The following is a 72,089-nucleotide window of genomic DNA, read 5'->3' as shown; positions in this document are numbered from 1 at the left end:
GCCATCAGTAATTCTTCTTTTCCACCTGCACCCCTCAGCTGGTTGCAGTACCTTTTCAAGTGGGCGATAGGATAACCGTGTCCATTATATTTCTCAAATTTGGGGGTCTTGAACCCTGGTGGCAAATGAATATGAGAGAACATGCATAGATCACTGAATGAAACACTTTTGTGACCACCTAGTCCCTGTATGTTCTTTATGTTATATTCAAGACTTTTCATTTTCCTGACCATCTCATCTGGCTCAAACGTCTTGGCAGCCTTTTCATTTTCCGCTGGTGACTTGTACTGAGGAGTCTGATTGTATGGAGCTGAGACCCTGAAATCCACATTTGGAGAGTAGTATTGGCCATCATAAGCATGAGATGGTGGCTCGTTATTCTCCCTCATCACAGGATATGGTGGCGAGATTGTATATACCGGTGCGCCAGACACTACGAGAGGAGTGTTCTTGACCGGTGTGACTGGAGGTCGCACATTAGAGGTATCCAGGGGCAGCATGGAGGCTGTAGTTTGTCACATACCCTGGTGGTAGAACTTGGGGGTCATCACTGACCAGCTCGATCTCATCATTGTCAGCCATCGGTACCTTTCCTTTAGATATGGTGAAGTAATGATGTGTTTCTAGTTTCTCCACAAACCAACCACCTTAAGCTTACTGTTGTATAAGAGACAACAAATGTGTTAGGCTTAAGCATTTTATAGATATGAATCACACGTAATATGCCATGCTCCTAACATTATCACCATTTCTAACATGCTTTTGGAAGGCTTCATGTTTCATTCCGGCTTATCAGGTTGCTTTTTATTGGCGCTTTTACCTTTTCTTCATTTCACTCATGCCTCATTCGATCCCTCCTCTTAGATCGTTGAAATATATTTTGATCGAACCTTTTGTGGATTGCCTACGTATCATGTCGCCGCATGAATCAGATCATTACATAGTTCAGAGACATGGCAATTTGTTTTTTTAAAATACAAGACCTAAAAACAAAAATTACATAAAGACGAACCTCTAAACAAGACCAGACTCGACTCGACTCAAAAAAAGACTTTTTTAAGATGAAAAGCGAAATAATAAGACTCAACACACCAAAAGACTCTTACAGACTCAATGACAACAAATGAACAATAAAAATAGACTGCCAAGTAAAAGAGACTCTGATCTTTGCAGGAGAATCCAACGGCATCACTGTAGTCAAGGCACTTATTCCTGTGGCTGACCCCCAACATCACGATATATCCTCTCTAAGTCTGCAGATATGTGACGGGCGACGTTTATTGATACTTCTGCAAACCGCTCAGGCGTCATTCCCTGGCAACTCATGCATGCTCGGGAGGTGTATGTGGCTACCTCGAGGATCTTTCCCTTAATATGTTCCTGAGCCAAATGCAACTCTTGATTTTGCTGACCATGTGTCTCAGCTAGATCCAGCGCATCATGCTCGCACTCTAAGGCCATATCTCTCTGGCACCGAATTTCTAGTGACTCTCCCTCCAACCGATTGATCATACTTTGGTAGTGATGTCTTTTTATTTCAAACTCCGCGATCTGGCACTCCTTACTTGACTCAACTCCCCCTATCTGATCCCTCAGACCTTGGATTAATAGATCAAAACCTCTGCGCTCATGATCCCGGACCACCTTAAACTGGGCTTCTCTTTCTTCATGTTGTTGAGTGGCAGTGATCATTTTTTTCTGTCTAAATGGAGCTTTGAGTGCTCGCCTCTCTTGTATGTCCATGGCTTTTTCCAGAATGCCCTTAACTTCTTGTAATGTCAATACGGGATTGGTACTCTTGTGCCACTTCCCTTCCGGTTTCTCTAACTCTGTCCTTGATCTCTTCCTCCCAATCAAATGCATTCTGTATTGCTCTTTCTGGCCTTTGCTCTAGGATATCCTGGATTTGAAACCACTCAAGGTATGCGAAGCTTAACTCCTCACGTTCACGATTAGCTACCATCTCGTCCAAGTCGGAAAATCGACTACTGAACCAAACCTTTTGTGCATATGTCTCCCTTGGAAGTTCCTCTCCCTTGAATTCCCACACAAACGGACGCATGTCTTCAATCGGGGGCCTCTTTTGCTCTTTCCCTAGCTGGCGCATGACACATAGGGGTGCATAGGGTTGGAAGCCTCTGAAACCCATGAGTATAAAGAACAGGCGATACGTCGACATATGCATGACCCTAGCAGAAGGGAACCAATAATAGTTCCAAGTGATTCTATCAACACTTAATGAATCAAGTAATGTTTGCCAGGCCCTCACCCCCTATGGAGGATTACAATTCGCGCCCATGTCTGGGTCACATCCAATGTAATTTAGCCAATTATCATTGAAATTTACTACTATTAGATGATGATAAAGGTGCTCTATGAACCACATCTACATCAGAATGTTGCATCCCTCGAAGTAATCTTTACCCTCTTGGCAATGGATCAAAGCTCAAAAAATATCTCCCAGAATCATGGGAAGAGTATGATCCTCGCTATTTTGCAAATACGAGACTACATCAGCCAATCGAATTCTGATACGCCCACCACGCTCTGGAAAAACCATGGTCCCCAAAAATGATATCATGAACGCGAAGATTCTCAACTCCCCTCATGCGTCATAACTCAATTGGTTGATGAATTCTGTGCCCGAGAAGTTCTCAAACCCTTTCTCGTCCCCAAATCTGTCATAGAAATATTCCAACGGAACCCAACCTTCGTCCAAGCAACCCATTGGAATTCGACGGAAGCATAACTTTTTCAAAAAGTTGTTCACACCAACTTTTCTCGGAGCAGCGGGCTTTTTCCCACGAAGGTCTCTCCCCAATCCGGTAAATCCACCTAATTCTTCCAATGTAGGCGTTATTTCACAATCTTTGAACTTGAAAACATTGTTTACGGGGTCCCCAAAACCCACTAGGGACTCGATTAAATCTCTGTTAGGCTTAATTCCCATGATGTTTGGGAGGAACCTGAGGTGCTTAAATACTTGATTCCGTTCCCATGTAGCAAAACCAAGCCACCAATTACGGAGACTACTCGGGGTCTTATCTCTGATCAAGAACATAGAAGGTGTCTCGTCCCTTACCCTTTTCTGACTGCTTCTTTGTGGAGAATTCATGGTGAATCTAAGAATAAGACAAAAGGGGGTCATGACTTACCTAAACTATATGAAAAAGATAAAAAAGGATTAAGGCTCAATTTTTTATTTATTTGTTTTTTGAAATTAGCCGACACAAAAGGTGAAATGATAAAAGTAGGAAAAATGGCTATTATTACGAAAATAACCCTCTGATACTTCCACGGAAGGCTCAAAGGATGTATCGGCAAAAATAACCAAATATAAGGACAAAATGATAAAAAATAGACAAAATAAATTAAAAGGTTATTTTTACGAAAAAGCCCTTCCTATACTCCCGAGGGAGATTCAAAGGTTATCTTGGTAAAACAGCAAGAATACGAGAGACAAAATAGTAAAAGGTGACAAAAATAACTTCTTTTTTTTTTTTGGAAAAATGTGGACTGAATCCGATGGAAGTTGCCTACGTATCTCACATCCAGTATTTTTTTCTTTTGATTTTTATGAAAATTAATCTTTACACCTCACGTCAGACTACTACAAAAATCTCATTTAAAAAAGGATTATTTGTACTAAACTAGGAGAATGATTTTTTTTAAATTTTTTTTATTTTTTATTATTCAGCCCAACTAATTTTCTAAAACCGGTCAACAATGCAAGCAAGCCTTCCAAATAATATAACAAGTAGCACATAAGTGAACATGATGGTCTCAAAGAGGATACCTATCTTATACGGACCCGGCTCCTGTGCCGAATTTCGCTAAGTCAAATGTATGTGATGCAAATACAGCGAACCTACTAGGGATATCCGGCATGAGGTTTGTTCTTCTAGGTTTAAATCATATTGGAAACAGTATCTAGACTGGCTTACTCGAGCAGACATCTCGAGCCGAGGAGGGTCAACGTACCGGTAGCATTACTTTCCGGCTTAGTTGGTGGTGCTCCCCGCCTAAAACATGTGTGACTAAAAATCCTTCACCGGGTGACAAGCACCTCGACTATCTCAAAGAAAGCGGGCTATGTCAAGCAAATGCCCAATTTTTATTTTCAAGAAGGCTCAGAGGGGATGCGTGAGAAGACAATTTATATGTACAGTTCAACAATATCAAAGCGGTAAAAAGCGAACAGGTAGCACATTAGGCACAAATAAATCGCAATATATACAAAAATTAATAAACCCATATAAAAAGTCAACATGTCCAAGCTCGAATTCTGGTTGTCCCCGGCAGAGTCGCCAGAGCTGTCACACTCATTTTCTACCCCAAATAGAATATGTATTATGGATTGTGGGTTAAAGAGTTTTTCCAATTAAAGTGATAATTTTAAAATAGGGATTATTTTGTTATTCAGAACCACCACTTGGAATTGATTTTTGGTGTTCCAAGTCACCTTTTATTTGAATCCCTAATTAAAGGAAGATTTGACTCCTTTTATTATTGGCCTGCGAAAATAAAGTTCGGATTAGAAATTCTGTTGACCAGGGAGATGGTGTAAGGCATCCCCCGAGTTCTTTGATTCTAGCACAGTCGCTTTATTGACTTAAACTTGACTTAATTTAATTTTGGATAAACCGTGTTTTACTGGATTTCCATGTTTTACCTATCCGCTTTTAATTATTAAAAATATTAAAGAAAGATTTAAATAATATTAAATTTTTCTAACCGCACCACGCAGGCGAATGTGCGACCGAGACGAATTTTATTAATTTTGTCATAACCGCACTACGCAAGTGAATCCGCAGTCATGACAATGGTACGTTATTACTTTTAGAAAAATTACTACATTCGAAGAAATTAATTAATAATTTTTTTTTTGAAATTTATTTAAAAGAAGTTACTATCACGCTACGCAAGCGAATCCGCGATTATGGGAATTATTTAAATTAAAAATTAACTAAATTATTGTATATGGGATGAGATTATTGAATTAATTTAATGAAAAATAAATATCACGCTACACAAGCGAGTCCGTGAATGAAAAAGTTAAAGCGCGCCTACTAGTTGCCTAACATTTAAGATTTAATTAAATTATTAAATTAATTAAACAAAAACCTGATTTTTTGGATTTTTATTATTAAAAAGATATGGAGAATCAATGATGGGCCAACTCACTTGTATTAGAAAAGCTGGTCCGTTTTTTGTTATCACATGGCTATTGGGCCAGATTATTTGGTACTAGGCTGTTGGACCCTTTTGAAGTTAAATTGCTATTGGGCCAATTACTGGTTATTGTAAAGAATGGGCCAATGACTTTGGCATTATTAAATAAAAAACAAAAATGGGCCAACTATCACCTAGGTCCAACTCAGTTTTCTTTCACAACCCAACTATAGTGTACAACTATCAGTCATGTTCTAGGCCATGAACAATCCACAAATGAAATTAATTAAATATATTAAAATTTATGGGTTCCAAATGCTCAGAACCAAACGAAAGTTTAACGACCAAGTTCAACAAAAACATAAAGAAAACAAATTAAATAACATATGAATTAATGAAACAGCAAGCATGAAGATACGATATTAATTAAAATCTAAAGTTAATGAAATGACGATAAGGATGTAGTGGGCCTTAAACTTCTTATTATCTTCTGAATCTCAATAAAGCTAGCATTGCTTTGAATCACACTAAAGTGTATTAAACTAAACATGACTTATTTATTTATTTATTTTTATTTTTAAGTGAATCAAAACTTGAATAAAGACCTACTAAAACATCACTAATCTAACAGGATTAATGAACCTTAATATCACATGAAGAACCAAACAGGATTTTGACAACAAAACAAAGATTTGAATAAAGCTGAAGCATGATAGAACAGTGAACCCCTTAACCTGCTATTCTAACTTTCTTAATGTTGAATACAATTAACATCTTCTTCTAAAGAAAACTCCAGAGGTGCTTTTCCTTACCTGAAGAAGCTAAACGAACTAACCAAACTTATAAACATTATGACTGCCTTACACTAGCTCTTAATCTGGTCTCATAGTAGTTAAAACAGCTTTACATAATACCCAATATGATGCTCGTGATCATGTTATTGCAAACAGAAACTTTAAACATACATTCAGACACCAACTTATATGCATCTTTCAGGCAAAATCAAGACAAACAGGTTTGAAACAACTTGAGTGAACTCAGAACATTATATCATTAATCATTACGTTCAAATTTACATTACAAAGGTAAATGAGAGTACCTTAAAGCAGAAGCTCAAGCACAATCAACAAACTAATGCCGGGCAGCTATGTGAAATTCTATCAGCAACAGCAGCAAAAAAAAAAGAAAAAGCTCTCAAGTTTCAGCTATTAAAGGATGCTTAACAACTGATTTTTATTTTAGAATGGTGTTCTTCTTCTCAGTGAGATAGATCCCCCTCCTCTGTGTATGATAGAGTGTTTTTATATAAGTAAAAGAGAGTGGGAGTGTGAGTTGTTAAAGGGGAAAAGTGATAGTGTTTTTTTATAGAGGTTTTTTTAGAAGAAAAATGAAGGTGTGGTCCGTTGGAGTTGATCGAGGGAATGAGGGCAGCGGCTATCCTCTCTTTGGGGAGAGGGATCCATTTTTTTAGGGAATTGGGGAGATATGGGGGGTTGTGAGTGGGGACAAGCATGGAGACAATGGAAAGTGGAGTGGGGACAAAGAGTTGGGGGCAAGGAAAAGTAGAGAAGGGACACGCATGGAAAGATGGGAGCGGGAAAGATAGAGTGATAAATGAGGTATTAGTGAGATGAGTGAGAAAAAATTCAAGCATGGTAAAAAATTAGGTTCTCACAACCGGATATCTCTTACGAATAGTTTTAACACTGTCTTTGCCTATTAGACAACTGTTCTGTGAATAAATCCAAAGGTCAGGGCATTCCCCCTTTAGGCCTCTTTCTCATACCATGACTTGTGGTAGGAATTCTTTCAATCTCGTAACTATTGCTACCTTCTATCATGCATATTGTACGACTTTTACCTTGTATGTGTGCCTATGCGATTCTTCTCTCCTCTTTCCTCCAGCTTTTAGCCAATCTTTAAGCCTCACTTTGTGAACGTATACAAAGTTATGACAAGTTGTTCCTCTGAGCATCATTAGCTTTACTACATTTAAGTAGGCCATACTATATCATAACTCTTACTTCGATTTATCGTTACTATGGTATGCTACCAAACTCTAGGTTACTCTAGTTGCTTATCTTATATGCATAAATCTGAGTCCTTTAATGCTTCTTCATAACTGTCCATCTTAAGAATGATGGCCTAATCTCATCTCATACTTTATAAATTTTATCCATCCATTGTTGATTCACCTCAACATTGATCTACAATCTACCATTGATAACTTGAAACTTCTTACGTAATACCTTGCCATTAGGGCTTACGTCTCATCGTGGAACATCTGGAGTAATTTTCCTAATCCACCCAAGGGTGATACTATACTTCAATGACCGTACTTCATATCATCCCAATGTAGTTTATCCTATAGGGGTATTCTAATATCGTTCCATCCATGAAATTTCTTTTCTTTAAATCATTACCCAATCAAAGGCATAAATATCATCCTCTTATCTATCACCATTACACCATTATTCTACTATTAGAGTTGCATTTCATCTCTTCTAATTGCTCATATTCTTAGACTTCTCTGAGTTCGTTCAGACCGTACCGAGGTTTCTATAACCAATGAAAACCATCAGCTCTCTAGTTTTGATGGCTTAGTCTCGAGGCCTTACCTGTTCTCGTCACCTTCTCACTCACCTTTTTATATTCTTACTCTTATCAACCTAAAATATTGTTGCTCTATTATACTTTAACTTGCGACCTACACATATATATTTATACTACTCGCAATCTTCCTTTAAATTGCTAGCACCTTAGATTTCCTTTCGTGCCTTCTCAGTTGTCTTTAAATGTAAGCAATGACTTTTCTGGTCGTTTTGCAACTTGTTGCATGAATACTCGGTTCATCTTAGCGCCCACATATGTTGGAATTCCATGCAACCTATATGATCTTGAATATTACTTTTTGATTTTTTTTTCTTCTTCTCGTTCATTAGCCACGATAGGTGCCACTTTCTTATGGAATGCATACAATGTTATTGTAAGACTGTTGTTACAAGACCATTTCTTCCTTATGTCACTATGCTTAAGTTGAATCCTTCTTCCTTATTCCCTCAGCTAGTCTTCTTTGTAGTACTTAAGAGAGACCCTTTGACTCCTGTAAAGCTGCGAGCTTATTACATCGTATACCCGAAAGTTTTTTTTTTGACGTTCTTACTCACATATAGTTATCCTTAATTACTTACCTCTGTGCCCTTGTGCTCGTAAGGTTGATTCTGAACTGAATTTTTTGACTGTACAACCCCAACTCCTATCTGAATATTTCTCAAGGATTACGATGTCATCATATTTGCGAGACTAAATTCCCTATGTTGGGTTTCACTATGTTTATCTTGCACAACCTGCTGATTTGTCTATATCCTCTTGTTTAGCCATGGCTAGGCTCTTTCTGAATCAACTACTAACTACACGTTAATCCATTCTCATATCTATATTCTGCGTAATCTCTCTTAGGTTATATCCTTTTTCTTAACTTATCCCGCATACTGGCTCCTTATGTATCCAGTGTTCATTTGCACTTTTTTATCAATAACATCTAGTGATGGAACCCTTACTGCCTCTCCCGTCGTCATGCTTAGATAATGTTCTGGAGTCCTATCATATCTGTAGGATCTGAATAAATGCAATCTCATTCCTTCCACCTGTTTACCACATTCTTTCTTTACTATTTCATAGTTACCTCTTCATCTTTGGCGTCTTTTCACATCTTTTCTAACATCTTACCCGCCTTGCGATAACCCTTCTGTACCAAGGATAACTAAAGTTCTTACGCATGAGGGTGACACCTAGTTTAACTAGCACACTTAATCTGTTAAGCTTAACTCTGCTCACAGCGCTTGTTTTAGGGAAGCGTCTTCTTGAATGACCTTTAAAGGTTATTCTTCTGTTGTCCATTCAATTATCGCCAGAACATGATCTATGAAATTCTCACGATGTCAACTATTATCAAATCCTTTGGTCCCGAATTCATGTTCAGTTTATCTTATTCACTAGCCCATACTAATTTTCATTACTCCGGGGGTCTAACTTTTCCTTTTGGTAATCACGTACGAGTCACCAACTCATTTCTCGAAACGGGGATATGACTTTATGGCTTATACTCTTTTATTGTCTCAAGGCATGTAACTTCTTGTCTTTTCCTTCACTTGACTATGGAATCTGTAGTCCTGTCATATTTTGATTTACCGTTATCATCCATTTATCACATCTTAATCATAATGCTTCATTTATTTTCTTCTTTTTCTCCTGCTAATATTTCTGTCTATCACCTTATTATGAAAACTTCTTCAAAATATTCTTTCAATTTTAGCCCCCCTTGATTCAACTCACTGTCTCTTCGGGTCGCCTAACACTCTCTCTTTACTAGGGACGAGAGCCATACAAAGATAAATATTTATCCCTTCTAGGATTCCAATGCCAATCTTCTGAAATTTTTGAATATTCTAGTATTCATATCTGATTGTACTATTCTAGAGTACACCATCTAGGTGTCTCACAAGGAGAACTATTACCACGTTTGCAATATCCCTCGAAAATGTGATCTAATGATAACAATCCATACACAATTTTGGGTTACTCTAACCCCAACTGGATGTTGATATCCCATCCTTCTCTTAAATTATATTTGTTAGCTCCCACAGGCATAACTAAAATGGGTGTTGTCAAGTGAATATATCTTTGTTATTGTTGAAAGTAACCGAGAATGGTTATATTTCTCTGCTTGAATTGTACATACAAATAATCTTCACTAACTACGTACCCCATATCATTCTTCACCTAGCTTCTTTTACTTGTTGAAATTTATATCTACCTTTTGATTCTCTCGTTGCTTTTTACCATAGGGGTAGATAGATATTCATGTCTTAGAGCTCTTTATCAAGAAGCTTATACGTCGTAGTACACACATAATCTACTGAAGGCCTTACATTTACTTATCATAAGCATGATGCAAAATCGAGTTCCTCTGACTCAACTCTTCCATAACCGCATTCAATCTCTTACCAACTGTCTTTCTAGATGTAGATGTCGTTGTATAACGAATAAAATAGAATTTAGGAATTTGAATTTCTTACAACTAAGCTAGGCCTGGCAAGTGGGCCGGTCCAGGCCCAGGACCGCGGGCCAGACGGGCCAAATGGCTAAACGGGCCAGGACCGTTTGGTCCGGTTTTAGTGGGCCTGGTCCGGTCTTGTGGGCCGGTCCTATGATTTGGCCCGCCAGGGCCGGGACCGCTTGGCCCGCCAGGGCCCGGGACCGGACCGGGACCGGCCCGGTCCCCTTAGCGGGCCCAACGGCTAATTTTTTTGTAATTTTTTTTTTTTTTTTAAAAAAAAGTTTGACTGTAAAAAATAGCCGTTGAGCTGTAAAAAATAGCCGTTGGCTATATATACATAGTATACTAGATATACTAGATATATATAGTAGATATACATGTATATATAGTATATACTATATATGCATCTAATAAGATATATAAACTATATTCGATATACTATATATACATCTTAAGATATACTATATATACCTCTTAAGATATACTATATATACTATACTATATATACCTCTTAAGATATACTATATATACTATACTATATACATCTTAAGATATACTATATATACATAGTATACTAGATATACTAGATATATATAATAGATATACATATATATATAGTATATCTTAAGCTATACATATAGTATAATATAGTATAGTATACATACATATATATATATATATATATATATACATATATATATAGATGTATATATAGTATATAAATCGAATATAGCTTATATATAGTAAGATGTATATATATATATATATAAGCTTATATTTATACTATACTATAGTCTATACTATATATACATCTCATAAGATATATAAACTATATTCGATATACTATATATACATCTTAAGATATACTATATATACTATACTATATATACATCTCATAAGATATATAAACTACATTCAATATACTATATATACTATACTATATATACATCTTAAGATATACTATATATACATAGTATACTAGATATATACAGTAGATATACATGTATATATAGTATATCTTAAGCTATACATATAGTATAATATAGTATAGTATACATACATACATACATATATATATATATATATATATATGTATGTATATATAAAAGCTTATATTTATACTATACTATAGTCTATACTATATATACATCTCATAAGATATATAAACTATATTCGATATACTATATATACTATACTATATACATCTTAAGATATACTATATATACTATACTATATATACATAGTATACTAGATATACTAGACTATATACATCTTAAGATATACTATATATACTATACTATATATACATATTAAGATATACTATATATACTATACTACATATACATCTTAAGATATACTATATATACTATACTACATATACATCTTAAGATATACTATATATACATAGTATACTAGATATACTAGATATATATATCGTAGATATATATGTATATATAGTATATCTTAAGATGTATATATAGTATATAAATCGAATATAACTTATATATCTTAAGATGTATACATAGTATAGTATATATATATATATAAGCTTATATATATATGTATATCGAATATAGCTTATATATCTTAAGTTGTATATATAGTATATACTATACTATACTATAATATATATACATCTTACTATATATATTATATATATCTTAAGATGTATATTATCGAATATGACTTATATACTATGTATATATAGTATAGTGTGTGTATATATAAGATGTATATATAGTATAGTGTATATATATATATATATATATCTTAAGATGTATATATAGTATATCGTAAGATGTATACTATAGAATATGACTTATATACTATGTATATATATATATATACTATACTATATATATATCTTAAGATGTATATAAATCGAATATAGCTTATATATCTTAAGATGTATATATAGTATATATATATATAAGCTTATATATATATATATATATATATATATATATATATATATATATATATGTATATATACTATAGTATATCGAATATACTATGTATATATAGTATAGTGTGTATATAACTATATATATATATATATATATATATATATATATATATATATATATATATATATATATATATATATATATATATATATATATATCTTAAAATATATATATACACTATAATATATATACATAGTTTATAAGTCATATTCGATAGTATACATCTTAAGATATAATATATATACATCTTACTATATATATATATATATAGAGCTTATATATCTTAAGATGTATATATATATATATATATATATATATTAAGATCTACTATACTATACTATACTATATATATATATAGTATATTTTAAGATGTATATATAGTATATAAATCGAATATAACTTATATATCTTTATTACTATTTTTTTCTCTAACTTCTATATAAAAAAAAATTAAAAATAAAAAGTTTCTGTTGGGCCCGTTTAGGCCCGTTTGGGCCCGGGACCGGATCGGGACCGGTCTACTAAACCCAGGCCCGTTAGTTAATGGTCCCGATCCCGGGCCGGTTCCAGCAACAAGCCCGCGAGGCCCAGGACCGTTTAGGACCGGATCGTATAGGACCGGCCCACTTAGGACCGGCCCCGCGAAGCCCACTTAGGACCGGGCCCGGCCCACTTGCCACCCCTAAACTAAGCTGTACCACACGATCTAGAGTAAAAAGAAAGAGTGACAATCCTAAATGCCCTGTGGCCTCCTGCTTATAAGCATGGTGCACAACACATCCATAAACAAGACTTTACTAGACACGGCTTGTAGACTCCCTAGGACAGAACTGCTCTGATACCACTTTTGTCACGACCCAAACCGATGGGAGGCGACGGACACCCGGTACCTTACTTAACCGGGTACCAACGTAACGTATCTTTCGTATCATACTATCATAGGTAAATGAGTCGGATAGGCTGTCGTGAGATAAGTAGAATAAAACATAAGGAAATACTCAATATAGGGTGACCCAACTTGATATACCGACTTATATATATGACGTACTGGCCTATAAGCCCATACTAGTATCCGTATACATAATATTTGTCTACAAGATTCTAAGAGTACATAACTATCATAAAGGTAGGGACAAAGCCCCGCCATACCAATCAATATATATTCAAATCATACTACCAAATAGGCAACTCCGGAGCAAGTGGAGTGCACAAACACCTTCTGCTGAGTTGATAACCTACTAGAAGAACTCTCAACCTGTCTATCGAGACCTGTGGGCATGAAACGTAGCGTCCCCAGGCAAAAGGGACGTCATTACAAATAAAGTACCGAATATGTAAGGAATGAACATCAGTAAATAAAAGTCATGAGAGAAACATGGAGTAAAGGACTCGATATGTAAGCCTGAATAGCTCTGTGAATTATTTAATATTTACAATGCCACGCATATGCGTATAAATGGCATACCATGTATAGGTATATGCGTTCATAACATCATCAAGCCTCTGAGGGCATCCCATCATATCATCTCGGCCACTGTGGGCAAATCATCAACGTATACCAGCTGGTCAGGTGGTGGTGCGTAGATAACGCCAAAACCTTTTTCCATATATATATATATATAACGCCATCTAGTCATGGGTCAATGTACATGTATACATGAATGAAATGCATAATAAGTACGTTAATAAGATTTCTCAAAATATCATAAGATCACTATGCCTTTGATTAATATCATAAAATAAACTTTATCAACTTGCGTATTTTTCTGAGACCTATGAACATATGATAGAATAATAATACACATAGGGAATCAAGAATATAGATATCCCTAATATTTTTATGAATAGAATCATTTATAAAAGTTGAGTATTTGCTCGTTTTGTTTGTATCGTACGGATCATGCCAAAAGAAAATGAGGGACAGCCTTAACATACCTTAACTCTGTTGAGTCTGCAATACCTTTCAAGCAATTCTTTAAACAACTCAACTTAATCTACCATAGCATAAGGAGATTCAAAATTAGTGTTGAGTAAAGGCTAAGTCCGCAACTTAAACTGATAGCTCGTTCATGTAAATTTGGGCAGCATCTTCTCCGTAACAAGAGCCTCCTCCTATACCATATACCAACAATAATAACCAGAGCAATCCTACAATGAAACATGCGACATTTCCCCAGTTCTTATGATTCCCTCAAGCCTACCATGGTCAAGGTAATACAACAACATAACTAGCAACTCCCACAACAAGTTTTACAACCCAAACTATGATACAACAAGCGGCAAGCTCGGCTACGATTATCAAACATACTTCTTCAATATTTTCTTTCCTTCAAAACACATATCAATGATGACTACAACTATATATCTAAGTTACTCCAATGATTTTCAGCCACGAAAAAAAACTTAAAAAATTACTGAATAATTGATACAACAGTAGCAACGTCAAAATACGAGTTTTTGCTATTAATCCCATAATTCTCATCCTACAATTTAGTCATGATCTGGAAGAATTTAAATATACCAAGGAGAGAAAAATTCTTACCTTGTTTTTCAAGAAATACTCTTATTCCTCCTTACTTCACATAGAAGAAAGTCCGGATTAAATAACGCGCCAAAACAGAACAACGAGATCTAGGTGGTGCGCAAAACCTGTATACTGTCTTTAAGAAAGATTACACTTTTCTTCTAACTTACTTTGCTTTGAAGCTGATTTGAAATCATCCGGAGGAAACCGACGTAGGCATAATCTCTATGTCGTTCTTCGCATTTTTCTTCCATGCAAGGACATATCTTTACCTTCACACATTGTAGCTCATATTTCTCAAGGGGACCTTTTTCTAAATTATGTTGAGAAGAGGCAAAATATTTATTGCCTCCACACTTGATAAAGCGTTGCTGATGATATACATAGATTTTCAAGACATAAGTTTATCCATCAAAAAGTAAATATAATAGTTGTAGTTAGCGGACAGTGGGGTCCACCTCCATTTACCATCCCTTCAAAATTTGATCCTAATCTTATATAACTCTTCTTTGCTAAAGTTCATCCTTCACTTTAGAGGTGTAAGTATCTTATTTTGTGAATTCAAGAAGTCTTTTATATTAGTTGGGGTGGGCCCTACACTTTGATGACTTTGGCCACAAGTCCTCTAATGTGCTACCAAATTACATGAGTGTCATTAATTTGGCCAAAATATGCTGCCACGTTAGGAGCCTATCAAGTTTATCCAAAATAATTTACCCCTTTCCTTAATCAACTTATTAATCCCCCACTAATCCAATAATTAACCAATTACCCACATAATTAAAAATTATCCCAAATTATTTAAAATACTAATCACTTTTAACATACATTATACACTTCACTATCATGGTCATGTGGTACCTTGTATGACACAAGTTCATAAATACGGGGTATTATAGTTTGCACCATATTTTATCCCCAAATTATCAAACTTCGACGAAAACTCACTTTCTTCGATTCGCTCACTCTCTCACCTTCACGAATTTACTTATCACTTATTTGAAGTAGCATAATATTTATAATCTCCAAATAATCTTGTCCTTTGAGGTGAATTATCTTACGACAATTTTAACGTACAATACTACAGGATGTAACATCGACGTATATATTTTTTTTGTGCTACATTTTCTTCTCTCTCTTCTCTCTGTCCCCATATCTAACTTCCTCTCTTTTTGCTTCTCTCTCATATCCCCTCTCTTTCCTCCTCTCTTTTTTGACTTTCCTCCCCCTTTTTTGACTTTTTGTTATATGTATAGTAGAATAAAAATTGGGGGAAGGACAAATTGGATTCCTACCCCATGTGAGCTTTTTGAAAAGTGGGTAGCCAATTAGAAAAAGTGCATGTACAAGATTTGTGTAAACCTTTCAAGGCCACATCGCTGTACCACCATTTCGTTCATTTTTCTTTTTACTCTTATTTATTTATTTAGAGATAATAGGTAAAAGTGTAAAATACTACATCTTACTAACCAAAGGATTAAAGTACTAAATATTCAATATTTATTTATAGAAAGTCTTTAGACTAACAACAAATATACTAATAAAATATATTTTAAAAATTTTCTTTCTTTTTAAAAACATAAATAAATTAAACAAGACTAATTATCTAAAAATATAACCTTTTTTATTTTTAATTTCCTTAAAACGTATAAAAGGATAAAACAAAAGCTTTAAAAATAATTACCAACTAAAAAGTGGTGAAAAAAAAATTCAAATATGATAAAAAATTAGGTGATCACACCATTTTGTATTTTTTGAGTTTCGGGTGGGGTGTATTTTGTATTTTTGTGAAATACGATAGTAAAGGTAGGAATTTCGCTGCGCGGATTCAAATTTTGAAAAGATAAAAATAAAAATAAAAATTTATGAATGGGTGCAACCGAAAATGTAAAATCAATCTAGGTAGCATTTAGCTAAATTGTAAATCGAACTAGTAATATCTGCTTTTTGCTGTTCTCAGTTAGGTTGGTTTTGAGACGCCGGACTTGTTTTTGGTGCTTTAACAAAATATTTCTTAATTGAAACTCCAAACTGAGTTGTAAGATATTAAATTAGGAGAATAATGACACATCACAACACAAAATCATAACCCAAAAAAGAGCAGCTAGATTATCCATCCTTCAAAAGAAAATTAATACACAAATTTTAAAGTAAAATGATGTTAACACAAATCAATAAAAGAAAAACGAATCACCAACCATTAACCAAATAATTAGGAAATAAGCTTATTGGAGAGAACAAAACAAATTTTAAAGTAGAATGATGCTAACACAAATCAGTAGAAGAAGAACGAATCAACCAACCATTAACCAAAAAATTAGGAGATAACGCTTATTGGAGAGAACATGAACTTCATTTTCCTTAACTAACAACTTTTCTAGAAAATATAAGATTACATCGTCGCAAGAAAAGTTTGGGGAAAGTGACAATAATTAAAAAGTAGGCATCTGGTAGGCCAATGTCTTTAACTATAAAAGTAATATTTGACCTATCATTATATGGTTCATAGTCAAAAGTAATAATAATTTATTAACTTCATATATAATCTAAAATGTTTATAAAATTTATATTGTAGACAAAAAGTTATTTGTAGTTACAATTTTATTACTCCCTTTGGTCCATATTTAAGTGTTTTTTGATCTTTTAAATTTGGTCTATAATAAGTGTCATTTTAAGAAATCAAGAAGAATTAATTAGAGAGTTTTAGTAGCTCAGTTGGTTCACCACCTGATTTGTACAACTTTCTAAAAAGTCTTTCACATTTGAGGAGTAAATAAAGAATAATTTAGTAAAATAATTTAACTTGCTTCTATTGCTTTATATTTGGCTTAATAGTTTATAGTTATCACACATTCTACAAAAGAACATTAATGCTAATTTTACAAAATTCACCGTCATTATAAAGTTCATAAAACAAAAGATCTCAACGTTAAAGAAAATCAAATTGAAACAATGTGTCATATTTTATTTATTAAATAAGCTTGTAAAATTTTTTTGTTCACATTCTTTGAATTTTTAAATTTGTATTTCTAGTTTGTGATTTTTGGTGAAATTATTAACATTCATTTTATGTTTTTAATTCAGTCAATTATTGTTGGGAAGATTTTTTATCTACTTAAATATCTTTATGGCAGATTGTTTCTATCGGTACTGAAAAATAAAATTATAAAATACTTGACAGAGCATCCAACTGAGTGATACTCTCAGAGCTGATTTACGCAAATATTCCATTTTTAAGCCACCATTTAGATTTTGTACATATTTTTAAAAGTCGTACATATATAGCTCTTGGAAAACTATTCTTTCGAATACTATTACTTGGATCTATTAATGTTTGCTCATACATTATTCAACCTTACAAAAGTTAGACTGTCATTGTCTAACTTTTGCAATAACTTACAAAATATTAAATAGTGGTATAATATTTCTCATAAAATTTTCAGTATGGTCGAAATGAGTCTTTAGATCGTAATCTAAAAAATCCATAAGTTGCAAGAAAAATAAAAATAAAACTATTTACTAAACACTTGTCCCAGAAAAGGATAACTAATGAAAATTTCTGCACTCTCGAGGTACATACAATTTATTCACACAAATAAAACATTTCCAATCTAAATTGAGTTAACAAAACTAATACGATGGAGTACAAATCACTTATTAATGGATATTTTATTAAAATACTATAATGATATACATTAACTTATTCGATTGACCATCTTCCTTTGAGTCCCCTACATGTTGATGGGATTAACGAGTAAGGCTTCAATTACAGACTTCACATTATTCTTTGGATTACTATATCCATCTTCATTATTCTTGTAAACCACATCAATTAGACGTGTTAGATTTACGATTGGCTTCAAGATTTCAACTGGCATTGAAGTTGGCTTAATGCATTCTTTGTTCAAATCCTTCCATGCATTTTCAGCAATTTCAGTAAGTTGTGCACTTGCTTCTTCCACTGTTAAATTGTGCTCTTTCATATAGCATTCTATTCCCGTCACAAGTTGTCCTTTTTCTTTCTCAATCTATATATAAGAAGGAAAAAACAGATCATTAGCAAATCCTCATCTTATTTGGAATTGAAACGTAGTTTTATATTATATTAATATATACCTTGTAAGTTGCAACGTCATCAATGACTCGACCAATTAATGCAGAAGCCACAAGAATTTTAGGTTTATTCATCATCCAATCGAATGATGCCTTTGAAGCTGATTTCATGCCCAATAATGAAGCTGGAGCAAGTAGGTAATAAGTTCCAGTGATGAGTGCATTACTTAGGTATTCTTCAAATGGTGGACTTTTCCCTTTGATGAACCATTGTGCTTCAATGTAGTAACTCCTAACGATTTCTTTCATCTGTTTCAAGAAATATATTAATATTAATTAAACTCATGATAAAATGAAAGGAAAATGATAGTATTAGAGTTTTAAGTGATCATACCGCCTCTTTGACGTAATAAACTCCATTGAAACTTATATCTTGTTTCTTTACTTCGATGTCGTATTCTTTGAAGAGATTAAGAAGAGTTGAATATACCGTTTTCATATAAGTTGGGAGTCGATCAATTTCACTTACATCCCACCTGCAATGATCGAAAATATTTTAATGTAAGTATCACATTAATTCCAACATGAATCAATATTGTGTAGATATTTAATCGAATATCTTCAAAAGTCTTTAGATGTAGATTAGAAATAAAAGATGGAATTTTGCATACCGGTCGATGGCTTCTGTGAACACTTCTAGTTCATCAAGAGTACCAAATGAATCATATGTGTCGTCAATTACTGAAATCATAGCTACGCATTTTGCAAGCATAATTCGAGCACGAGAATATTGAGGTTCAAAATACACCCCTACAGCCCAAAAAAAGCATTCCACCATTCTGTCTCTAACATATGAAAGCTTAGACGCAAGATCCAAATCTTTCCACCACCTTCAAATTAAATAAGAGCAATATTTAGTTAGCTTAAATAATACTCTACAATATATATATAGTACACAAATAATTAAAAAAAAAAAAGAACTTACTGAGTGAGTTCACTAAGTTCTTTCTTGTGTAGTACTTGCAACAAATTATAATCTAGTTTGGCAAGCCTTAGTAACTTGTCATTTCTTGATTCATATTCTTCATAAATTGAAATGTTAAAATGGGCTTCAGCTCTTGGAATGCCTCTATGTAGAGATTGCATGAGTGCATGTGTTACTTGTTTCTTAATAATAGAAGAGCTTAATTTGGGTGCTATTTTCTCCAAATGTGCTTTTGTGAAGATAAGAGCCTCTTCTAATATTTCATCTCCATGTTCCCTTACTTGTGCTGCTTCATACAGATTGAGCATACCCTTTACATCTTTAAGTAAAGTTTCCTTGAATTTTCCATTGTTGTCCTTGAATTGGTTGAAATGATCTAATTCACAAAATATTTTGTTATATTTAAAAAACATTCATATAAATTTTAAAAAAAAATGTAATATGTACACATAAACATATATACCAGGAGAGATTGGATAGCCATGTTGCCTAAACAATCGAAAATATAACGCAACATTGTATAGGTCATATTCTTCATTAATGACATTTAGATTAAACAACTTGCTTATTTGATCTTCAATCTCCTCTTCAAAGTGATACGAAATACCAAGGCGTTCAAGAGTATCAATCAATTGTATTTTTTCTGCGGTGTCACTTTGAATACTCACTATCATGTGCTTCACTTCTTTTTTCAAAGTTTCAATCTCCTCTATATTTTTCTCGGACACCTGTAATAATGCTTTCTCTTAATAACAAAACAAATTATGTAAAAAGGTGAACGGGAAATAAAGAGGTACAGATATATATATATATATATACCTGATTATTCAATGCAGAATAACTAAATATATTTCCCCAAAGGCTGGGTGAAAAATTTGTTGTTGGGCGAAAAACCCCATCTTTGTGATTTCCATTCAATGATGAAATTGTTGCCATTGCAAGAGAACTTACAAATCCTGAAAATTTGAATGTAGATTTTTCAGTATTAGTTTCTGAGTTTGTGTTGCCTTTTGATACTAGTACACCACTATTTATAACTACTATCTAAAATGGGAGAAAGGCTTACCTTTTTGGAATTATATGTCACCTTTTTACTTAAAACGTGTCCCATACATGCATGAAACCTTAATTTGCTTTTTTCTCAAACGAGTACAATAAAGCCGTGACGGGCCGCCTGCCATGTAAAAGATTCAAGTTGATGAATTCTAACGAGAAAGATAGATTTATTTTTTTCTTAATGATAGATACTTTTAATTTGAAGTGTCAAAAAGTCATAAAAAATAATGGTACTTGCTCTATCTTATTTTTTTTTATTAAATTCTTTAAATTAAGAATGTATTCCATCAATCTATAATACAACCATCAGAAAAAGTAAAAAAAAGAAAACAACTGTTTCTTTCGTATTAATCTAAATTTAAGAGGTTAATATCAAAATAAAAAATTCTGAATAATATAATAGCTTCACTAGTTCGCTAAATAATTGATAATTGCAATTGTCTAAAGAGCCTCAAAAAATATTTCTATAAAATTTCTCCTTTATCTCTCGATCAACTATACATATTTGTTGCATTGGTCTCAGTCTCACAGCAGTATTATAATCTAATGATTGTAATACGGGTTTCCCTTTTTCTTGCTGATCTAATTTAAATTTTTCGTCATTTCTAATTTTTTGTGCAAAGTTCAGGATCCAACTAATTTGATTTAGAATTCTAACTCAATAAATACGAAGTATTACTGATATTTTTTTACAAAATTACTGTAAAAATATGCGATCGATTTGAGACGAAATTAGTTTAACTAATATATGTATGATTAAGGGTGTCAATGGTTCGATTCGGCCGGTTGTTTTATAAAATTTATACCATACTAATTTTTCGGTTATTCTATTATGTATAACCAATATTAGACTTTTAAAAACCGTATCAATCATGTCGGTTTCTCTTCGGTATCGGTACAGTTCGGTTAATTTTTGGTATTTTTTTAAGTTTCAATTAAAAGTCACTAGTAGAAGTATAATGCAATAACATACGTACTTTTATAGGAATTAGCAAAACTCTCTAGATATTTTTTCTATTTAAAGGGTGATGAATTAAGAATATATAAAAGATGGCTAGAGTATAGATCTATCAACTATTCTACAGCAGTGCAAAAGAAACTAAACAAGGAAAAATGAAATATAAATCGCACGAGTGGAAATATAAGAATAAAGTTTATAGAAGATTAAATATTTGAAAATATAAATTTAAATCATACGAAAGGAAACATATTCCATATATTGTAGTTTGCTACTCATAATTACTAGAATACCTTGTGTCTTGCTAGTCAATATGCTGAAAATAATTTAGTTTCAATAGAAGTAGTATAATAGGTTTGGGAATTAGGATTTTGAGTTCAATTACTTATTGGCTTGTAACCGTTTTCATAATTTCAAGGTTCAAGGAAAAATTTGATGCTTTATTATTTTTAAATTTAATATATAAATATATTTATTCCATGTAAATTTATTCGGTACGATTCGGTATTTTTTTAGTTTATTTTTATAAAATAAAAAATCTACCCTAATTATTGGGACAATTATATATTTATATAAAAACCTACGATTTTATTAAAAGAAACCTAATAATTGGTTCGGCACGGTACAATTCAATCGGTTTAATCGGTCCATTGACGATGACACTTGAACAAAACAAATCCAGCCATGTCAAGCACAAAGACGTAGTTGAATAGAAATCAGCACAGCATATATAGAGTCAACACGACTTCAAGAACCCTAACGTCGGGCCGCCCGCCACCGTTCAATCAAAGAGTGCTAATTTTAGTAGCTAGAAACCAATTTTATCTTCTTCTCTCCACAAAGCACGTACGTCTGCAGCGTTATCAAATGCTAAAATTTTATTTGTATATAGTGTTTTATACTAAATTATACTAATTTATCATGATTAAAATAAATCAAGGTGACGATATATAATACTACTAATTAAGTGATAGACACTTGTCATGTATCAATTAAGTTAGTATAAATACCCAATGCAAGTAAGTTTTTATTGTTATCGAATTGTATGGATAGCTCATCTATTTTTAGAAAGATCTTTAATACTACTTTTGAGTCTACTTAGAATGATCCAGCTTTTCAATCTACTTTTCTTAATTAGACCGTTGAAAGTCACAGGTATTCACCAACAATAGAAAATCCTATCTCTGGAATACCAAAAATAACAGAGCAAGTATGTTCAATTTTTCAGTGACTTATAGGTTTTAGCACTTCATAGCTATTTTTTTGGGATCTTTACCCAAATAGCAGCCCGAATTTATTTTTATTTTCTCTAGTCGGTATTTAAATTATATACGATTATTCACATATTATACATATACTATCAGAGACGGATCTAGGATTTTTAGAACATGGGTGCACCACAGATAATATTAGACCAATTCTAAGAATTACATACATAAATTACCTAATTTTGCGAAAAGACCATGGGTTGGCGTACCCCATAAACAAACCTATAAATCCATCCCTGGAGGCGGACCCAAGCTTTTAAGGCGATAGGGGCACCACTAAATGCCAATACTAGCTACAAAGTTCTTATGTACTAAACTCATCGTATTTTTAAAATTACGGGTTTAAATTTAGTATTTACTAAATTTAATGAGTTTTAAATGAAGTATATACTATGTTCTCCCTTAAAAATAGTGGGTTTGGATGAACCCGTTATCGAAGGGCTAGATCTACCAGATCCAATTCCCCTCTATTTCCTAGTCTCTCTATTTCTCTAAGTTCAACGAAACCTTACAGGTTTGAGTTAGAGTTACAGTAGACATGTCATGGAAGTCAAATTTTCTAGACATCAGATCCTTCATCATTTTTGCATAGCTTGGCATTTCCCTCAAAGTATCCATCAGCGGAATATTGAATTGAATTTGTCTGAGCATTTCCATGAATTTTCTATATTGATCATCTTTCCTTTGCTTTGCCAACCTTTGAGGGAATGGTGCAAGAGTTAGCTTCTGCCCACTGCTTGGTGTCTTTTCTTTATTGGGGGCTTTTTCCACCACCTGTTCTGGGAGTTGGTCAAATTCCTTCTCCTTACCTTTGTCAACTTGTGCCTATTCAATTACATCCTCTGTGAGCTCCGTTGACTCGTCGGTCTCTAATTTCACTGGAGTAATTGGCACTGCATCTCTCCTAGATTGAGCAACTTCTTGCTCTCTATCTAAATCTCTTCCATTCTTGAGACTCACTGCCTTTAGCTGATTTGGGTTCTGCTCCTTTTGATTGATGTTTGTGTCTGCAGGTAACATTCCTTGTGGGCGATTGTTCAAGGCCATAGATAACTGGCGTAATTGAGTTTTAATGCCTTTAATAGCCGAATCATGTGCGACTAACTTTTCTTGCATCTTTCCATTTGTCCCAATGAGTTGTTGCAGCATGCCCCTGATTTCTATCATATTACTGTCCTGCTGTTGATGAGGCGGTTGGTAAGCCAACTGTTGTTGGTGCTGCTGATTGTAGCCCTGCTGCCTTTGATAAGGCACGACTTGGCCTTGTGGTCGTACTTCCCCTGGAATGGTATTGTATTGTTGCTGGGTTGGTCTGTACTGCTGATTTTGAGGTCCCCATTGCTGTCCACCTTGCCTCTGACCCCCAAAATTATTGACGTAATTCCTGTCTTCTCTGAAGCCCTGGTTATCATTCTCTCCACTCCACGAGCAAACATATGACTGATTTATGCAGGGAGTGCATAGGCCTCCATTTGTCGTATCAACAATATGCACCTGTTTCGTACCCATCTCGTCAATTTTCTTTGTCAACAAGCTCATCTAGGTCATGAGAGTGGCTATGTTTTCTGCATTTGTATTATTTGGGTCAAGAGCAACAGAATGCACTATTGAAGTGAGTGTTGTATCTCTCGTCATCCAACCTGAATTTTGAGCCATCTTGTCAAGAAAAATATTACACTCTGTGAATGTTTTGCTCAAGAATGCACCCCAGCTGAAGCATCTACATTGGCCTTCAGACCGTCAGCCAAACCCATATAGAATCTCTGTCCAAGCATCTGATTTGGGATGCCATGGTGTGGACACTTCACCAGCATACCCTTAAACCTCTCCCAGGTTTCCTGCAAGGTTTCAGTCGGTTTCTGCCTGAATTGCAATATCTCATTAATCTGCCTCGCAGTTTTGTTGGGTCGATAGAACTTGTTTAAGAACTGCTTGACTAGTTCCTCCCAAGTAGCAATGGAGTTTATTGGGAGCGAATTCAGCCAAGTTTAAACCTCCCCAGTCACTGAGAATGGGAACAGTAATAATCTGATTGCTTCAGAAGTCACATTCGGCTGTCTTTGAGTGACACAAATTGATAGAAAATTCTTCAGATGTTGTTGTGGGTCTTCGATGTACGACCCGGAGAACATCCCTTTATTTTGCAGCAAGTGCAGCATGTTATTGGTAATCTGAAACGTCTCTGCTTGTATCGGAGGGACTGCAATTGCGGTGGAAAGTTATCAGCAGTTGGTTGCGCCCAATCCAATGTTTTTATTGTCAAATGTTGAAATTTACTTCTAATATTTTTTTTAATTTTTTTAATAAAAATGTAAGAAGATTTCGTAGAAGTGAAAAATAATTAACTCATGGAAAGAAAACTACTACAAGAAAGAAAGAGGGAAGGAATGTTAGATAATGTGTAGCTATAATTATGGGATTGTAAAAGATATTATTTAGGAATGAATAAAGAAGGAAATAAATACTTTAACTATGGTTTAGATTTTAATTTATTCAATTAAATCTCATCCATTAATTTTTACCATGACGAGTGTCTCAAATCCAAGTAGGAACTTGGAGAAATGGAGAGACTATGAAATGGAGGGGAGTTGGATCCTAGATCCACCCATGTTCGTATCAATCATTTGTAACGAAAGATTGGGTGCTTCTCAAGTTTGGGAGACTAAGAATTCTCCCAAAAGTGATAATATTCAAGAAGTCATCGATAAATATGGATATCCATATTATCCGTTAGTTAATCCGTTTTTTATCTCTATTAAATATGGATCATGTCGAATAATTTATCCGTTTTTACATTACCCATTTTCGACCCGTCCCGTTTGCCACCCTTGCTAGCGAGTTACGGACTAGGATAACTGGGCAAAAGTTTCTGGTTTTATATGTGAAAAGAGAATTGGCTTGGAGATTTTGAGGGATAGGACTTGTTTAAAAGAATAATGGAAAACGAATGTAAAATGTAAAAAGTTAAATTAGTTGTTGCAGTACAGATTCGAACTTAGGTCCACGTCAAAAATGAAATTTTGAGCAAACCACCCAACCAGTGCCAAGTGAACATCTATCATAAGTATGCCAAGTAAATTATATGGGCAAAATAGATAAGTTACCATCTAAATTATGAACCAAATCCTTATTATATATTTTTTTGATGGCAAAAATTATTTTACACGCTCAATCCTTTTTGAAGTGCGTCTAAATCACACTATTTTGAGCAGCGTATTTTACGCTCAAAAGAAGCGTGTTAAGTTGTAAAATTTGTGTGTTAATTCTTTCATAGATTTACACGTGTCGCAAATTTAATTTTTTATCCTAAAAATAATAATTTTAACACCTTTCTTTAATTACTCACCGTCCCACTGCCACCAAGCCTCAACCCTATTTCGACGGAACCTTACCTTATACTTTTCTAACCCAGAAGTTGTTTCCCTTGTCTTCTTCCACAAAATATGGGAACATTTTCAATAACTTTACTTATTCTTTTGTTTATGACCTTATGTTCCTTTAAGGTGGTGGTTTTGGATTTTATTGATCGGACAAGGCGGCAGCGAATTAGTGGTCAGTGGTGGTGTAGCAACTTTTTGATGGAATTTTTGACAATTTAATGCAGATCTTGGGGGAATTTATTACAAAGCCAACAATAAGATGTCTTTGCTGCTCTTTAACTTGAGAAATATAGCATGTAGCCTTAGCATCAATGATGCACTTGTGTTTGACTCACTGCTAACTCCATTGTAGCCTTTGTCGCGTATCTGAAGATTTCTAATTCCTCTCACTTTCTTGAGTTTTTCTATTTTTAATCTCGATATTTCTAGAAATAAAAAAGTAATAGTTAGCTTAGGCTTTTGTGTGTTGGTTTGAATGGAAGGTGATGGTCTGTTTTCTTTCTACTGGTCAGCGGCAAGGGAGATTATTCGTCGGAGAAGAGAAAAAGTTGAATGGGGAAACTTGGTTAAGGGATATAATGTAACGATCCGGTAAGTCATTTTGAGTATTACAATCTCGTTCTCCTATATAGTGCTCAATTTATGCTTTACATTTGTTATGTGACTTGCCCGTGGTAATTGGTTCGGGTCCGATGAGATTTTGAAATAATTTGGAACACCTAGTTCCAAGTTTTAGAATTTAAGTTGAAAAGGTTGATCGGATGTTGACTTATGTGTAACGACTCCGGAGAATTTTTGGTAAGGAAATTAAGGTTTTGTGGTGCCGAGTTAGATCAATTAGTACAAAGGTTATAGAAAATTCTCGTGGCGAGCAGACTTTATGGGTTGAACAATGCACTGGGGAGTAAAGAAAAATTTTCGGCAGAAGAAAACATTTCTGCGGCCCACTATGCGGTCGCAGAACCACTCTGCGGACCGCATAATAGCCGCAGAGTGAGGAAGGAAAGGGGCAGCTTTGAATGTCATTTTGCGGTTGACTATGCGACTGCAGAACTGTTCTGCGGTTCATTATGCGACCACAGAATAGGTCTGCGGGCCGTATATTGACCGCAAGCCCAGGCAGGCAACTTTAGTTTTTAGGCACCAATTTTTAAGATCGAAATGCGGACCGCATATCAATTTTGCGATCGCATATGCGACCGCAAAGTATGTTTCGAAGCTTCATTTTTTTGGTTTTATAAACCCGACCCCATTCTTATAAAACACTATTGGAGGTCATTTGGAAGGGTTTCATCTGATATTTTAGAGAGTGGTGAGAGCATCTTAGAGAAAGAAAGTGGAGACTTAGTCAATTGTTCATCAATTCTTGTTCAAGATTTGAAGATTTCATATGGATCTTTCTAGGGCTTCAAAGAGGTAAGAATTTCTTTCCCCCAATTCTTCAATTTCGATTTTTGGGGTAAAATTATAGGAGATTAAGAGTATGATTCTTGGGTGTAAGAGTATCATATACATACACATACCAATAAGGTTTGTGGAAAGATTGTTGAGTTCAAATGGGTAAAGATTGGGTTGAAAATGGTAGAAATCTTCAAAGATTTTAATTGAAGATTTGAGGGTCGAGTTGATGTCGGAATTTAGTGAAATTTGTATGGTTGGACTCGTGGTTGGATGTGCGTTCATATTTTATAACTTTTGTCGGGTTCCGAGACGTGGGGCCCACGGGCGATTTTTGAGTTAAATTTTGGATTTTATTGAAAAATTTATCTTTCCTTATGGAATAAATTACAATAATTGGTATTGACTGAATTGAATTAATTGTGGCTAGATACGAGGTTTTCGGAGACCAATTCTCGTGGTAAGGGCATAGCAAAATAAAGAATTACACGATTTGAGATAAGTAACGGTTCTAACTTTGGTCCTGAGGGTATGAAATCCCGGATTATGTGTTATGTGATTGATTTTGAGGTGACGCACATGCTAGGTGACGGGCGTATGGGCGTGCACCGTAGGAATTGTGACTTGGTCAAATTTCATGGAACTGTATAGTTGAATAATCTGTTGATAACTGTACATTCTCTACGTGTTAGAGAAAAATTAAGCTGAGACTCGTATTAAAAATCATGCTTAGACATATGCTGTTATTATTGGTACCCACTGGAGTCATTTTTGTGATTGAATTATATGTTCAAATTGTAATTTCACACTTAGTTATGTTCATTCATTTCATATCATATCCCAGTCTCTGTTGCTATTTATTGATACATCATATTATCATTTTGAGGCTGATTTTCATGACATCTTGAGCCTGAAAGACTGGAAGGTTGATGACTGAGTGAGGCCGAGGGCCTAATTGTGAGGATATTTATAGGATCGGGCTGCATGCCGCAGCATGTTTCATCGTTATGTGCCATGATTGGCTTGATATAGCGCTTGGGATGAAGGAGCCCCTTCGGAGTCTGTACACACCCCCAGTGAGCGCAGGTACTTATTGAGTACGAGTGCGAGTGCCGAATGCCGAGTGCCGAGTACTGAGTGATTGTGAGGAAAGAGTGACTATGAGAAATGCGTGACTGTGAGGAAAATATGATTGTGAGGTTTGAGTGAATGGGAGGTTGTGACTGTTACTCTGAGAGGATGCATTGATTTCATTGTTGTTGCATTTCAGCTGTCATATATGACTATTTTGGAAAAATTTCTAAAAGACATTTTCTGCTATTTCAATCAAGGTTGATATGAAATTATTGTGAAATTTTAAATGTTGAACCTGAGAGCATGCCTACCCTTTTATGTTGAAAATTACTGTATTTGGACTTAGTTGTGAAGCTCGTCACTACTTTTAGTTCTTTATTTATTATTGTTACTTACTGAGTTGGTTGTACTCATATTATACCCTACACTTTGTGTGCAGATCCAGGTGATCGCGGACATCGCAGGTGTTGATTCTTTCGCACAATTAATTTTTCGGAGATTCCAAGTTAGCTGCCGTATTTCGCAAACCTTGTCTCTCCTTCTCTATCTCCTTATTTACTGTATTTGGTGTCAGACTATTATAAACCGTATTTTCAAGACTTGTAACGTATAGATGCTCATGTACTCAGTGACACCGGATTTTGGGAGTAAATTTATATTTAGTATTGGTGGTAGTTTTCCCCTTAACTTAATTATTATATTTTCAGTATTTAAAAGAAGTTGTGGGTTATTGATGTTGTCGGCTTGCCTAGTATCGAGATAGGCGCCATCACGACGGGTGAGATTTTGGGTCGTGACAAGTTGGTATCATAGCCTAGGTTACATAGGTCTCACGAGTCATGAACAGATTTAGTAGAGTCTTGCGGATCTGTACTTATCTTCGAGAGGTTGCCAAACCCTTAGGAAAATTTCACTTTCTTGTATTCTATCGTGCGAACTTGTTGATTCCAAAAAACTAAAATTCTGTTATTATATTCTCTCACAGATGGTAAGAACACGTACTACCGGATCATACGACCAGCCACCAGTGCCACCAGTTAGGGCCGCGAGAGGCCGGGGCCGTGGCAGAGGCCGGGATCGATATAGAGGTCGAGGTGTCGCTCGTACAGCAGTTGGAGCAGCACTTGTAACACCACCAGTTGCTCCAGCTCAGGAGCAGATTCCAAATATAATTGAGCCGGCGGGACCCGCTCAGGCACCAGCTGTGCCCCTTGAGATTCCAGGCCTACATGAGGCTTTGGCCCATATATTGACAGTTTGCACTGGCCTTGCTCGGTGGTTTCGGATCAGGCCGTACCAGCCACTTCTCAGGCCGGGGGAAGTACTCATACCCCTGTTGCCCGTGCTCCAGAGCAGGTAGTGCAGGGACTTCAGATACCATGGCACTACCAGCCCAGCCAGCTGCAGCTGCTTAGGCCCCGGTAGTTCCTGTTATGTCAGATGATGAGCAGAGAAGACTTGAGAGATTTGGGAGGCTTTGACCTCCATCATTTAGCGGTGCTGAGCCAGAGGATGCTCAGGGTTTTCTGGATAAGTGCCAGCAGATGCTTCAGACAACGGGTATTCTGGAGATCAGTGGGGTCTCGTTCACTACTTTTTAGTTTTCTGGGGCTGCCTTCAAATAGTGGGAGACTTGTGAGAGGCGCATGCCGGTTGGTGCAGTACCACTTACACGATAGGAGTTCTCCGTTCTCTTTTTGGAGAAGTTCGTGCCACAGTCTCGCAGAGAGGAGCTGCGCAGACAGTTTGAGCAGTTACGTTAGGATGGCATGTCTGTGACGCAGTACGAGATGAGATTTTCTGAGTTGGCTCGTCATGCAATTTGGTTGGTTCCCACTGATAGGGAAAGGATTAAGAGATTCATTGATGGCCTCATATATCTGCTGCGGTTACTTATGACTCGGGAGAGAGTATCGGGTGCTACTTTTGATGAGGTAGTTGACATTGCTCGACAGATAGAGATGGTCCTTAGTTAGAAACGTGGAGAGAGTGTGGCCAAGAGGCCACGTGGACCAGGTGATTTCAGCGGTGTTCCTTCAAAGGGTCAGTTTTACCGCAGTAGGGGTCGTCCTTACAGACACGCTCAGACGGGTTGTCTAGTTCACCATGGTGCATCATCCGACCAGGGTTTATATAGTTCTCATCAGGGCTAGTCATCTCTCAGTGCCCTCCCAGCCCAAAGTTCGTCCCGTTCCCTTTTAGTTCAGGGTTCATTTGCACTGGGTGTTTCTAGCAGTTATTCTAGTTCTCGGGGTCCGATTCAGTCCGCACCACCAGTACCGCGGAGCTGCTTTGAGTGCGAGGAATTTGGGCATATGTGGAGACAGTGTCCTCATCGCTCGGGAGGTCCAGTGCATCAAAGGAGTGAGACTATGACTTCAACACCAGTTGCTTCACCACCCGCCCAGCCAGCACGGGGTTGGGGTCAGTTAGCTAGGAGTCGTCCAAGAGGGGGAGGCCGATCAGGTGGCGGTCAGGCCCGATTCTATGCTTTTCCTGCCAGGCGAGATGTCGTTGCCTCAGATGCAGTGATCACATGTATTGTCTCAGTGTGCCACATGGAAGCTTCTATATTATTTGACCCTGGTTCTACTTATTCGTATGTATCATCGTACTTTACTCATTATATGGATACGCCCCGTGAGTCCTTAGTTTCACTTGTTCGTGTATCTACGTTGGTGGGCGATACTATTACTGTAGACCATGTGTATCGGTCATGTGTGGTAACTATTGGGGGACTGGAGACTAGAGTTGATCTCTTATTGCTTAGTATGGTTGATTTCGATGTAATCCTGGGTATGGATTGGTTGTCCCCATGTCATGCTATTCTGGACTGTCACGCAAAAACCGTGACGTTGGCAATGCTGGGGTTGCCAAAGGTCGAATGGAGAGGGTCTCTAGATTATGTTCCCAGCAGGGTAATTTCTTATTTGAAGGCCCAACGTATGGTGGGGAAGGGGTGTTTGTCATATTTGACTTTTGTGAGAGATGTTGATGTAGATACTCCTACTATTGATTCAATACTGCTAGTGAGAGACTTTCCGGATGTATTTCATGCAGACCTGCCGGGTATGCCGCCCGACAGGGATATTGATTTCGGTATTGACTTGGTGCAGGGCACTCAGCCCATTTCCATTTGTCCGTATCGTATGGCACCGGCTGAGTTGAAAGAATTGAAAGAGCAACTTCAGGAACTCCTTGAAAATGGGTTTATTAAGCCTAGTGTGTCACCTTGGGGTGCACCGGTTCTGTTTGTGAGAAAGAAAGATGGTACCATGCGGATGTGCATCGATTACAGGCAGTTGAACAAAGTTACAATTAAGAATAAATATCCCTTACCGCGTATTGATGACTTATTTGACCATCTTCAGGGAGCGAGGGTGTTCTCCAAAATTGATTTGAGATCGGGGTATCACCAGTTGAAAATTTGGGATTCAGATATTCTAAAGGCGGCATTTAGGACTCGTTATGGTCACTACGAATTTCTTGTGATGTCATTTGGGCTAACCAATGTCCCAGCAACATTTATGCACTTGATGAATAGCGTATTCCAGCTGTATCTTGACTCATTTGTCGTGGTATTTATTGATGATATCCTGGTGTACTGATATAGTCAGGAGGAACATGCACAACATTTGAGTATTGTACTACAGAGGTTGAGGAAAGAGAAACTTTATGCCAAATTCTCTAAGTGTGAGTTCTGGCTTAGTTCGGTGGCATTCTTGGGATACATAGTGTCCATTGAAAGGATTAAGGTGGATCCGAAGAAAATAGAGGCAGTTCAGAGTTGGCACAGACCGTCTTCAGTTACTGAGATTCGGAGTTTTCTCGGCTTAGCTGGTTATTATCGTCGCTTCGTGGAGGGTTTCTCGTCTATTGCATCGCCTATGACTAAATTGACCCAGAAAGGTGCTCCGTTCAGGTGGTCGAATGAATGTGAAGAGAGCTTTTAGAAGCTCAAGACAGCTTTGACTACAGCTCCAGTATTAGTGTTGCCTACAGGTTCAGGGTCTTATATTGTGTATTATGACGTGTCGCGTATTGGTCTCGGCCCAGTACTGATGCAAGACGGTAGGGTGATTGCCTATGCGTCCAGACAGTTAAAGGTACATGAGAAGAATTATCTGGTCCACGACCTTGAGTTAGCATCTATTGTTCATGCCTTGAAAATTTGGCGGCATTACTTGTGCGGTGTCCATTATGAGGTTTATACCGATCACCGAAGTCTACAACATCTGTTTAAACATATCACCATTCTCTATCATCCCGGAAAGGCCAATGTGGTGGCCGATGCCTTGAGTCGTAAGGCGGAGAGTTTGGGCAGCTTAGTATACTTACCGGTAACAAAGAGGCCTTTAGCCTTGGATGTTCAGGCCTTGGCCAACCAGTTTGTTAGATTGGATGTTTATGAACTGAAACGAGTTTTGGCTTGTGTGGTTTCTCGGTCTTCTTTATATGATCGCATCAGAGAGCAACAGTATGATGATCCCCATCTGCTTGTCCTTAAGGTCACGGTTCAACACGGTGATGAAAGTCACTATTGGAGATGACGATGTATTACGGATGCAGGGCAGGCTATGTGTACCTAATGTAGATGGTTTGCATGAGTTGATTCTCCAGGAAGCTCACAGTTCGCGGTAATCTATTCATCCAGGTGCCGGGAAGATGTATCAGGATTTGAGGCAACACTATTGGTAAAGGCGAATGAAGAAGCATATAGTTGGGTTTGTAGCTCGGTGTTTAAATTGTCAACAGGTGAAATACGGGCATCAGAGACCAGGCGGATTGTTTCAGAAACTTGAAATTCCGGAGAGGAAGTGGGTCCATATTACCATGGACTTCGTAGTTAAGCTCCCACAGACTTTGAGAAAGTTTGATGCTGTTTGGGTGATTGTAGATCGATTGACCAAGTCCGCACATTTCATTCCAGTTAGTACTACTTATTCTTCGGAGCGGTTGGCTGAGCTTTATATCCGCGATATTGTTCGCCTACACGGGGTGCCCGTGTCCATCATTTAGGTCTGGGGCACGCAGTTTACATCACAGTTTTGGAGAGCAGTGCAGCGAGAATTAGGCACACAGGTTTAGTTGAGTACAACATTTCTCCCTTAGGCGGACGGACAGTCCGAGCGCACTATTCAGATATTGGAGGATATGCTACGCGCTTGTGTCATTGATTTTGGGGGTTCTTGGGATCAATTTCTGCCACTGGCAGAGTTTGCTTACAATAACAGCTATCAATCGAGCATTCAAACGGCTCCGTATGAGGATTTATATAGGAGACGGTGTCGGTCTCCGGTGGGTTGGCTTGAGCCGCGTGAGGCTAGGCTATTGGGTACTGATTTGGTTCAGGATGCTTTGGAGAAGGTTAAATTGATTCGGGAGTGGCTTCGCATGGCATAGTCCAGATAGAAGAATTATGCCGACCAGAAGGTCCGTGATGTTGCTTACATGGTTGGGGAGAAGGTTCTGCTCAAGATTTTGCCCATGAAGGGTGTGTTGAGGTTCGGGAAGAAGGGAAAGTTGAGCCTTCGGTATATTGGGCCTTTTGAGATACTTAAGAAAATTGGAGAAGTGGGTTATGAACTTACTTTGCCACCTAGTCTATCAGGTGTTCATCCAGTGTTTTATGTATCCATGCTCCGAAAGTATGTCGGGGATCCATCTCATACTTTGGATTTCAGTACAGTGTAGCTGAACGATAATTTGACTTATGATGTGGAGCTGGGGGCTATTTTAGACTGGCAGGTTCGAAAGTTGATATCAAAGAACAAATCTTCAGTGAAAGTGTACGGGAGAGGCCAGCCAGTCAGAGAAGATACTTGGGAGACTAAGCGGGAGATACATAGAAAATATTCACACCTATTTGAGACTCCAGGTATAATTCTAAACCCGTTCGAGGACGAACATTTGTTTAAGAGGGGGAGAATAAAATGACCCGACATGTCATTTTGAGTATTACAACCCCGTTCCCCCATTTACTGCTCAATTTATGCTTTACATTTGTTATGTGAGTTATCCGAGGTAATTGATTCGAGTCCGGTGAGGTTTTGGAATGATTTGGAACACCTAGTTCCAAGGTTTAAAATTTAAGTTGAAAAGGTTGACCAGATGTTGACTTATGTGTAACGACTCTGGAGAATTTTTGCTAAGAAAATTATGATTTTGTGGTGCCGAGGTAGATCAATTAGTATAAAAGTAATAGAAATTTCTCGCGGCGAGTGCACTGGGGAGTAAAGAAAAATTTTTAGCAGAAGAAAATATTTTTGCGGCCCACTATGCGGTTGCAGAATCACTCTGCGGACCGCATAATGGCAGCAAAGTGAGGCAGGAAAGGGGCAGCTTTGGATGCCATTCTGCGGTCGACTATGCGACTGCATAACTGTTCTGCGGTTCATTATGTGATCGCAGAACAAGTCTGCGGGACGAATAGTGACCGCAAACCCAGGCAGTCAACTTCAGTTTTTGGGCACCAATTTTGGCAGCCGCATATCAATTCTGCGATCGCATATGCGACCGCAGAGTGTGTTTCAGAGCTTCATTTTTCTGATTTTATAAACCCGACCCCATTCTTATAAAACACTATTGGGGGTCATTTGGAAGGGTTTCATATGATATTTTAGAGAGTGGTGAGAGCATCGTAGAGAGAGAAAATGATGACTTAGTCAATTGCTCATCAATTCTTGTTGAAGACTTGAATATTTCACAAGGATCTTGCTAGGGCTTCAAAGAGGTAAGAATTTCTTTCCCCCAATTCTTCAATTTCGATTTTTGGGGTAAAATTATGGGAGATTAAGAGGATGATTCTTGGGTGTAAGAGTATCATATACATACACATACCAATAAGGTTTGTAGAAAGATTGTTGAGTTCAAATGGGTAAAGATTGGGTTGAAAATGGTAGAAATTTTCAAAGATTTTAATTGAAGATTTGAGGGTCGAGTTGATGTCAGAATTTAGTGAAATTTGTATGGTTGGACTCGTGGTTGGATGTGCGTTCATATTTTATAACTTTTGTCGGGTTCCGAGACGTGGGGCCCACGGGCGATTTTTGAGTTAAATTTTGGATTTTATTGAAAAATTTATCTTTCCTTATGGAATTAATTACAATAATTGGTATTGACTGAATCGAATTAATTGTGGCTAGATACGAGGCTTTCGGAGACCAATTCTCGTGGGATGGGCATAACGGAATAAAGAATTACACGATTTGAGGTAAGTAACAGTTCTAAATTTGGTCCTGAGGGTATGAAACCTCGGATTATGTGTCATGTGATTGGTTTTGAGGTAACACACATGCTAGGTGACGGGCGTGTGGGCATGCACCGTAGGAATTATGACTTGGTTAAATTCCATGGAACTATATAGTTGAATAATTTGTTGATATCCGTACATTCTCTACGTGTTAGAGAAAAATTGAGCTGGGACTCGTATTAAAAATCATGCTTAGACATATATTGTTATTATTGGTACCCACTGGGGTCATTTCTGTGGTTGAATTATATCTTTAAATTGTAATTTCTCACTCAGTCATGTTCATTGATTTCATATCATATCCCAGTCTCTGTTGCAATTTATTGATGCATCATATTATCATTTTGGGGCTGATTTTCATGACATCTTGAGCCCGAGAGACTGGAGAGGTTGATGAATGAGTGAGGCCGAGGGTCTAATTGTGAGGATATTTATGGGATCGGGTTGCATGCCGCAGCATGTTTTATTGTTATATGCCGTGATTGGCTTGATATAGCGCTTGGGCTGAAAGAGCCCCTCCGGAGTCTGTACACACCCCCAGTGAGCGCAAGTACCTACTGATTGCGAGTACCGAGTGCCGAATGCTGAGTGACTGTGAGGAAAGAGTGACTGTGAGAAAAGAGTGAATGGGAGGACTGAGTGACTGTTACTCTGAGAGGATGCATTGATTTCATTGTTGCTGCATTTCAGCTGTCATATATGACTGTTTTGGAAAAATTTCTAAAAGATATTTTTTTGTTGTTTCAGTCAGAGTTGATATAAATTATTGTGAAATTTTAAATATTGAACCCGAGAGCATGCCTACCCTTTTATGTTGGAAATTACTGTATTTGGACTTAGCTGTGAAGCTCGCCACTACTTTCAGTTCTTTATTTATTATTGTTACCTACTGAGTTGGTTGTACTCATACTACACCCTGCATTTCGTGTGCAGATCCAGGTGATCCCGAACACCACGGGTGTTGATTCTTTCGTACAGTTGATTTTCCGGAGATTACGAGGTAGCTGCCGTATTTCACAGACCTTTTCTCTCCTTCCCTATCTCCTTGTTTATTGTATCTGCTCTCAGACTATTATACACCGTGTTTTCAAGACTTGTAACGTATAGTGCTTATGTACTCAGTGACACCGGATTTTGGGAGTAAATTTATATTCAGTATTGGTAGAGTTTTCCCCTTAACTTAATTATTATGTTTTCAGTATTTAAAAGAAAATGTGGGTTATTGATGTTGTCGGCTTGCCTAGTATCGAGATAGGCGCCATCACGACGGGTGAGATTTTGGGTCGTGACATATAATTGTAATTTTAAGTGTTTTATTTATATCTTATTTAAAATGACACGTGTCATAGCCTTATTGGTGCGTGATATTACACATATTTTAGAAAACTGTTCAAGAAAAAAATGGTGTGTAATAGACACACTTTAGAAAGGTTGAGTGTGTAAAATAATTTTCGCCGTCAGAAAGTAGAAAATGTGTAACAAGGATTTGGTCCATAGTTCAGGTGACAATTTATGTATTTTGCCAAATTATATATTGCTTTAAAGGTATATACATCCACATACGTAGAAGTTTTCCCAAAGTTAACGGGGTGTGTTGACCTTCCTATGCATCACGTAATTTTGCCTTTGTATACTATACATCTGTTGGTTGCTTTTACTTACATTATCTTTACTATTTTATTGTTAATACTTCAGTATTTTCATCTTAGCTTTTTTTTTTTTTTTTTTTACTTTTGTATTTTTCAAAATTATTTTGAAGACGCTTTTCTTGAACCAAGGGTCTATCAGAAATAACCCCTTTATCTACACACAATAGTGGTAAGGTCTGCGTACACTCCACCCTCCCCAAACCCTACTTGATCACACTGAGTATGTTGTTATATTGTTAGCTATTTTTAGTTTAAGTAGTTGAATGTGCTATTTTTTAGGTTAATTCTTCATTTTTTTTCTTATAAGATAAAAGCCACGTTCGGTTTTTTGTATCTCTTGTTAGTACTTTTCTTTGATTTTCTACATCAACCTTCTGCCAACTAATTTAGCATTTTTATTATTTTTTTCAAGAAAATGTTTCTTTAAACAGCAAATAGATGAAAACCAAAACGTGTGAAAATACAGAAAGAATGTGACACACTTCTCTCCCATTGTTATATACCAAAGTAGTTAAGGGTAAGAGGAGTCATTGTAAGTAGTTAGTAAGGGGCATAATAGTCTTTATACTTGAAAAGTTAGTTGTAGTTAGTTGTGCGGCTGAAGGTAGTTAGGAGGTGGTTCAGAGATGTTAGAGAAATCTTAATAAAAGGAAAGCACCAACTGAATTGTGGGGATATTCTGAATAATAGACATTTTACTCTTCTTCTCAAACTCCTAAATTCTAGAACCTTCTCCTGTAAAGATTGTTCAGAAGCCATTCACTCTCTTGGTTTCTTAGATCTCTGCAGAATTGTGCTTAACTTCGATTAAGCACATAACATTGGTATCAGAGAAGCCGATTTTGGGAAAGCAATCATGCCGGAGATGACGACTAGAAACGGTGAAATGAGACGTGAACTGGAGGAGCTCCGTGAGCATATACGATCGATTGGGGAAAAACATGAGGAACAAGTTCGTACGATGGGAGAAAAGCAAGAGGAAGCGATGGGGAAAATTAGTCAATTGATCGCAGCAATGGCGACCAATCCTGCTATAGCGACCAGAGCTGCAAGGAAAAATGGAGGCAATCATGGGTATGCCAACAATGAGGGCCACAATCACAATAAAATTGTGGGAATAAGGTATTGCCGAGTCGAATTTCTAAAATTTAGGGGTGATGACTTGAATGAATGGGTTTATCGATGCGAACGATTTTTTGACGTTGAATAAATATCAGAGGCGTTAATGTACACAACTCAAATCTATAAAAGTTCTAACACACACTAAATATAGAATTTAATATTATTTTTTTATCTTGCCTTGAGTACATAAAAATTATACTTCTATTACAGATTTAGACCCTTGTGATTGACTTTTGAGTTACTTCGCTATTTGTAAATAATTGCATATACAATTAGAGGAATATTAATAATTTTAATATTATTAGTTATTAATAATGGGTATAATTAAATACTAGTTAAGTCAAAACAAACAAAAAAAAAAAGAAAACAATAAAACAAAAAAAGAGTCACGTGACTAAAGCCCATAAAGTGGGTATTGGAAGGAAAAAGGCCTAATGCCTTAAACAAAACAGAATGCAAGTTCTGTTTATCACGCAGAGCAAAAGGCTTAAAGCCTTACACGAAACAGAGGCAGCCAAGAAATTACTCACCCACGAAAAATTCTAGGGTTCTTTACAAATCACTAATTCTTGAACTCGGGATATCAAATTCTCTATTGTCAATTATCCTACAATAGTAGTAGGTAAGAATTGAATAGTTAATTTCTTTCTTTCTTTGTATCAACAGTAAATTCCATGTTTAGGCGTGAAACTTTAAAATTAATTAAAATACACAGGTTATTGTAGAATCGATTGTTTGACGGGTATAAATTGGACTGGGGCCTACGTATTGGCTCGAGGAGTTTTGAGGTGAGTTGATATAACCCTTTACTAAAGTGGTTTAACTCACAAAAATACGCATACAAGGTGCTTGATGAATTGCTTAAAAGAGTTAATATGTACTTAACTAAAGCGAGTGAGTACCTATTAACTTAGAATTATTCTAGCGAAAGTTTAGATAATTTATTCTAATATATGTGCATAAATTTTCATATTTGTTTTGTGTTATTATTATATGCCATTTTCATGTTGAAAATTTATGAAGAAACAAGAATCTTTAGAAATACTTTTGAATGTTTATTTCATGCTTATGCCATGCTTTACATTTAATGATACTAGTATGAGTATGTATAGGATGTTCCAGAAAAGATTTAGACTTGAATGGACAAGAAAGTTGAGAAGTTGATTTAGATCCTAGCGAGGTCGCTTAGAATAATTTATTATTAAAGTATTTTTTTTGGGAGTATCCTCTATTCTGAGAAGGGGTCATCGTCCAGGCCGAGGGTCCTGATCAAGGCGTTGACTTCCTAAAACTACTTGTGCCAAAGTAGGGAGCACACGAGCCGGGGGTCTCGTTGCTGAGAATTTTCCTAGCCAGGCTAAGGTATCATACATGAGCATTGATAATCATGAAGCGAATGATACCTCGTGGATTAGGCGTATTGGATTAGGTTGGGATCGAACCAGTATCGATCACACGGTAACTAAGACAGAAATAAGTCAGGATAGTTGGAACTACCGAAGCATAAAGTGAAGTATTTTTTTTAGATAAGAAAGAAAAAGAAAATAATTTCTTTTAGAATATTCATAAACTACTGTTATGAAATTATTTTAAAATTGTTCTTAGAAGCTTATGTTTTTCATATCTTTAGAATCTTTGCTTGTAATGTATATTTTATTCAAGTTCCGTCCCCTGTCATTGAGACTCACTAAGTACAATGGATGGTATTGACGTTCTTATTTGGGAACCTACATTGGTCTGCGGTACAACGTAGGAACCAGTTTTGCAGACGAGCAGGCTACATGTTAGGACTTCCCTCTCTTCCAGTGCTATTGGTGAGATCCGCTTTTGTACATGGAGTATTCCTTTGAGTCATTTTTATTTAGTTAGTTTTTTGTTTACTTGGAGAACTAGCTAGGCAATCTCATGCCCTAAGCAGTGCATCAATTTATCAGTAGAGGCTTCATAGACACGGTCGGTAGGTTAAGATTCATGTGTTTTTGATAATAACTTTACAATATTTTAGTAATTACTACGAATAAATTTTTGGAGTCTATTTATTTTAGATATTTAAATTAATTAGAAGTATTTGATTAAAGTATTGCCTTGTTGCATATAAAGTTTGAGGTTATAATAGTTTTGATAAGCACAGATAGTTCGCTCGGTCAAATTTAGCGACCGGGTGCTAGTCACGGCTTATTCAGAACATGGGTCATGACAAACTTGGTATCAGAGCCTCAGGTTTATGGAGTCATAGGGGTATATAAAGCCGTGTTAGTAGAGTCTTGTTTATGGGTTTGAAGCACGCCATACTCATAAACAGGTGGCTATAAGCATTTAGAAAAAGTCTCATTTTTTTTCATACTTTAGATCGTGCAGTAGAGCCTACCTCTAAGAAATTACAAATGTATTCGTTTCTCCAAAACTTGCAGAAATGGCTCGTACTCGCAACTCTGACACCGACACTCAGGATGCTGCTCAAGAAACTATTGCTACTATTATGGTTCAAGGTAGAACTAAGAAGGTCTCAACTTAGAAAAGGAAGGGTAAATCCACAAAGAGGGTTCAAGTACCCCAGGTTGAATATGAAGAAGGGGTGGAGCATGATGAACAAGTACCTCAGGATCCAGTGCCACCTCCAAAAGCAATTCTGACTCAGACAACTATATCTCCAGAGGTGGGTAAGATGTTTAATGATGTCAACAGTGCTATGGAGATGTTTAAAGCCTTCATGGCCAAACGGAATGAGAGAAGAGCTGAGATTCCACCTCAATCAAATAGACAGAATAATTCTGAGTCCTCAAGAGTGAATGAATTTTTGAAGTTGAGTCCTCCATTGTTCTGTGGTACTATAGTTGATGAATATCCAATGTTGTGGCTTGAGGGTGTCAAGAAAGCCCTCCGAGTGATGAAGGCATTTGATGATGAAGATGTGGAGTTGGCTGCCTACCAGCTTAGAGATATGACTGGTGCTTGGTTTGAGATGTGGGAAAAAAAAAGAGATGAAGAAGATGGTCCGCCTACTTGGAAAGAATTTGAAGAGGCCTTCATGGCTAATTTCATACTAGAAGAGGATATGGAAGCTAAGGCTACAAAGTTCGAGCAACTCAAGCAAGGGAATAAAAGTGTGCAAGAGTACTACATGGAATTCATAAGTTTGGCTAAGCATGCTCCTTACATGGTTAAGACAGAAAAAGCAAGGATCCGCAAGTTTGTTGGCGGTTTGGCTTACCACATTAAGGATACGACATCAGTTGCTGCAGTAGGAATGACAACTTTCTCCTCTGCTATGGGTTTCACCAAGCACTTAGAAAAAGACAGACAACAAAGGAGAGAAGAAAAAGAGTATAACAAGAAAGCCCGGACAGCGGGCGGGTTTAGTGGTATATCCAGCGGAGTAGGAAGGGGTTCCTTCAATAAGGGGTCATTAGCACCAGCTCAGTCCAGTCATCAGTCAGGTGGTGTGTCTTCCTCCAGACGTATTTAGAGTTATGGAAACTAGTCTCGCCAGAATCAGAATTTTAGGACACCATCCTTATATTGCTAGAGCCATATTGAGCAACATTCACAACAACAAGGTCTTTGTGGTACATGTAAGCGGCAACATTCAGGTCAGTGCAAGCTCGAGTTCCACGGATTCTATCATTGTAGAGACAGTGGTCATATAAAGGCACACTGCCCAAAGTTGCGACAAAATTCTAGTGGGGGATCAACTCGTCCTTCTAGTTTCTCAGCTACTACACTTACACTACCTCAGGCTCGTGATTCTCATAATTAGGCCGGGCATGGAGCAGGCAGAGGTGCAGATCGAGTTACTCAGGGAGGGGGACAACCCCGTTTGTTTGCTACACTTGATCATCAGAGTGAAGAGGCATCTGCAGAAGTTATTACAGGTATACTTCCAGTTTGCTCACATAATGCTTATGCCATAGTTGATCCAGGTTTAACGTTTTCGTACGTGACTCCATACTTTGCAATTAACCTCGGGCTAGAACCTGAATAACTTAGTGAGCCATTTCTAGTATCTACTCTAGTTGGCGAGTTAGTGGAAGCAATAAGAGTCTATAGAGGTTGTATAGTTTCAGTCCAATGTCGCAACACCGAGGCCGATCTCATAGAGTTAGAAATGGTGGATTTTATGTGATCATGGGTATGGATTGGTTGTCTTCCTTCTATATCATGTTAGATTATCGTGCCAAGATAGTCAGGTTCCAATTTCCAAATGAAGAAGTCCTAAAGTGGAAGGGTAGGGTAGTTCATCATCGCTTGTAGGTAAGTTTATTTCTGACCTCAAGGCACAACGAATGATCAGTAAGGGGTGTCTCGCCTATTTGGCTCACATCATTAATCCAGAATCAGAACCACCAGCTCTTCAGTCTGTGCTAGTTGTTAGAGAATTTCCAGAAGTTTTCCCAGATGACCTTCCCAAACTTCTTCCTGAAAGAATCATAGACTTTGGCATCGATCTCATGCTAGACACTCAGCCCATATCTATACCTCCTTATAGGATGGCTCCAGAAGAACTTAATGAGTTGAGAGAATGATTGAAAGAACTTCTTGACAAGGGCTTTATCAGGCTGAGTGTTTCACTGTGGGGTGCCCCCGTCCTGTTTGTCAAGAAGAAAGATGGGTCTCTCAGAATGTGCGTTGACTATCGGCAGTTGAATAAAGTTACCATTAAGAACAAGTACCCACTACCAAGAATTGAAGATTTATTTGATCAACTTTAGGGTGCAAAGTACTTTTTAAAGATAGACTTGAGATCGGGTCACTATCAGTTGAGAATTAGGGAAGAGGATATATCTAAAACAGCCTTTAGAACTCGCTACGGGCACTATGAATTTCTAGTAATATCCTTCAGGTGACAAATGCTCCAACTGTATTCATGGACCTCATGAATAGAGTTTTCAAGCCATTGCTTGATACCTTTATTATCGTGTTTATAGATGATATTCTGGTATACTCTAAAGGCAAGGAAGAGCATGCAGAGCACCTCAAGATAGCCTAGCAGACCTTGAAAGAGAATAAGCTTTATGCCAAGTTTTCAAAATGTGAGTTCTGGTTGTAGTCAGTGGCATTCTTAGGCCATGTGGTATCTAGTGAAGGCATAAAAGTACACCCTCAAAAAACAGAAGTAGTCAAGAACTGGCCAAGGCCGACAACGCCAACTGAAACTAGGAGTTTCTTGGGGTAAGCTGGCTACTGTAGAAGGTTTGTAGAGGGATGTTCCTCACTTGCAACTCCATTAACTAAGTTGACTCACAAAGCAGTTAAGTTCCAGTGGTAAGACGCTTGTGAGCAGAGTTTTCAATAGTTAAAGAAGAGGTTGACCACTGCACTTGTGTTAACCTTGCCGACAGGTTTGGGTCGGTTCGCAGTGTATTGTGATGCCTCCAGAGTTGGTCTTGGTTGTGTTCTTATGAAAGATGGAAAAGTTATTGCGTATGATTCTAGGCAGTTAAATAATCAAGAGAAGAACTACCCCACTCACGACTTGGAGCTTGCAACAGTCGTGTTTGCATTAAAGATATGGCGACACTACCTTTATGGCAAGAATTTTGAAGTGTTTACATATCACAAAAGCCTCAAGTACATATTCAAGCAGAACTAATTAAATTTGAGATAGAGAAGGTGGCTCGAGCTATTAAAGGATTATGACATCAATATCTTTTATCACCCGGGCAAAGCTAATGTGGTATCAGATGCATTTAGTAGGAAGTCAATGGGTGTCTTGGCCCATCTTGCAGTACAAAGGCGATCTTTGGGTTGAGAAATTCAAAAACTAGCAAATGATGGAATTAGATTGGATGAGACCGAAGAAGGAGGTATAACTGCTTATGCCTTAGCGCAATCCTCTCTTGTTGCGCATGTTAAAGCTAAGCAAGACGAAGATCCATACTTAGTGAAGTTAAAAGAAGGAGTCAGAAACAAAGAAATCACTACTTTCACTCTAGGACGTGATGGGGTTTTAAAGTTGAATGATCGATTATGTGTGCCTGATGTAGATGGTCTTAGGAAGGCCATAATGGAAGAAGCTCACAGCTCGAGGTACTCTATCCACCTAGGTGCTACCAAAATGTATCTGGACTTGAAAGAGTTGTATTGGTGAAAATACATGAAGAAGCAAGTAATAGATCATGTGGCCAAATGTTTGAATTGCCAACAAGTCAAAGCCAAGCATCAGAGGCCTGGTGGCCTAGCTTAGGATATAGTGATACCACAATGGAAATGGGAGATGATTAATATGGATTTCGTATTAGGTCTGCCTCGCACATACCGTAAGCATGATTCAATTTGGGTTATCTTAGACCGACTCACAAAGTCCGTTCATTTCCTACCAGTAAAGACAACAGATTTCGCAGAGCAGTATGTGCAGTTGTACATCAAAGAAATAGTCTGATTGTATAGTACTCCAATTTCAATTATATCTTACAGAGGCCCTCAGTTCACGGCGCATTTTTGACAAGCATTCTATAAAATATTAGGTACCAAGGTCAATTTGAGCACCACTTTCCATTCACAAACTGATGGTCAGGCAGAAATGACCATTAGGACTCTCGAAGATATGATGCATGCATGTGTTATAGATTTTGGAGGTAATTGGGATAATCACTTGCCACTTATAGAATTTGCTTACAATAACAGCTATTAGACCAACATTGGTATGGCTCCTTATGAAGCATTGTATGTGTTACGACCCAAATTGGAGGGCCACGACTGGCACCCAATGCCTACTCAACCGAGCACCATGTACCTTGTCCTTCTTTACTATAAGATTCGTCATGGATATGCCACATCTATATATATAATTAACAATATTAGAACTTAACTCGCATAACTAATTCAAAAAGATTTATATATATACATAGGGGCCGACAAGGCCGTTGACATGTCATACCTAAAACTATACAAAGGACACTATCTGCAAAACCTCTAAGAAAACATGACCATAATATATAAGTCGGGACAGGGTTCCCGACATCTTCATAAAATAAAATAACATATATAAAACGTGACTCGGCAATACTCCAGGAAGAAGTGGAGCTCACTAACCAAAAGCTGATATCCGGAGGTAGCCTATAGTGGATGGTCCTCAGCTCACCTATCTACACCTGCGTGGCATGAAACACAACACCCCAGGAAAAGGGACATCAGTACAAAGAATATTTCGAGTATGTAAGGCAGAAATGAAACGTAATAATAAGATACTATCTCAGGAGAGGGATAAAAGTCAACTTATAACCTCTGACTTGCCGCTGAGGGCCATAACATATAAAATAAGACCCATCTCGTATATATAAATAAAAATACAATATAATGGTTCTGATTACATCATTCTCGTGACGTTAACTGCCCAACTGATCAGTGGTAACTGCCTGACCGGCTGTAGCGCGGTGGTAAATACATGACTGCCCTACCGACGTAGCTCGGTGGTAAATGTGTAACTGCCCAACCTGCCGTAGCTCGGTGGTAAATGATGATGCATATAATACCATTATGAACATTAACATCTTTATCAAATACCTCAATAGGGAACTAGATACATACTTAGACATGCTTGAATATCATTTTATAGGAATAAGGTAGACCTTCTTAGTTACTAAGAGTAGAACCATTTATAAAATAACATTACGTTTACGTATCGTTACTTGGATCATGCTAAAAGAAAGAAGGATTAACCTTAACATACCTCAATATTTTATAGCTCGCCGTTGTTGAAATCCGCAGATAGATTGGAGTCTGCTCTTAGTTTTTGCGGATCACCCAAGAAAATACAATATCTCCCTTCATCAAAAGATGTTCCTTAAATTTGAAGTGATTGGAAGGAATTGGAATTAACTCCTATGTTTCCTTCCTTTAGATACTGCCACCGCCAACTATCCCTTCTCAAAGTCTCATTTTGATTCATGCCACCTATTTTAATGAATGTAAGAGTCACAATATTTCCAAGGCAAAAGCTGCCACGTGAGGTTATTTATCCAAGGATTTTTAATTATCTCCCACCAAACTTTATTAATTACCCAATTATCCACATAATTAAGAATTATCTCAAATTACTTAAAATACTACTCACTTTTAACATACTTTACATTCCTTACTATCATGGTCATGTGGTATCTTGTATGACACTAGTCCATAAATACCGGGTATTATAGCCCGAACCGTATTTTATCCCAAATTGACAACCCTCAACGAAACTCATTTTCTTTGATTCGTTTACCCTTTAACCTTCACGACACTTACTTATCGCCTGTTATAAACAGTATAAGTGCTTATAACCTCAAAAATAATCTCATCCCCGAGTCTACTTCGATTAACTTATGACGAAACTTTAACGTACGAAATTCGGGATGTAACAATATGGGCAAAGATGTAAGTCTCCAGTGGGTTGGTTTGAACCAGCATAGGTGTCTTTGATTGGTCCAGAGTTTGTTTGTGAGGCCTTAGAGAAAGTCCATCTAATCAGAGAAAAACTGAAAGTGGCTCAAAGTCGTCAAAAGTCTTATTCTGACAAGAGGCATCATGACTTAGAGTTCATGGTTGGTGATAAGGTGTTTTTGAAAGTTTCACCAATGAAAGGAGTTATGAGGTTCGGTAAGAAAGGAAAACTTAGTCCTAGGTTTATCGGGCTTTATGAGATTATAGAAAAGAAGGGGAAAGTGGCTTATGAACTAGCGTTGCCTGTTGAATTGTCCTTTGTTCATCCTGTCTTTCATCTGTCAATGCTTAGAAAGTATATACATGATGAGTCGCATATAATACCTATCGATACCATAGAAATTAAAGAAGTCTTGACTTATGAAGAGGCACCTATAGAAATTCTCGATAGGCAAATAAGAAAGCTGAGAACAAAAGATATAGCATCGTTAAAAGTTTTGTGGAGTAATCATGATTCAAAATAGGCTACGTGGGAGGTCATAGAAGATATGAAGAAGAAGAAGTATTCTTATTTATTTGAGGAACAAGGTATGTGAACCTAGGTTTGTCTTGACATTTATATTTCATTTATTAAATACAAGTTAGCATGTGTTTATGTCCTTGCTAGATTATACTTAGTTGTTGAAGTAATTTAGTTTCTGTCAGAGTATATTTAGTTATTAAATAACTTAGTGCCATGCCAAAGTACATTTAATTCATTAAAGTTATTTACTTTCTGCTGAAGTATTGTGCTTTAGAGTTTGGTTGGTTTATTGTGATACTTCCTTGCCTGAGTGTGAGTAATTAGTTTATGAGCTGTGTATGGTGCCTATGAATGGTCTGTTATGGTATATTTTGTAGTTTTTAGTGTAGTTGTGGTATTGGTGATAGGGATATTTTTTGGATAGTCCAATTTACAGGGGAGACTCTGCCAAAATGTTTGAAAATTTAGGGAGTTAGCCAAAATTTTGAGTCCCTTGGGAAAGTGAGTAATGCTAAGAAAACTTAAGAAGTTCAAGGACTTAAGGAATGATTGTTAGCTTAAGAATAAAGTCCTAGCAACATTCGAGGATGAATGTTTTTAAGGAGGAAAGATTGTAACACTCCTCAATTCTATAAAAGTTTTAACACACGCTAAATATAGAATTTAATTTTTTTTATCTTGCCTTGAGTGAATAAAAATTATACTTGTATTACGGATTTAAACCCTTGTGGTTGACTTTTGAGTTACTTCTCTATTTATAAATAATTGGATATACAATTAGGAGAATATTAGTAATTTTAATATTAATACTAGTTAAGTCAAAACAAAAAAAAGAAGAAGAAGAAAACAATAAAACAAAAAAGGAGTCTTGTGACTAAAGCCCATAAAGTGGGTATTGGAAGGAAAAAGGCCTAATGCCTTAAACAAAACAGAACGTAAGTTCCGTTTATCACGCAGAGCAAAAGGCTTAACGCCTTACACGAAACAGAGGCAACTACGAAATTACTCACGCACGGAAACTTCTAGGGTTCTTTACAAATTACTAATTCTTGAACTCAGGTATATCAAATTCCTTATTGTCAATTATCCTACAGTAGTAGTAGGTAAGAATTGAATAGTTAATTTCCTTCTTTCTATGTATCAACAGTAAATTTTATGTTTAGGTGTGAAACTTTAAAATTATTTAAAATGCACAGGTTGTTGTAGAATCGATTGTTTGACGGGTATATATAGGACTGAGGCCTACGTATTGGCTCGAGGAGTTTTGAGGTAAGTTGATATAACCCTTTACTAAAGTGGTTTAACTCACAAAAACACACATACAAGGTGCTTGATGAATTGCTTAAAGAGTTAATATGTACTTAATTGTAGCGAGTGAGTACCTATTAACTTAAAATTATTCTAGCTAAAGTTTAGATGATTTATTCTGATATATGTGCATAAATTTTAAGATTTATTTTTTGTGTTATTCTTATATGCCATTTTCATGTTAAAAATTCATGAAGAAGCAAGAATTTTTAGAAATACTTTTGAATGTTTATTTCATGCTTATGCCATGCTTTATATTTAAGGATATCAGTATGAGTACGTATAGGATGTTCCAGAAAAGATTTAGACTTGAATGGGCAAGAAAGTTGAGAAGTTGATTTAGATCCTAGCGAGGTCGCACAGAATAATTTATTATTAAAGTATTTTTTTTGGGAGTATCCTCTATTCTGAGAAGGAGTCATTGTCCAGGCCGAGGGTACTGATCAAGGCGTTGACTTCCTGAAACTACTTGTGCCAAAGTAGGGAGCACACGAGCCAATGGTCTTATTTCTGAAAATTTGCCTAGCCAGGCTAAGGTATCATACATGAGAGCTGAGAACCATGAAGCGGGTGGCACCTCGTGGATTGGGCCTATTTGATTAGGTTCGGATCGAACCCATGCCGATCATACAGTAAGACATAAATAAGTAAGGATAGTTGGAACTCCCGAAGAATAAAGTGAAGTATTTTTTTAGATAAGAAAGAAAAAGAAAATAATTTCTTTTAGAATACTCATACACTGTTGTTATTCAATTATTTTAAAATTGTTCTTAGAAGCGTTATGTTTTTCATGCCTTTAGAATCTTTGCTTATAATGTATATTTTATTAAAGTTCTGTCCCCTGTCGTTGAGACTCACTGAGTACAATGGATGGTATAAGAGCCATTTTTGTGTCAGCTTTGCCGATGGTGGGTCAGAGTTCAACTGAGTTTAGGTAAATCCTGGTTAGGTGGGGCAAACCTCAGTGCTGAGTCTAGGCGAAACCCATACGGTGGGGCAAACCTCAGCGAGGACGCTGAGTCTATAAGAGGGGGTGTATGTAACACCCCGGACTTTAGAGAGAGCCCCACATCGGCAAAACACAAGAGGGATGTTGGGTATATAAGTTAACAAGCCTTAGACCCCAGTGACATATTTTAAACTCGTGAGGGCCTAGGCCCAGAGCTGACAATATCACTAGCGGGCTGGGCTGTTACATTTAAGGTGACGTTAGCAGCAATTAATTTGGAAGGGAGAGCACTACAATGGCATAAATCATTGTTGAAGGCAAGGATGGACAGATTACCCAACTTGAACGATATGTTCGAGCCCTTCAACTAAAGTTTGCTGATAATCTGTATGATGATCCTATGGCTGAGTTAATTTCCTTAAAGCAAACTGGTTCTGTATAAGAATTTGTGGATAAATTTGTTGAAATGATTAATCATGTTGAATTGAGTGAGGAATATCCAATTAGGTTTTTAAAGGGATTGAGGCCTGATATTGAGGTTTAAGTGCGTATGCTTACACCTAGAAACCTCACGAGGGCTTAAAGTTTGGCTAGACTGGCTGAACTGTCTTTAAAGTTGCAAAGGGAACAAAATCAACTAATTTCAAGGAACACCAAACCTCTGCTTCTCAGTCCTAACTCTTCTTAGCAGTCAAGGAATTACTCTCAAAACTCGAGTAATAATAGTAGTAGAGGAGCATAAGGAAGCAAATTTATGACTAACTCAGGTCGACCTACAATGAAAACTTCAAGAAGATTGACCCCTGCAGAGATGGATGAGAATAGAGCACAATGGTTATGTTGTTGGTGTGATGAGAAATATATTCTTGGGCATAACTGTAAAAAAAGAAGCAACTATTCATTCTTAAAGTGGATGAAGATGTGGAGGAATGAGTTTGAAGAAAGCTTGGTTGAGCTAACTGAGGGTAATGAGTCTCCATTAAGTTCTCAAATGTCAGTGCATGCTCTTGATGGCACCACTAATTACAGGACCGTGAGGGTAAGAGGAGGAGTAAAAGGAAATGTGGTACATGTTTTGATCGACTCAGGGTCAACACACAACTTTATGGATCTGTATTTTGCTAAGAGATTGGGGTGCGGATTAGACTGAATCCCAACCTTCTCTGTAGCAGTAGCTAGTGGAAACAGGATTTACAGTTCACTAATGAGCAAAGATGTGGCCTGAAAAATGCAAGGTGTGGAGTTTAGGTCAGATATGTTGGTAATGCCTTTGGGGGGGGGGAGCTGATGTGGTTCTGGGCATTCAATGGCTCATTACCTTGGGTGACACAAGGTGGAATTTCAGACAACTAAAAATGGAATTTAGTATTGGAGGTAAGAAGGTTTCATTGAGAGGAAGCCAACCAGAAGAGTCTAGATTGATTGTGGAACAAAGAATGGGGAAATTATTGAATAAGTCTGGAAAATTAAGCATGATGCTTGTGGCTCACATACAAACCAATGAACAAGAGAGTCTGTTCCTTCTTTCTCAGCAGTTGGAGGTTTCTAATGACCTACAAAAGTTGTTAGATCAGTATTTAGACCTCTTTAAAACACCTACAAAATTGCCTCCACACAGAAGCCATGATCACATAATAGGGTTAAAGGAAGGAGTCTCTCCTATTAATGTACGACCCTACAAGTATCCAACTACACAAAAAGATGAGATTGAAAAGATGATCCAGGAAATGCTAGACTCTGGAGTAATCAGACCAAGTGTAAGTCCTTACTCCTCTCCTATAGTCATGGTTAAAAAGAAAGATGGTACTTGGAGACTTTGTATTGATTATAGATAATTAAATAACAATACTATCAAGGACAAATTTCCAATCCCTGTTATAGAGGAGCTGTTAGATGAACTAGGAGTTCCAAATACCTTTTTAAGATAGACTTAAGGTCTGGCTACCACCAAATTATAATGGATGATATAGATACTGACAAGATAGCCTTCAGGTCACACAATGTGCATTATGAATTTGTAGTTATGTCATTTGGTTTGACTAATATCCCCTCCACCTTTCAGAGTTTAATGAACACAGTTTTTTAGTCCTATTTGAGGAAATTTATCCTAGTGTTCTTTGATGATATATTAGTATACAACCCCTCTTGGTCAGATCACCTAGTGCATTTGGAGCAGGCATTCAAACTCTTACAAGACAATTGCTTATTTGTTAAATTAAGCAAATGTCAGTTTGGTCAAACATAGGTAGATTACCCGGGGCATGTGATTACTCAAGAAGGGGTAACTGCTGATTCTGGTAAAGTCAAAGTTATGTTAGACTGGCCTACTCCTCCATAAGCCAAAGAATTGAGAGGATTCCTGGGCTTAACAGGTTATTATAAGAGGTTCGTTAGGGGGAATGGAGTAATAACCAGACCACTAACTGAATCGCTCAAGAAAGATAAATTTTTAGGACTGAGTCAGCTACTTCATTTGAACAATTGAAGGCATCAATTACTACCACCCTTGTGTTAGTACTTCCTGATTTTGGTGCAGAGTTATTCATTTAGACTGATGCTTCTGGAGTGGGTTTTGGAGCAGTGCTGATGCAAAAGGGTCATCCCTTAGCCTACATGATCAAGGTTTTGAGAAGTAAACACCAATTATTATCAGTATATGAGAGGGAGATGATGGCTATAGTGACAGCTATCCAGAAATGGAGACCTTACTTGATTGGAAAACACTTTACTGTGAGAACTAATCATCAGAGTCTCAAATACCTCTTAGAGCAGAGAATTTCTACACCTAGTCAGCAGAAATGGTTAGCCAAATTGATGGGGTACGACTACACTATTATATACAAAAAGGGATAAGAAAATCAGGTGGCAGATGTTCTATTTAGATTACTTGAAAGCCAACCATAACTGCAAACATTGTCATATGTGTACTCTGACTTCTAAGATAAAATAAAGGAGTCTTATGTCAATGATCATCATTTGCAAAAGCTGATTAACCAACTGACTCAAGACCCTTTATCTAAACCTGCCTATATGCTGAAGGATGGAGTTCTATATATGAATGAAAGGATAATAGTGGGTGCTGATAAAGAGTTAAAGGAGCAGATAATGTACTTTTTACATGACAACGCAATTGGAGGTCACTCAGGCATGATAGAAACCTTTTAGAGGATCCATCAACTATATTATTGGAGGAAGCTGAAGTTTTATGTTTATGAACATATTAAAAGATGTGAAACCTATCAAAGGTGTAAAGGAGAAAACGTGAGCAGCCCAGTACTGCTTCAACCATTGCCCATTCCAGAAAGAGTGTGGCATGACATCAGCATGGACTTTATTAAAGGCCTACCTAAGTCCTTTATTAAATAAGTAATCTTAGTGGTAGTGGACAGAAGTAAATATGCTCATTTCATCAGTTTGAAGCATCCTTACACATCAACTTCAGTGGCTCAAGCCTACATGGAGAATGTCTACAAACTACATGGCCTACCTAGACTATTGTTAATGACAGAGATGTAGTGTTCTTAAGCAAGTTCTGGAAATATCTCTTTGAGGTACAAGAAGTTCAACTTCATCATTCAACAGATTATCATCCTCAGTCAGATGGGCAAACTGAAGCAGTGAACAAATGTGTAGAAGGGTACCTCAGGTGCATGTGTAATGACAGACCAAAGGATTGGACACACTGGCTATTCATAGCATAATGGTGGTATAACATAACATACCACTCTGCCACTAAGCTGACTCCATTTGAAATTCTATATGGACAGAAGCCACCCACTCATATGCCATATATCACTTACAGCTCTTTAGTGGAGGTAGTTGATAGAAGTCTACAGGAAAAAGAAAGTACCAGCTGACTTTTGAAGCACCATTTGCAGCTAGCACAATCAAGGATGAAGTCACAGGTAGACAAAGGAAGGTCCTTCAAAGAATTTGCAGTGGGAGATATGGTCTTTGTAAGGTTGCAACCTTACAAACAAATGTCTTTAAAAGGTCACTCCTATTACAAGCTGAGTCCCAAGTACTTTGGGCCATTTCAGGTGATGAAACTATTGGTTCTGTGGCCTATCAATTGGATTTACCTGCTCATGCTAAGATCCATTCCACCTTCCATGTATCACAACTGAAGAAGCATATTGGAGCTGGCCCTGTGGTTGCTGAACTGCCAGTAGCTTTATCACCTCATAGGTATATTATCTTGGAACTTGAATCAATTTTGGAATCCAGAACTGTGCCTAAAGGAAGCAGAACTGTGACACAATTCCTAGTAAAGTGGTTCAATTTCCCAGCAGAAGACAGCACTTGGATGGATGCTCATAGCTTTAAACAAGAATTTCCTGCCTTTGTCCTTGAGGACAAGGACTTTTAGCGGGGGGATTTGTTATATACCAAAGTAGTTAAGGGTAATAGAAGTCATTGTAAGTAGTTAGTAAGGGGCATAACAGTCTTTATACTCGAAAAGTTAGTTATAGTTAGTTGAGTGCCTGAAGGTAGTTAGGAGGTGGTTAGGAGATGTTAGTGAGATTTTAATAAAAGGAAAGCACCAGCTGAATTGTGGGGATATTCCGAATAATAGATATTTACTCTTCTTCTCTAACTCCTAAATTCTAGAACAAGACTGTTCAGAAGCCATTCACTCTCTTGGTTTCTTAGATCTCTACAGAATTGTGCTTAACTTCGATTAAGCACATAACACCCATATTAGATATTAGTTCTCTATATACTTAAATAATGATACATACCAATGGCAAAGCAGACTCATCACTCCAGATTCAAATTTCAGATTTTTGTTCCAATTCCTAAATGGCAACAATGACATCATTGGCTGGAAATCATGAAAACGGGGCAATTCGCCCGGCAGCAAATTTTTCACCTAGTCTGTGGGGAGATATCATTAGCTATTCTGCTATGGATAATCAGGTATTTAACTAACTATTATCGGCTTCTCTATTTCTTTTAGTCAGCCTTTTTCATTATTTATTAGGACAATTCGGTGTACAAATTATTCATCCCGCGTTCATGCAGAGTCGGGGAAAGGGTCGCATCCAGGGAGTGTAATGTAAACAGCCTACCCTAATGCAAGCATTAGTGGCTACTTTCACGAATCAAATTTATTATTTACAACTTTGACAAAATTGTTAGCAATGAGCATTAGTTACTGGGCTCCGAGAAAAATATAGACAAGGTTGAAACTTTGAAAGACGAAGTGAAGCACATAATAATGAGTATTCGAAGTGACACCGTAAACATTTGATTGATATTCTTGAACGCCTTGGTATTTCGGATCACTTTGAAGAGGAGGTAAAAGATCAAATAGGCTAGTTGGTTAATCTAAATGTCATTCATGAAGAGGATGAACTATATAATGTTGCGTTATATTTTCGATTGTTTAGACAACATGGCTATCCAATCTCTTCTGGTATATATTTTTATGTGTACATATTACAATTTTATTTAATTTAAATGAATGTTTTAAGTTTGTTTTAACAAAAATATTTTGTGAATTATATCATTTCAACCAGTTCAAGGACAACAGTGGAAAATTCAAGGAAACTTTACTTAAAGATGTAAAGGGTATGCTAAATCTGTATGAAACAGTGATCACGTCCAACTATGCATTATAAAAAGGACTAAGCGGTCGTTGCAAATATAATCCGATTTACAAGCCTGGAGTCGAATCCCACAGAGAACTAAGGCTTAGCTACAACTGTTCAATATTGCTAAAAAACACAAGTCCAAACAATTTTTTAATTATAGAGATTATAATATTTATTTCTAACTAATTAACTAACAACTATTATAAAGCAGTAAAATTATCAACTAACAATGATAAAATTTGAGACAAGATTAAGGAGGTCTAGAGTTATTATTTTCCCAATTGTCGGAATCTTTTCCTCTACGTTTTCTATAAATTTGCCTAAATCTTCTTTATCGATCATGAGCACTCTGACTGTCGTAATTCTCTTCCGAGTAATTACCACAATTTACTAGACATATTCTCCCGAATTACGCTAGCTGGCATTAAGTACGGCTCACTCAGATCGCACCAAAGTTTCTTTCTCCCTAATCCCACCTTTAAACCCTTCGTATTGATCAATCATATACGTTAAGAGTGATATTGTTCAACAACTACCTAAATATGCACTCTCTCCCGAGTAATACATATTAAATAGGCACAGCCAATTGAGGACCCTTCAATCAACCACAATAATATTATAGTTGAACAAACAGAGAAAATACTACGGCAAATCTATATTAACGTAACAAGAAAATCATCCTTCAATAGATTCCATCAAAACTCTAGATAACAAATTAGCTATTCATAATAGTATGCAAAACTACAATACTAAAATTCATAACCAATCATCGAAATAGGAAGAAGGAAGTGAAAAACTCGTAGAAGAATTCCCCGCCTTGCTCCTAATGTGTTCTTGCCTCCTTAGGTCAAAATCCCAGATCTAATCTCGGTCCCCTCTCCGTAAAAATGATATTTAATGACTATTTATATGTGTAGGTTAAAGACCTAGACGAAATAGCCAAGTTCAAAATCAAATAGAAGACAAAATGGGCTTAAAACCCGGACCATGCATCGCCACACGAAACGCGCAAAGCACCTTGCGTCAACCGACGCGTCGCGTGCCCAAACGCGAAGATGCAAATGTCGCGTCTCCTGCTTTTGCTTCTGTTGCGTTTACATTTTGCTCAACTCACTTTTCAATTTCTTCTCTTTCTCGTTTCTGCCTTGCTTCTTTCAATTCTTCTTTGTCTTCTTTTGATTTCTTTTGTTCCCTAATTAAATAATTACAACTTCATTCTTATAGTGTATAAAATACACATAAAATTTTTTTTTTTTTCAATTCCGTCTTCAACGTACCGATACATAAAATAAACTTAATTAAGCACAAATATAATATAGTTTAATATTAAAGCACCTAAATGTAAGGTAAGTAATACACTAAAAATATATAATTATAGCCAAACATCAAGCAGCACAAGTAAGGGAACATCAAGATGAAATATTAGAAGAGGCTCTTTATCTTCAAAAAAGCCCATCTACAACAAATGACACCCTCCTTAATTAGCTCTTCTATTATTGAGAAACAAGTAACACATGCACTCGTGCAATCTCTACATAGAGGCATTCCAAGAGCTGAAGCCCATTTTAACAATTCAATATATGAAGAATGTGAATCAAGAAATGACAAGTTATTGAGGCTTTCCAAACTAGATTATAATTTGTTGCAAGTGCTACACAAGAAAGAACTTAGTGAACTCACTCAGTAAGCTCTTTATTTTTTTATTTGTGTACTATGTATTGTAGAGTATTATTGTATACGGTCAAAACCGAGTCTGCCCTTCTTATGACTAATCGAGATTGGAACATGATGGTCCAAGATTCATCTTTTCAATATCGAGCCATGATATGAAGATAGATTGTCGAGCTCGAGCCCCAGAGAGCGATCAATATCGAGATCGACCAAAATCGAGCTCGAAACCTAGAGACCGATCAATATCGAGATCGACCAAAATTGAGCTCGAAACCTAGAGACCGATCAAATACCGAGACCGATCAAGATAGAGATCAAGCCAAGAGACCGATCAATATCGAGATCGTCCAAGATCGAGTTCGAGACTCAGAGACCAATCAAGATTAAGACCAGTCAAGATCGAGATCGAGCCAAGAGACAAAAATGCCGTTATAGCCGTAATTGGGGGAGAATCTCGGCGAAAATCACGGCTTGAATCAAGAAAAAGCTAATTAATTAATCTATCATGGGATCTCCACTATATATTTTTAATTATATCCAAAATAGGATTTTCCCACTATATTAAGAGTTGTTATCATTTGTAGAGGAGGCCAGTTGAACATTATTCAGATTCATTGAAATTTACACATCTAGCAAATACTATCCTCTTAAGGGCTTTTGATATTGATTCATCTTGTTCTCTTGTCAATCACTCTCTATTCAATTTGGGTTTATATTCATTCTTTTACAGTTAATTTCGATATATCTTTACTTATTTTTTTAATTTGTACTAAGTTATACCATGTATCCTTAGAACTACGTATAAATTTAACTTTATCCATTTTTCAGGTAAATAGTTTGGCGCCCACCGTGGGGCTAAAATTAATAGTGGTTATTTGGTAGGAATCTCTGTAAAATATACTATTTTACACTTGCTCTTGGAAGTGTCTTTGATTTCAGATTAAAAATGACGAACTCTCAATTAATGGCCTGACCTATCGACAGTGAAGCTGGCCTTCAAGATGAGAATAACAATCTGACGCCCGGGGATGAAAGGCCACTCGTCGACCCCGTTGGAACTTGGGTCGTAGAGCCAATTGATGTTAATTCACATGTGGCCATTGAGGCGAACCAACGTTCCGACCCTAAAAATAGCATTCATGGTGGAACTCGATCTGTAGTTCGAAATACCCAAAATTTTGGAGAAGACGGGATCAGTCTGCGTATGATTTTCTAAATGTTGCAAGCTCAACAGGTAGCGATAGCTCAGTTACAGAGCCAAACCCAGGCACCAAGCAGGCCCGAGCCCGGTCCATCCCGAGAAGTCACCCAAACGACGGGGCCACCTGTAGTTAGGTCAAATGAACAAGAATCGGGGACTAATCCCGAAATTATTAAGATGCTCGAGGAACTGAAAAATGAATAGAATCAGGAGAAAAGAGGATTGAAGCAAACGACAAAAAGGTAGAAACTTATAACTCTAGGGTTGATCATATTCCTGAGGCACCACCAATATTGAAGGGCTTGGATTCCAAAAAATTTGTACAAAAGCCCTCCACCCCCGAGCGCTGCTCCCAAACCGATCCTCAAGAAATTCCGCATGCCCGAAATTCCTAAATATAATGGAACGACCGACCCCAACGAACATGTCACCTCTTACACATGTATCATTAAAGGGAACGATCTAGAGGATGACGAGATCAAATCCATATTATTAAAGAAGTTCGGGGAAACCCTATCAAAGGGAGCAATGATATGGTGTCATAATTTACCATCTAACTCTATCGATTCTTTTGCCATGCTTACAGATTCTTTTATAAAAAAACACGCTGGAGCCATAAAGGTCGAGGCCAGGAAGTCGGACCTTTTCAAGGTAAGGCAAAAAGATAACGAGATGCTAAGAGAGTTCGTATCTTGTTTCCAAATGGAACGAATAGATCTACCACCAATCACTGACGATTGGGCCGTTCAAGCTTTCACCCAAGGACTGAACGAATGAAGCTCAATGGCTTCATTGCAGTTGAAGCAGAACTTGATTGAGTGCCCAATTGTTACCTGGGCCGATGTACACAATCGATATCAATCGAAGATCAGAGTCGAGGATGACCAGTTGGATTCTAGGTCTATTATTAAAAGGGACATCGACCGAGAACCGAGGTCGAACATGGACCCATACCGGCCGTATAATGGAGAACGTAGGGGCAGCAAACCGGGACGCAATTCCGTACGAGGAGAAAAGAGAAGTGATCGAGGCCAAGGGTCTCGAGGGCTGATGAACAAGAATGGTTTCTACAGGCATACCGGACCTAAGGAAGCACCGCGATTGTCAGAACATAACTTTAATATTGATGCATCCGCCTTCGTATCGGCTATTGGACGCATCAAAGATACTAAATGGCCTCGACCTCTACAGACCGATCCCGTCCATAGAAATCCCAATCAAATGTGAAAATATCGTGGCACCGATGGCCATAGAACGGAAGATTGCAGGCAGTTGAGAGAAGACGTAGCCCGATTATTCAATGAAGGGCACCTTCGAGAGTTTTTAAGTGATTGGACCAAGAATCACTTCAAAAAAAGAGAGTTCAATAGACAAAACGAACAAGAAGAGCCGCAACACATTATTCACATGATCATCAGAGGGATCGACGTCCCCCAAGGGCTAGTGTCTAAACGCACTAAGGTATCGACTGTAAGAGAGAAGCGATCTCGAGCTCAGGATTACATACCTAAAGGAACCTTGTCCTTTAATGACGAAGACGCATAAGGTATCATGAAGCCCCATAACGATGCACTGGTAATATCTGTACTTATGAATAAAACTCAAGTTAAGCATGTGTTAATTGATCCAGGTAGTTCAGCCAACATCATTCGATCGAGGGTCGTAGAGCAACTCGGTCTACAGGACCAGGTCGCGGCCGCAACCCTGGTATTAAATGGATTCAACATGGCATATGAAACTACTAAGGGCGAGATAATTTTTCCAATAAATATAGACGAGACCATCCAAGAAATAAAATTCCATGTAATCGAGGGCGACAGTATAACGCCCTATTCGGGAGGCCGTGGATCCACAACATGAGAGCAGTACCCTCAACTCTTCACCAGGTTCTAACATTCCCAACACCAGAGGGAATTAAAACAATCTACAGGGAGCAATCAGCTACAAAGGAAGTGTTTGCCGTCGATGAAGTGATTCCGATATCATCGCTCTCATCGACAAAGGGATCGAATTCGAAGGAAAAACAGGATACAAAATAGCAATCATAAACGTGAGACTCGACCCAACTAGAGAAGTAGAAGACTGATGAAGATGATGATTATGGGATCCCTTGATCCTTCATGGTCCCCGATAATTCCGATGCTACCAAATCAACGGTCGAAGAACTGGAGCAAATCACGCTAATCGAACATCTGCCCGAACGAAAGGTATACCTGGGCACGGGGTTAAATCCCGAGCTCAGGAAAAAGCTTATTCAATTTCTTATAGATAACATGGACTGTTTCTCTTGGTCCTACCTTGACATGACAGGGATCCCACCGGAAATCACCACTCAGAGACTAAGCTTGGATCCGAAATTCCATCCAGTAAAGCAAAAAAGAAGGCCCCAGTCCGAGGTCAAACATGCCTTCATCAAGGACGAGGTAACCAAACTTCTTAAAATAGTATCCATTCGAGAAGTAAAATACCCCGAATGGCTAGCAAACATGGTGGTAGTCCCTAAGAATGGAAACAAACTTAGAATGTGTAAAAGATTATAAAGACCTGAATAAAGTCCGCCCTAAGGATTCTTTTCCTTTGCCTAATATTGATCGTATGATCGATGCCATGACCGGCCACGACTCTCTATTTTCTCGATGCCTACTCCGGGTACAACCAGATACAGATGAGCCCGGAGGATCAGGAAAAAACTTCATTTATCACTAAGTACGGTACCTACTGTTATAAGGTAATGCCATTCGGTCTAAAAAGTGCTGGTGCAACTAATCAACACCTAGTGAACCGAATGTTCGAAGAACAAATAGAAAAATCAATGGAAGTTTATATTGATGACATCTTAGTTAGGTCACTGGGAGCAGAGGACCATTTAAAGAATTTACAAGAAACTTTTGATACACTGAGGGAGTACAATATGAAACTCAACCCCGAAAAATGTGCATTTGGGGTCGGCTCGGGCAAGTTTCTTGGTTTCATAGTGTCCAATCGGGGAATCGAGATCAACCCCTATAAAATCAAAGCTATCGAAGATATTACGATAGTGGCTAATGTAAATGACGTGCAGAGGCTAACGGGACAAATAGCCGCCCTAAGACGATTCATTTCACGATCCTTAGATAGGAGCCACCGAGTTTCTCACTACTTAAGAAGAAGAACAATTTTGCATTGACTTTGGAATGCCAGCAGGCCTTGGAGGAACTAAAGCGGTATTTATCTAGCCCGCCGCTGCTTCATACCCCTAAAGTGGACGAACAACTCTACCTGTACTTAGCTGTCTCGGAGATAGTGGTAAGTGGAGTCCTGGTTCGAGAATAACAAGGTACGCAATTCCCTATTTATTATGTCAGTCGAACCTTAGGTGAGGCCGAAACTAGATATCCACACTTAGAGAAAAATTAGCGCTTGCTTTAATAAGCGCCTATAGAAAACTAAAACCATATTTCCAATGTCATCCGATATGTGTTGTAATAACTTATCCTCTTCGAAATATTATATACAAACCCGAGCTTTCGGGCCGATTGGCCATAGAAATTAGTTGGTACGATATTGAGTATCGACCCCGAACCGCCATTAAATCTTGGCGGACTTCGTGGCTGACTTTACGCCGGCCTTCGTACCCGAGATTGAAAAAGAACTACTGATAAAATCGGGTATATCTTCGGGAGTCTGGACCCTCTTTACGGATGATGCTTCGAACGCAAAGGGGTCCGGACTAGGCATCGTGCTCAAATCACCCACAGGTAATGTAGTTAGACAGTCTATCAGAACTACAAAATTGACTAACAATGAGGCCGAGTATGAGGCCATGATTTCAGGTCTCGAACTAGCTAGAAGCTTGGGAGCAGAAGTCGTAGAGGCTAAGTGTGATTCCCTCCTCATGGTAAACCAAGTTAACGGGACTTTTGAAGTCCGAGAAGATCGAATGCAGAGGTACCTGGATAAACTATAGGTGACTCTATATCGATTTAAGGAATGGACCTTGAAACATGTACCCCGAGAACTGAACAACGAGGCCGATGCTCTTGCAAACTTGGGTTCATCGGTCGAAGATGACGAACTCAACTCGAGGACTGTCGTACAACTCATGAGATCGGTAATCGAAGAAGGTCACGCCGAGATAAACTCCACAAGTTTAACCTGGGATTAGAGAAACAAATACATAGAGTACTTAAAGAACGGGAAGCTTCCATCAGATCCAAAGTAATCGAGAGCTCTGCGCACAAAGGCATCACGATTCACTCTGTCCGAAGATGGAACGCTGTTTAGAAAGACGTTCGATGGACCATTGGCAATATGTTTGGGACCGGGAGATACCAACTATATCTTGTGGAAATCATTTCGGTGCCGATTCGCTGATTCACAAAGTAATCAGAGCAAGGTATTACTGGACCGATGTGGGCAAGGATGCAAGAGAGTTCGTTCGAAAATGCGAAAAATACCAAAGGCGTGCGCCCATGATTCATCAACCCGGGGAACTACTCCACTCGGTCCTATCCCCATTGCCCTTCATGAAATGGGGAATGGACATCGTCGGTCCTCTCCCATAGGCCCTAGGTAAAGCTCAGTTTATTTTGTTTCTGACTGATTATTTCTCTAAATGGGTTAAAGCACAGGCTTTCGAGAAAATCAGAGAAAAGGAAGTCATAGACTATATTTGGGACCACATGATATGTCAATTCGGGATGCCATCCTAGATTGTATGTGATAATGGAAAATAATTCATTGGCAGCAAAGTTACTAAATTTCTCGAGGATCACAAGATTAAAAGGATCCTATCAACACCGTATCATCCCAGCGAGAACGGACAAGCCGAATCAACCAACAAAACCATCAACCAAAATCTTAAGAAGAGACTGACCGACGCCAAAGGAAAATGGAGAGAAATACTACCTGAGGTCCTATGGGCATATCGAACAACATCGAAATCTAGTACCGGAGCAACACCGTTCTCATTGGTTTATGGCACCAAAGCTCTGATCCCGGTCGAAGTCGGAGAGCTTAGTATCAGGTTTTAATATGCAACTGAGGAGTCAAATAACGAGATCATGAGTACGAGCCTAGAACTGTTGGACAAAAGACGAGAAGCCGCTCTAGTTCGATTAGCCGCCCAAAAACAACAGATCTAAAGGTACTACAATCAAAGAACCGGTCTTCGATATTTTAACATCGGGGACTTGGTGTTAAGAAAATTCATCCTCAATACCCGAAATCCGAATGAAGGGAAACTGGGTCCGAACTGGGAAGGACCGTATCAGGTTCTCGAAATCGTCGAAAAAGGATCCTACAAGCTCGGTATAATAAACGGCAAACAACTACCGAACAATTGGAACATATCGCACCTAAAACGATACTATTGCTAAGGTACGGCCCTCCCATGTCCATTTGTATTTCAAAACTAACCCTTTCAGGTGTTCGACCAAAAAACAACGGTGGATTCTTTAACACGAAGCCTTTAGATCTGAAAGCATGCATTGCACTCTTTTTTCCTTAGTCCGATTTTGTCCCAAATAGATTTTCCGGTGAGGTTTTTAATGAGGCAACCGTTGATCATGCTAACTTAGAATAATCCAATAGTATCCGAGGCCTCTTTACAATCAACCTCGAATACTGGTGGGCATTACCCTCGAATATCAAGTTTGATACAAAGAAGTTACTTCATGGGAACATGCTCTCGATAGAAAAAATTTGTAAGGGCCAAACGGTCAAACGAACCATGCCTGCGTAGTTTGATCGAGCCCTGGCACAAAACATGTACGCATGTATAATTATTCATAAAGATAAGTATTCTTCTTTACCGATATCTCATAACTTACAAAAATTTCTTCTATTTTACAATTTCATATCCTCGATCTATTATGTAAGCAGGCTTAAGGGCCGATGATTACCCCGGCAATTGGGGACTGCCGACCAAAAAATAAACAAGATCGAATTATATAAACTCCAGGATCATAAGACCTTTTAGGCAACCCTCGATTTTATAGGCCACGGCCACCCCACTCGGGGAGTGACACTTCGGGCAAGCTCGAAGTAAAACGGGAAAATAAGCCCAAGAGGCAAATCCCGAACTAAAAAGGCTACGGCCGAACCAACACGGGTCGGAGATGTCCGAATTCCATAACAAAACAGGCCTTCGAATTCTTTCATAAATCGGCTGAAAAAGGCTACCCCGGCAAAATCATAAAATGCTTCCATAATATTAAGCCTAAAAAACTCTAAAGAGTACAAAATTGTCCGAACTCTCGAACAATTCCTTATTTCATGCCAGGGCATTACAAATACAAATGATAAACTTTTTTCAAGCAAAAAAGGGGACAAAGCCTTGAACAATCATTTTACAAAATCCTAAGGGCTGTTTTTTTACCTTGAGTTCGAGAAGACCATCCTCGCTCAAAAAACCTAAGGGTTACTTTACTTCGAGTTCGAGCAAGCACTCACTCGATCATAAAGTATAAGGGCTATACTAATTTAGTTCCAATCAAATTGTCTAAACCTCGGACACAATTTGACCTTTGTAAAATACAGAACAACAAAGGAAAAACACAAGAACCAAAAGGGCAAGAAAAGCCTTATAATTATATTCGAAAGTTTTTACAAAAAGCCGAATCGGCCCCAGAAAAAGAAAGAAACATAATGTCCTAAGTGGCCTAATCTTCATCGGAGGATGTGCCCTCGGAATCCTCTCCGTCTTTAGATTCGCCCGAGCTCTCGGAGTCCTCCTCAGGGAAGGCCAGCCTTCGTGCCTTGGTTTCCTCCGCGTTGGCATTTTTAATTTCGGCCGCAACATCAAAGCCCTGAGCACTGACCTCCTCGAGAGCTTCCCTCCAAGATTGCCATTTAGCATGTTCGATCATACTCCTAGCCTTGGCCTGATTGGCCTCAATGTCGATCCTGAACTGGGCCACTTTAGCATCAGCTTTTTTATTAACCTCGGCCACCTCAGATCTAGCCACTTCGAGTTCATTGACCAAGCTTGCCTTATCTGAAGTGGCCAAGACCAACTGATGCTGAAGCTCCTAAATCTTTTCGATCTGCACCAAGGCGTTTTCTCTTGCAGCCCGAAGCTGGGCCTCAGCCGACTCCAATTGAGCTTGAACGACCTCCTTTTTTGAGGCAAGGATGTCCATATTCTTTTTGAATTCTTCTGCCTTGGCCAATAACCCATCTACCTACGAATTGAGCCGTCCGATCTGCTCGAGCCTTTGCCGAACCTGCAGAATCGGATCATTAGTGGTTATCTCCAATTTGTCTTCGCTATCGTGAAGAATTCGGAATACCTGCTCAGACATCTCCTCGTGCTCATCCCGAGCCATTGCCAAATCTTCCCAAAGCTTCTCACTGAGAAGTTTGTAGGAGTCACTCTTCTAAGTTTCCGAACATTAGCCCCATGTTCCTCCCAGATTCGGAGGAAAGCCTCGTGATGCAACACCGAGGACTACAAAAATGGGAAAAGATGTTAGAATTATTTACAACTCTAAATATAAAAAGAAACAACATAGCTACCATCGAAATTACCCGATTCAGAGCATGTTGGGCCTCGTTGAAAAGGTAAGAGGATCCTACCGCATTCATCACGGTTTGGTCCTCTTCGGTCACAAAGGACCGAAGGTAACTAGCAATCCCCACAGGGGGAGAGAAAACTCTGACATCCTCTGGGACAGAGAGAACTATCTCCCGCTTACAATTGAGATTGGCTCTCAGAGCCGGGAATCGATCCACCAATTTTGGGCCTGATGAAGACCCAATAGAACCCGACCATGGTGCTTTCTTCAGTATCGGCAACCCACTGAACCCGACAATATCCTCCACTGGAAGACTCAAGCCCATCCAGAAAGCCGTGGATATCGGTCGACTCCTGAATACCCTTGTAAGTTCGACCCTCCAGCATGTTGGCATCACGGATCATGGCATCCAAAATCTGAGGGGATCCAGTAATGTCGAATATCCCGAGCTCGTCCCTCAAGATATCTTCTTCTGCCCAAGAAGTCCTGCCCTCGGTCTCCCTTTCAACTACCTCATCTCGGGACAGAACAAAATCAGTTTTTCCTTGTTCGGGAATTACTGCTAGAACTCTCTTATTGACCTCTGCCGATTCGGAGGATTGCTGTATCACAACATTGTCCTGCACACAGTCTAACTCCTCTTCTTCTTCATCAGGCTCATACCTTAATCGATAGATCAAGTACAAAGGTATGATATCCGAGCCCCCCTTGGGCTTGTGAGTTCTCTTTGCCGATTTTTTCTTTTTCGAGACCGGGGAACTTGGTGCATCTTTTCTGTTCTTCTCTTTAACCTGCTTCGGGGCAGGAACCTCTTCATCACCAGATGGAGGCCTCATGACAACATCCTTCCTAAGTCCTACAAAGGAAAAAATGGGGGTAAGTAAGTGAAGAAGATTGAACGACAAACAAACTAAGAAAGAGACTTACCATGACTACAGGCCTCCCATCGACCCTTTGATAGTTCCACCCAAGTGCGCTCAGACTACGGTCTCTGCAGCACAAGACCTTCAACCCACTGTTTAAGGTCCAGAATCGGTTCCGGCATTCGAGTCACAACTGTAACAGAAAAGAAAAAGTAGATCAAGGAAATGAAAGGCAATCACAAATTAAAACACTCGAAGGGAAGTAAGTACTCACCGTTCATATTCCATTTCTCAGGAAACAACATGTCATCGATAGAGATCAGGTCCGAGGTTTTGACTCAAACAAATCGGCCCATCCAACCTCAATCACAAGTCTCGTCTATACTCGAGAACGGCGCTTTGATAGCTCGGCGAGCAAATTTGATTAACCCTCCTCGATAAAGTTGGGGACTATAAAGGCGCATAAGGTGATCGAGGGTGAAAAGACACCCCTCGATTTTGCTTGAGAAGAATCGGAGAAGAATCACTATTCTCTAAAACGAAGGGTGGATTTGGCCAAGGGTCACGTCGTATCTCTTACAAAAGGCGATGATGACAGGGTCTAATGGACCCAACGTGAAAAGATAAGTATAAACACTTAAGAATACATCCACGTTGGTAGTAATTGATTCTTCAGGCGATGAGACTACCACGTGCTTGTCGCCCCACTTACATTCCTGTTTTACTTTATCGAGAATTTTCTCGGTGATTGAACAATGGTACATCGAGATTGGCTCACATCGGCCCGGTATCGAAGAAGGTTTTTCAACCTTAAAATCAATGACAATTGTGCACCCTACCTGAACGAACTCCTCGGGGCGGGGCTCCGCTGCATCCTCACCGCCGGCGGGTCGTGATGAAGAAGCGACCTCTTTTTGCGGCACCGTTTTAGAGGTTTTCACCATTGATGAATAAAGGGAAAGAGAATTAAGGTTGTATATGATGTAAAGTGTATGAAGCAGAGGGATTTTTTGAAGAAGACACAAGAATAGAGAAGAAGCTTTTTGAATGAAAAGTTTGGATGAGGATGAGGATTTGAATGTTTATAGGCCTGGTAATGACGGTTCAGAATCGGTAGTGGTCGACCAACGACTGATAGACATTTAATGCCTTGGTAACTGGACTGATGAGACGTTTGTAATGTACGTCATAATTGGGCTCGTCTCTGACATCATCATCCACCAAGTCGAAATTCGGAAATTCATATCATTTCTCGTAATCTTCTTTCCTAGAAACGAGGGGACTATCTGTATACGGTCAAAATCGAGTTTGCCCTTCTTATGACTAATCGAGATTGGAATATGATGGTCCAAGGTTCATCTTTGTAATATCGAGTCATGACGTGAAGATAGGTTGTCGAGCTCGAGCCCCAGAGACCGATCAATATCAAGATCGACCAAAATCGAACTCAAAACCTAGAGACCGATCAATATCGAGATCGACCAAAATTGAGTTTGAAACCTAGAGACCGATCAAATAACGAGACCGACCAAGATCGAGATCAAGCCAAGAGACCGATCAATATCGAGATCGGTCAAGATTGAGTTCGAGACCTAGAGACCAATCAAGATTAAGACCGGTCAAGATCGAGATCGAGCCAAGAGACAAAAAAGCCGTTATAGCCGTAATTGGGGGAGAATCTCGACGGAAATCACGGCTTGAATCAAGGAAAAATTAATTAATTAATCTATCATGGGATCTCCACTATGTATTTTTAATTATATCCAAAATGGGATTCCCCCACTATATTAAGAGTTGTTATCAATTGTAGAGGAGGCCATCTGAACATTATTCAGATTCATTGAAATTTACACATCTAGCATATACTATCCTCTTTGGGGCTTTTGATATTAATTCATCTTGTTCTCTTGTCAATCACTCTCTATTCAATTTGGGTTTGTATTCATTCTTTTTACAGATAATTTCAATATATCTTTACTTATTTTTCCAATTTGTACCAAGTTATACCACATATTCTTAGAACTATGTATAAATTCAACTCTATCCGTTTTTCGGGTAAACAATTATTTAAGCTAACTAAATATTACTTTTATTTAATTTGAAGGTGGTGGAAAGATTTGGATCTTGCATCTAAGCTTTCATATGTTTAGAGACAGAACGGTGGAATGCTTTTTTTGGGCCGTAAGGGTGTATTTCGAACCTCAATATTCTCGTGCTCGAATTATGCTTGCAAAATGCGTAGCTATGATTTCAGTAAATGACGGAACATATGATTCACATGGTACTCTTGATGAACTAGAAGTGTTCACAGAAGCCGTCGACCGGTATGAAAAAATCCATCTTTTATTTCTAACCCACATCTAAAGACTCACGAAAATATTTGATAAATATTTTCAATCATGGCAGGTTGGATGTAAGTGAAATTGATCGACCCTCGACTTATATGAAAGCGGTATATTCAACTCTTTTTAATCTCTTCAAAGAATATGACATCAAAGTAAAGAAACAAGATATAAGTTTTAATGGAATTTATTACGTCAAAGAGGCTGTATGATCACTTAAAACTCTAATATTATATATAATTTTCCTTTCATTTTATGATTTTAATTAATATTATTATAATTCTTGAATAGATGAAAGAAATCCGGAGGAGTTACTACACTGAAGCACAATGGTTCATCAAAGGGAAAAGTCCACCATTTGAAGAATACCTAAGCAATGCACTCATCACTGGAACTTATTACCTACTTGCTCCAGCTTCATTATTGGGCATGAAATCAGCTTCAAAGGCATCATTTGATTGGATGATGAATAAACCTAAAATTCTTGTGGTTTCTGCATTAATTGGTTGAGTCATTGATGACGTTGCAACTTACAAGGTATTGATATATAAATTAAATTACGTTTCAGTTCCAAACAAGATGAGAATTTGTTAATGTTTTTATGATCGATCTATTCTTTTCTTTTATTATATATATATATATATATATAGAGAGAGAGAGAGAGAGAGAGAGAGAGAGAGAGAGAGAGAAAGAAAAATGACAACTTGTGATGGGAATAGAATGCTATATGAAAGAGCACAATGTAACAGTGGAAGAAGAAAGTGCACAACTTACTGAAATAGGCCTACTAATTCTATGCCATTTGAGATCTTGAAGCCTATCGTAAATCTCACACGTCTAATTGATGTGGTTTACACAAATAATGAAGATGGATATAGAAATCCAAAGAATAATGTGAAATCTATAATTGAAGCCTTATTCGTCAATCCCATTAACATGCAGGGGACTCAATGAAAGATGGTGTAACAATCCGACTGGTCGTTTTGAGGTTTACCATTTCATTCGGCAGTTTGAGACTTTAAGTAGCTTCATATTATGTATTATGACATGCATGTATGGTTGGTTCCGGTTTTCGAGCGGTTTGGGATTGATTTGGAAGAATGATTCTCGTTTTAGAAGTTTTAAGTTAGAAGAGTTGACCAAGGTTTGACTTTTGGGTAAATAGACTCGGAATCGGGTTTTGATTATTCCGATAGATTCATATGATAATTTTGGACTTGTACGTATGTTTGGATTTGATTTTGGAGATTCCTAGAAGAATTCGACACTATTTGTCGAAAGTTGACAATTTGAAGAACTTAAGAGTTCATAAGTTTGACTAAGAGTTGACTTTGATGTTATTGGACTCCAATTGGTGTTCTGAGACTTTGAATAGGTTTATATAGTTGAATTGAACTTGTATGCAAAGTTTGGAAGTAATCCAAAGTATTTAAGTGTGATTCGAACACTTTTTTAAAACAATGAAGATTTAGCAAATTAAGAGAAATTATATTCGGTTTGAGCCTCGACTCTTTGTGGTGATGTTTCCATGGGTGTTTTGAGGCTTTGGATAAGTTTGGATAACATATTTGTACTAGTTGATATGATTGGATGGGGTCCCTAGGGATTGGAGTGTGTTTTGGATAATTGGTTGAGAAACTAGTTAAGGATTTGAAGTTTTACCATGGTCAATATCGGGTCACGATGATCTCTTTTCGGTGTTTAGAGTGCGCAAGAATGTTCGTAACGTGTTTTATGATTGAAATGCATATATGATTTGTATCCGAGAGCTTCCAAATGAGTTTTGGATGCTAAAACGAAAATTTTCTTATTGCTGATTTTTTTTTTCTGGTGTAAATAATTATGAAAATGCCATTATGTTCTTGAAATTTTCAGATTTCTTTTAAAACTTTAAAACATCATATCTCTCTCATTTTAAGGCCAAAATAGGTGATTTAAGAGGCTATCTTGGGATTATCAAACGTGAGTTTCGGGATCATCTAAGACCTGATTTGGGCTGGAACACCTGTTGCGTATTTTACTTGTTTCGGAATTTAGTTACTTTTTCTCATAAGGTTTTGGAGCTCGGTTTTGGACAATTTTGGAGGGGATATTCACTACTTGGATTGGGCTAAATATTTTTGACTCGGATTTATTATTATTTCATGATTCCAACCTCGATTTTAGTATTTGATTAATGATTTGAATTAGAGAAATTGGGGATTATAGTAAAGAGTTTCTAAAATATAAATTGATGGTTTGAAAGTCGATTTGAGGGTGGAATCGAATGATTTTGGTATGGTTAGACTCGTATCGAAATGGATGTTCGGAATTTATGAGTTTTGTCGGGTTCTGAGGTGCAGGCCCGGGGTTTACTTTATGTGTTGACTTTTTTATTTTAGTTAAAGATCGAATCTTTATTATCCGAAATTATTTCCTATGACTTTTATTTATGATATTAAGTTATTTTTGGCTAGATTCAAGTCGTCCAGAAGTGGATTTGCGCGGGAATGGCTTATTAGTAGATTGATTTAGATTGTTTGAGGTAAGTATCTTGCCTAACTTTATGCGGGAGAACCTACCCCTCAGGATTTGGGTTGATTGTACTATTTGAATTATGTGAAAGATGTGTACACGAGGTTACGAGTGTGTATATGGGCGTATATTTGGTATTTGACCGGTTTAGACTCTTATAGCCTGTTTGGCCAAGCTGGAGAAATTAGCTTATTTTGAGAAGTATTTTTTTTTCAAAAGTTCTTTTGAAAAATATACTTTTGGGAGAAGCAGTTTGTGTTTGGCTAATCACTCTAAAAAGCACCTTTGAGCAATAATTTGTGTTTGACCAAGCTTTTCAGAAAGTGCTTTTAAGTATCAAATTACGAATA

General features: G+C 37.6%; 1 protein-coding gene, 1 long non-coding RNA gene, 1 other non-coding gene and 1 pseudogene across 3 annotated transcripts; 3 read left to right on the top strand and 1 right to left on the bottom strand.

Annotated features, from left to right (window-relative positions):
- Positions 1-18,257: 18,257 nt before the first annotated feature.
- On the bottom strand, positions 18,258-20,774 carry LOC104089193 (viridiflorene synthase-like). The gene is made up of 7 exons (XM_070175216.1): positions 20,580-20,774; positions 20,224-20,488; positions 19,761-20,136; positions 19,447-19,665; positions 19,170-19,311; positions 18,839-19,084; positions 18,258-18,750 (listed from the first exon to the last, which is right to left on the bottom strand). Exons 1-7 carry the CDS (start codon positions 20,694-20,696, stop codon positions 18,454-18,456), a joined length of 1,662 nt encoding a protein of 553 aa, XP_070031317.1. The 5' UTR covers positions 20,697-20,774; the 3' UTR covers positions 18,258-18,453.
- Positions 20,775-24,827: 4,053 nt separating this feature from the next.
- On the top strand, positions 24,828-24,934 carry LOC117274944 (small nucleolar RNA R71). The gene has a single exon (XR_004505105.1). It is a non-coding gene; the product is annotated as a small nucleolar RNA R71 (small nucleolar RNA).
- A 1,478-nt stretch (positions 24,935-26,412) lies between these two features.
- Positions 26,413-29,568, top strand: LOC138891826 (uncharacterized). Its single transcript, XR_011408160.1, has 2 exons — positions 26,413-27,013; positions 29,334-29,568. It is a non-coding gene; the product is annotated as an uncharacterized lncRNA (long non-coding RNA).
- Positions 29,569-54,733: 25,165 nt separating this feature from the next.
- On the top strand, positions 54,734-70,179 carry LOC104089191 (viridiflorene synthase-like; annotated as a pseudogene).
- Positions 70,180-72,089: the final 1,910 nt, after the last annotated feature.

The sequence above is a fragment of the Nicotiana tomentosiformis genome, chromosome 5 (assembly GCF_000390325.3).
Source record: "Nicotiana tomentosiformis chromosome 5, ASM39032v3, whole genome shotgun sequence".
NCBI classification, from domain to species: Eukaryota; Viridiplantae; Streptophyta; class Magnoliopsida; order Solanales; family Solanaceae; genus Nicotiana; species Nicotiana tomentosiformis.
This window is presented reverse-complemented; position numbering and strand designations above follow the sequence as displayed.

Bases quoted from the DNA above. Each gene is read 5' to 3' on its own strand.
- LOC104089193 (XM_070175216.1), bottom strand. From the start codon at position 20,696: ATGGCAACAATTTCATCATTGAATGGAAATCACAAAGATGGGGTTTTT. The intron at 20,137-20,223 runs GTATATATGTTT...TTTGTGAATTAG, and splicing joins TGGCTATCCAATCTCTCCTG to ATCATTTCAACCAATTCAAG. The intron at 19,085-19,169 runs GTATGATCACTT...TTCTTGAAACAG, and splicing joins TTTATTACGTCAAAGAGGCG to ATGAAAGAAATCGTTAGGAG.